This window comes from Haemaphysalis longicornis, unplaced genomic scaffold, assembly GCF_048455015.1.
Source record: "Haemaphysalis longicornis isolate Haplotype H1 unplaced genomic scaffold, Haemaphysalis longicornis Haplotype H1 scaffold_11, whole genome shotgun sequence".
Classification (NCBI taxonomy): domain Eukaryota; kingdom Metazoa; phylum Arthropoda; class Arachnida; order Ixodida; family Ixodidae; genus Haemaphysalis; species Haemaphysalis longicornis.
The window spans coordinates 67,038,869-67,110,957 of NW_027526214.1; the positions used below are offsets into that span (position 1 = coordinate 67,038,869).

The 72,089-nt window shown below is 46.0% G+C and overlaps 2 non-coding genes across 2 annotated transcripts; both read left to right on the top strand.

Moving 5' to 3' along the window:
- The first annotated feature begins 25,700 nt into the window (after positions 1-25,700).
- Positions 25,701-25,771, top strand: Trnar-ucu (transfer RNA arginine (anticodon UCU)). Its single transcript has one exon. It is a non-coding gene; the product is annotated as a tRNA-Arg (tRNA).
- Positions 25,772-26,179: 408 nt separating this feature from the next.
- Trnar-ucu (transfer RNA arginine (anticodon UCU)) lies at positions 26,180-26,250 on the top strand. The gene has a single exon. It is a non-coding gene; the product is annotated as a tRNA-Arg (tRNA).
- The last annotated feature ends 45,839 nt before the right edge of the window (positions 26,251-72,089 follow it).

Below are 72,089 nucleotides of genomic sequence, written 5' to 3' on the forward strand. Positions count from 1 at the left end.
GATAGAACAATATAGCCGTGAATGAACCGGAACACGCGCACAAAACCTATGCCGCCAAGTTCGTGTTCCAACCACCAATCAAAACGAGCCATCAACATGTCACTGAGCATACGGGCTAGCAAGAGCCAATTCAGGCTCCTTGCTTCTGCTGGTAGTAGGCTTCTTCCAACTTCAAAATTGAAAAATGAATATAAGAAATCCGGAGTTCAAGGAAGGCATCGATGCGGAACCAACCACCTAAGAACTGAAGTGCTGGCCATGATTAGGACCGCAGATTCTAGGGCAAGTCCTGAAGACGTGTACAGTTGTGTACGCGAGACTGTCTAGAGACTACGTGTGACTCCTGTAGCGAAGGCTCAAGTAAGAACTCGGAAGATTGCGGCAGCACTTCGTAGAGAATATCTTCCGTTACTTCTTTCCGACAAGAAGAATGGCTTTGTGGTTGCAACAGCGGACGACTACAATGAACCATCCAGGTTGGCAATACATAGCACTTTCACTGGAGTAACCGTGTCCCGACCCGGCCAGAAAGAAAGCTGCTGACCTCTGCGGACAGCGGGGTGTCACCAAACTTGCGAAATTAATCATGAATGTGGTAGGTCTGAGCCTCAAGCCATTTCTGTCAGCTAAAAAGGCCAAGATAGAGACGCTTGCTACAGAGATAATTTCCGATTGTGCAAATTGGCAGCGTCATTGTAGCAGTACCTACAGAGATACATCAACAAGCTCGGAGTTGATTATCCTTACTTGGTGTGGAGCCCGGCTGAAGTCTCGGAATTTCTTGGTGGCATGAGTTGCAAGAATTCGATTGGCGTTTCGTTCGACGCCAATGATCTATACTACTCCCTGCCCCAGGAATAACTTACGGAAGTGGTTAGTGAGAGGATCGACAAGTACGCGTTTGTCCGCTTGCACAACGACTGCGGTTTCAGCATCGAGGTCTTCCATAAACTGCTGGGGTCTTATCTCCAGTCTTCAATTCTAAAATTCGAAGGAGACTACTACTCGCAAAAGCTATGAGTCTGCAATGGATCTTGCCTAGCGCACAGGGACGTCTTGTTGACTAGTTTTGAACGGCGGTTGGAACACAAGCTTGGCGACCTAAGTGCTGTGCATGTGTTCCGGTTCATGGAACACTACCTTGATCTTTTAAAGTCGTCAGCCGGAACATAAGAAGAAGACTCTAAAGGACTCTAAAGGACGGGTTCTGGGAGTTTTTCAAATGACTCTTCATTGCCTCACACTAACCATGGAGCTGCCACTTGAACGTCGCCTGAGGTTCCTCGAGTTGGAGCCGACGTTCTCGAAAGACCGCGTTTCCTGTGTGTACTCTCCCCGCTCCATGAAAGCCTAGCTTTTATCTGCCTCTGGTAACTTCAAGTTTGTCAAGTGGGTCATAGCGGTCGCTGCGTTAAGGAACACCCTTCTAAGGGCCTTGTAAGCATGCGGCGACACTGCAGACGGGAACAGGAAGCAATCTGGCGCTTCACTATTAGACCAAATGCATGCCAAGGCGCTGCGTACGAGCGTTCGATGGGACGCGAGTGCTATATTATTACCGTAAAATGAAGAACGGGAAGCGCTCGAGGCTTACGTCATAAAAAATGGAGTCCGATAGGTTAGCAAGCCTTCAATTGACCTTTGTATCGAGGTGGATTATCTGGCCGATTCGTCAGGAGAGTGTTGCAGCTCTACCCGCTTGCGCACTTGGTGCAACTAGTATTAAATGGTGTTGTTTGGTGCCTTTTTAATGCTTTCGGAGAAAATAAAGCTCAGTTGTAGTGCTCGCATGGCGACATTATTCAGCCATAAATACCTACAATTAGCTTTGGCCAAAAGTTGTGGGTCTATCGAATTCGTCACCAATTCTGTCCTCTTTCATACGCACGCTCCATGCTCTACTGTAACTATTTAAGCCTTTCAATGCTATGGGGATAATATTTTGAAATTTTCATGTTACGTGTATGAATTCTCTAACATTACCGACGAAGAGGCGTCCCAGCATTACCTGTGATTATTATTGATTTCAAAATCTTCCGAAAGCTTTCCTCTCTTTTATTTGTCTTTAAACAGCGTCCTATATTTCCATAGCTGTCGCACATATGTCAAGAAACTGATTCTCGCCGGCACATGGTACCAGCGGTTCACAATGTTTACTTCGCTGATAGATGCACCTTTACATGGGCATCTTAAAAATACGAGTTTCTACGACCGCCTGCGATGCTTCGCCTACCGCGGCTGAATCACAGTGCAGCGCTGTATTGTGAATGTGACCTGTGCCAACTAAGTAAAACACCTGCTAAGATTTCAACAAACCAGTGGCGGTCACTTGTCTTACCCAAACACGTCTCCAAGTGAACCAAAATTTGTGGGTCCTGTTTATTCCAATTCGGGAAGAGCAGATGCTGTCACAATCACTCAGGGACGTTAAACGCGTTAAATAGCGTGTTCTTACGGGGACGCATACCTCGTCACCAAAAACAACTACAATGTTCGTCACAAACTGGGGCTCCTCTTACCATTGTTCCTTGTCTTGTAATTGAGACCAACTTGCCCTAAGGAACTGCGTAATTAAAAGATTTTATGCGAGGCCTCTACTTTCGAGTGCTTCGTAAATTCTTCATCTTTACGTTCAACACCTCACCATTCATGCACTCACTTTTGATGAACTCCTGTCACTGAAATTGGGCTCTACGTCAAACAACCCGCTCACCCCACTGCGCGTGCCTCCTGTGTAAAAGCGTACGCCCAATATAGCGAGTGTTTTCGTTTGTTGGGAAGCTAAGACTAGCGAAAGGTCATCATAATAAAAGAGATTGTCTGACCTGAGAGCAAAAGTAAGACCAACCGTAGTTTAATATCAAGTGTCGTGATCTTGCTTCAGCCGGAAACATTATTCGTTAGCAATTCATCCTTCCCCTCACACGTTATTTCATTTATTCACTGTGCGGTTTAACGCGTTGACGCAACGTAGGCGTTGAGGCGCGCTGTAGTGGAGGGCACGGAGTAATTTGGACCACCTGGGGATCTTTAACGTGCGCCAAAATCTCGTGCACTCTGGCGTTTGTCCTTTTCGCCTCCATTTGAAAAGCGGCTGCTGCGGCCGAAAATCGAACCAACAAACTCGTGCTCAGCAGCAGGACTTCCTAGCCACTGAGCCACAGCGGCGGGTGACCGGTCATTTGGCGCTGGTGTCTGCAATTGTCTATTTTATTCTAGAAAATTTTTATCGCTGTGTGCTTGACCTGTAGATACAATAATTGCGTGCTGTGTAATTTTTTTGTCTTTAGAGAAAATGTTTGTTGCACAAACTGAGTATAGCCGACGCATACCTTGTCACGCAGTTGAGACCTGTGTTCGAATATTGTACATCCATAAAAAACCATTCAAGCTTTTATACAAGTTATTAAGTGAGTTGTTGTCGCCATCAGACCGTCTGGACAATGGAAGGGTGTCGTACTGAACAGGTGAAAGGAATTTCTCATACCATGTATTGTTTTTGTTGTGACAGAAAAAATCCACCTAAATATGTTTTGCCTATATGTGTTTTTCCCTCAGCCCCTTGACTTTTATTTCAATATCTGGTAGCTATGGTATGAATAAAATCGTTGAGCGGTCTCACAGTCACGAGCACTGTTACGCAAGCCTATGGTAAAGGTGCGTGTGTATTTATCACCCCGAAACAATGACAGCATGAATCCGTACTTGGTATTCCCTGCATGCACAGTGGTGCTTCTTATTCGCAGTCAATGGGTGCATGTGACGTTTTTAAAGTTCGCAAAAGGCCAGTATTTTTATTAAACCAAAACCGCCCATAAGAAAAACAAGAGACCACAACAAATGTCTTCCTGTGAACCAAGTGCTTTCTTTGCTGGTCGAAGCCCACGAATAAAAATGCAAGACTAATGCTCCTTTTTTTATTATGCTCCTATTGGTTGTGGTCGAACCAATAAACCAAACTACCTCGCAGAATTTCCTCGGTGAGCCATATTCCTTTCCCGCTATTTCGGGATGACAGATGGTTTTTTCCGCTAATAAGGTAAATAATACTCAGCTGACCTCCAAGAATTTTTTGTGTTGTAGGTTTACACAGTGGTATTTTGTTCCTCTTCGATGACTGCAGTCCCCTTTCGAGAGTTATGAGAAAAGGTTTCTGTAAATCAGATTAAGAAACAATAGAATGCTTAGCTTGTTACTGCACAGATCTTCAATATGTCACTACAGCCGCCTTCTTTGGAATGCAGTGGCCATCTCTGTGTACATATTCTAAATTTATTGCAAATTTATGGTTGTATGGCATCTATACGAGCAGAGGCATAGGCTTTCATACCATTTTCTATTTATATGATTTCCTCATATATTTTGGGGCTAGAAGTTTTCCCACCGCAGGCTTAAACCTATATTGTGTCATAGCTGTTTGCAAGCGAATAAGCACGACGTCTAGATATGCTGTTTCTGTTTTATTACGTTTGACGTTTTAAGTTTCCTTAGTTAACCACGAAACAGTACGCGCTCATACAAAGGAATTACAAACATAAAAGGAAAACGCGCATTGTGGTGTTGAAAAAAAGGAGAAAGTTGCGCAAATGCAGCTCGAATAAGCCCAACTTTTCAAAAATCCAAAAAACAAAAAAACAAAAAAAAACGAAACGAAAACAAGATGCGAGACAGCAGGCAAGAAATGCAACTCTTTGTTAGGAAATAAAGGTTCCGCTGTTTGTATCAAATGCATATATTTTTTTACAAGAAAACACATTCAGGAATCTTATTTGTTATGACCGCAGACTCAATTTGTAACCAAATTTTTTTTGTCGTAATCTATTTATTTACCAAAAAATATGTGAGACAGACACAATGATAATATTCATTATGTCTGAAAGCACAGGTCTCCTCTGGGCTGTGCTTGTGTACGACTATAACTGAAGGAGAAAAAGGTTGCTGCCCACAATTGAGTAGAGTAAACCCAGCGCCTGCGGAAACTGACTGCAATTGTTCTAGCGTGAGCTTATATTTCTTTAGAACACGCGGAATAGAAATTTCAGCTATTCAAAGCCGTAATTTATTCCCGGAGTAGGGTTGTGCCAGAGTTAAAAGCGGATATTCATAAAAAGCGGATTCATAAGCGGATTGACATTCCAAAGCGAATTTACATTTAAAGCGGATATTCATAAAAGGAATTAAACCTTAGGATTTCAAATTTTGTGAATCTATGGGATGCATGGACATTGTAACAAAGTGTTCCAACAGCCCGCGTAACATTTTTTGGAGTATGTGTGACTTTTTCGGAGGACTCAGTTGCGGATGCCCATATCAGTTGGCAATAACGTTAATGTCAAGCGAAACGTGTATGTGAAAATGACAAGTTCATGGGGATTTCGTAGAACCGACTGGCACCTTGTTGGCGTAATCAGAGACAATTATTTTCAGCACACAGCTTCAGTTTGAGAGCCCCACAGCATATATTTATGAAAAACAAGTCTTAAAGTCTTAGGAGTTTTGGACAGCGCATTTTCAGAATTGTTTAGGTGTGGTTTATAAGAAATTTCCACTGTTTGTTTTTCCCAGGACTTAGGACCGCATTGTTTTTTTCTCATGTTTATAAGTAAAGAAGTTTGGTGGGATAAATTGTGTCGTTCGCCTAATGTTTGGTTCGCTTTCTGTATTATTTCATTGCAATCACTGCCTGGAAAATCATACTGGTGTCTTCAGCCTAAATTATTGATTTTGCCAACATAATAGAAAATTCGAATATGATATCCCAAATGATATATCCTAATTCTAAAAACACCTAAATAAGTCTAATAACAACGCTTGTAATTATTTATCTCCAGGATAATTGTGTAAGTAAATTACCAATTTTTTCTTTCGAAGTGTCCTTTCACTTCTCGCAATGCTACGAGAATTTGCACTAAGATATACAGTAGCTCATAGGTAATGACGGGTGTTACTTAACACTGGAAATGTCTTCAATTGCAATCAACAGTGTATCATAGTAAAAAACTAGTGATTACGTTTCTATTAACCAGGTGCAATTTTTGTTTCGGCCACAGAAAAAGGCAACCCAGTACTGTAAGTAAAAAATCGGATTGGCATATACAGGATCTTCCACCGTCGTCGCTATTTGTTATGCGAAAAGACAAAAAATATTATTTTTTACGTTACAATGATTTACAAAAATTACATTTCAATTTTTGCACCGAAAAATTGTGGGCACGCGCTGTTTACAATGTCCCTAAAACCTGATAGCGTACCTGCAGAATATACTAGGGTGAAAATTGCAGCATACAATTATTGGTCTTCTACTTCAGTAAAAGTCGAAAAGCAATGCGTCTTCTTCTGAATGCAATAATATCTTTGCCGCTCAGTTCTCTCTTACATCCCGTGAAGAAGGATGAGCAGCTTACGTTTGGCGCATTGATGGGATAATCGTCCGAGCTGCTAATTTGTATATAATATCTTTCTGAACATGTCCGAGATAAGCATGTTTACAACTGTTTTCTGTCTCTCTAGTAGATCAATAGACATGTACTGAAAGCGGACACTTTATTCCATAAGGATGATGGTGGTATCTTTTGTGACGCACAGCCGCTAGGGCAAAGTGCGAAAAAGAACAAGACAAGGCATGTTAGAGTATCGTGCACTTTTGAAGTTATAGGAAAATGTTGACAAGCCTAAGGAAAAAAGAAATATCAACTTTTCTCCTCATAATTCTCTGAACCACCAGCCGCCACTAGCTTGACTAATGAAACTTTGACAGCAACCACCCGTATTGCATAGATTTTTGCTCTCAAACTGGCAACTCAGAAGAGGCTGAAAATATAGAAAGTACAAAATTTTGAAAGTCATCTTGGAAAAAGATTTCTGGAAGGCGCCTTTCGCTGGGTCTTGTTTAGGTGTCATTTCAAAAGGATGTTAGGCCGTAAACGTTTGATTTTCCCTGTAGGCCTAAACAGAATATTCGGTTGGTCATAAACGTAGACTTGGGATTTCGTTTTAATGCTATATAACAGGTTACTTGTTACGACGACCTTTCTCGTTGCCCTGATTAGCCTCAAGGTAGTTTTCACGGCTGAAGAAGTACCGTTGAGGGGATATATAAGAATTGATTAGAAGTCAGAAGAAAAAGCATTCATTTTATAATAGGTGTTTTTTTATTTTAATTGCTACTTAGAATGTACTTGAATGTATGGCCAAAACTGCGAAATTTAATAGCAGAAATTCATGAAAGAAAAAAGTGTTTCAAATGAGTGTCTTTATTATTTAATCTAGGTTGGCGAGCCATACTTTGATGACTCGTTTAGCAGAAAACATCCAGAATATTTCTAGCTGTTCACACGTGAAATATAAACATTCCTAAAAACAGTATTCAGCAATTGAAATTGTGTATCTGTGAGGAAGGCATCATTACTACTTGTTAACGTTCCAAACGACACTACCATAACCTCTCCATTTTTGTTGTAGCAATCATAATAGGAATCTTGTACTTACGACAGTTATTAAAGGTGGAATTCGGTATTCCTATGGCGGAAAAATTAACTATGATTGCATTTTTGTAAAACTTTGTCTTACCATAGCTTTCATGAATTTCTATCCCAATTTGTGGTAAGAATGTGGGAAGCTTTACACTGTCCGCCCATGCGCTCTGTTGATACAATAAACCAAACTATTTCTGATGTTTTTCTTAATATATATTGAGTAAGCATTGTAATATAGATTATGACCAAACATTTGTCGATGGCCTCCTGCTTCACCTCCCGTAGTAGTCGGAACTCTTCTAGGACATGCTGATGGCGGATGGCGCAGCTTTGGTGGCTAGGTGAATTTTGGTATCGTTTATTATGCACGTACAAGGCACAACCTCTAGATGTCATGAAGCCGACAAGTACGCAGGTATCTTCAAGAAACAAACCGGTATCAAAACACACTTCTGAGTCGCCAATTCCTGAAATATTGCACACACAGAAAAGAAGCAGTCAAAAACGGCTATCTATTCTTATAATACAGGTGATTCTAGAATTGTGATGACTGGGCAAAGCACTGTCTCAATTTTAACTTTTATTGAATGTGTGGACTACAATGTAAAAAGCTTTGAACACGTGTTAACTTCGATAACCGATAAGACGGCCGCGCGCTGCCCTATGCTCACAAAAATCACAAAAAGAAAAGAAAGCAGAAAGTGCACTTTGCATGAGTATTATTGTTTTACTTCAGTTGTGCATTCACTTATGGCGTTTGCTATACGTTATTCAAATTGACAAACCACAAGTAAACGGCTAGGTTGTATATGAGGCAAAGATTTGCTTTTGTATGGTTTGCAGCATTGGTTAATATTCACCTCATTTGTTTTTATAACAATTCTTTAAAGTAGCTGGTTTATCACATAGCAGGAGTAATGTTTAGAAATTATCAGAAGTATTTAACTCATAGTCACCTAAATGACGGCGTCGGTAGTTATTAGGTTATGAATAACGCAAGTAGAATAAGGGGTAGTAGTTGGGGTTGGATGACAACAAAAAATCTTCAAAAGGATGAGCTTAGCAAAAAGCTGCTGTTATTGTTTTAGGAACGAATGGCTTTAAAATTTAAATCCTGGTTTAATATAACCACACATTTCAATTTACGGTGGAGAGCACTTCGAGTGCTTTCCAATGGAGCAATACACGGCGGTATGCTCGAACTTGTAGATCGGCAAATGACGGCCACCGCTGTGCCTGTGAGCAGGGTTGCAAATCCAATTTGTAAACATTTCGTTGAGCGTTATTCATTTATTGTCGTCAACTGCGGATGATCTGTTATAGGTAACTTGCTATCATTCACATCTGGTGACTGTTTTTCGAGACGGGCAAATAAAATTTTTCGCAGAAATAGCACTGTCACATATCGTTTCAGCCAAGGTTAAGACAGTGCTATGCGGTCAAACGCAACTTTATGTTCCGAAGAATATATATAAAATGTATTTATTTTTTGAAATAGTTTGAATATTACAAACTACATTATACAATCAGAAATTATCATACTTCTTTAAATGACATGCTGACTGGCAGGCAGATTTTGGCAGCTTTCCGAATGAAAAAGAACGAGAAGGGAATCAAGAACGAGGATGTAAGCAGAAGTGCCTTTTCTTAGGTCGTCATCAGATGGGATGTATACGACATGCGTGTTTTGTGCTTTGCGAATCAGCAGTACACTTTGTCACCCACAGGATACCTCTAAGGTATACGGCGAATTTTCATGGCTTTTCTATGCTGATCTTTGTACTCCGGGTTGAACAGACGTCGACTGAAGCAAGAATTTCGATACCGTACTTAGTCCGCATAGACTAACGTGAACTTAGTCCGGACATGTGCCACGAGTTTTCAGATGCGTTCTGCATAAAACTGAGCACTCAGTCAGTGAACCTCTGTTCGACGGTTTCCATAGACGCTAGGCCTAAAATGTTGCTGCAAGAACCTATACAACAATGTTAGAGGGCGGTTTTATTTCTGTTGAGAACCCGGTGAAGCATATCACTGTCTCTCAACGGAACACTTCAGTTTTAAGCAGTTGTGTACATTGAGATTATTGTCAGGGAGAGATTCGTCAGAAATTAGCGGTACGCTTGTTATCTCGAGGTAGCTTCTGCAGCTTTACTGCTTGCATTCAGTGTTTTTAGCGCCATGTCAAACACGAGCTGTAATTCCATCGCACTTGGTTTTTTCTTAAAGTTGCGTTAGCTTCACTTCCGTTGTGGACGAACCGCGTTCTGTATCTGTTCCTCAAAGTATCGTATCGTAAAATATGTGTAGTTTACAAATCTGTGAGTTCGGTTTTGGATGCTGTGTCATTCCCACCTTCCAGGTATTTTAAGCATGGATGGTCAACGTTAATTTTTTCAAACCTGACATCACATCACCCAATGGCCTTTGCCGTCTTTTGCGGTTCTTTGCGGGGCATTCTAAAGGATTCGCAAACAGTTGAAACGGTATTTTTGTTACCAGGGTTGGCTACGCAGGCGCGCTAGCAACATTTTGGTCGATCTACACGCGCGAACTTATTTTTTTAACAAAGAATGCCACGAACACCTACCTGCTAGGCAAGACAATTTTTTTTGGAAAAAAACTGCGGATGTGTTTGCCTTCGTGGATTTCTCACAAATGGGGCAAGATGATGGTCCAGCAGTACTCATAGGCACCGAGAAGCACCGCAGTTTGGCACAATTGTGTCGCGCCTCGCGGGGCCATGAATATCCCAGCGCTTCATTATACGCACGGTTGTTAATTTTCAACTTTCACGGCACTTTTAGTGCGCTATAGTTTAGGACCCCTAGCTAGACTGGTTTCGAATAAGCGCATCTGAGATACGACGTACACGTATGGCGGGTTATAAGTCATTAACCTGATGGCAATATCCAGCTTTCTCGATCAAAATTCCGACCTCTCAGGTACCTAGGAAAACCAAATCAAGTAATTGATATTTGGCATAAAGCAAGAAGGCAACGTGAAGATGAACACACTAAGATACCTTTCCAGGATTTTGTATAGTCTGTGTGTAATTCGCTGTCATATCTTACTCCCCATGCATTTTTATGGGATAGTTTCTAGGGCTCAGGAACCTAGTCGCTCAGTGTGCGAGACTTGAAACTCTGCACAACGCACGTTTTCACCCCCAATATTAGCTGCGCAAAATAAGTTTAGATTTCGCTAAATAACTACAGAGTAATCACTGTTGAAAGGACTGTCATGATCGGGAAAGCTGCACATGTACCAATATTGCCCATAAATGCGGTTCTAGGAATAAAAAAATACGTTATACCCACAGTGAGGAAGTTTCAGCGACATTAAAACCAGGTGTTAAGCTCACGGGCGTCTTCCGAATTTCCAAGAGCGATTCGGAGTGGCACTGTTGTCTCCCGGTGTCTGGAAGACCAATACGTTGTCACCGTAGGTAATCTTGTCTTGTTCTTATAAGGGTGCGGTGCTGACTGCACAAGCACAGAACACGTACTTTGTGGGTGTTCGCATTGAAGGCCTTGATATAGTTCTTGCGAGAGCTTTTCTGTGACTGGTGAAGGGAAATGTGTCAACGTTGTGGTGGACCTCAGGTGCAGCGCTTATGAAGCAGGTGAAGAGATTTGAAATAATTGCAAGGTAATGGATAAAAGTCGATCACAGAAGCCCACTCATGAATCAGTAGAAGAGAACCAGCCGCGCAGTGACAGCTGGGCATCCGTGACGTCCGCGGCTTCAAGTAGCATCCGTGAAGGTGTGGTGGCTGCGCTCGACATCATGTCTGGACGGGGACACTCATGGCAGGAGACGATTCCGTAAATACATATGGTGCAATGTGCTGCGGCGAAGCGTGCGCGCACCGTGCGTATGCCTCCAGCGCTACACGCCAAAACTGGGTGCTTAGAATCCGAAGTGTACAAGCGCGGCAACGCGAACGTTATTGTAAGGCTTTCCATAGCTGGTGGTGTGTGCAGGATGCAGCGCAGCTCAAGCGAAAGCGTCTTGGATTACATGGAGTGCTTAACTGGCTTGATGGTAAGTTGCTTGTTTCAGAAGGTAGCGTTTAGATTGAAGAACCAACATCTGAGGTTGCCTGCTTCGGATTCAGGCATTTGCGAGACCCCAAACGCCATGCCGGTGCCCCTTTTGCAGGCTCACAGTCACAGAACATGAAGGGCAGCACGAGCTGGAAGGAGCCATGACATCCTACACTTATTGTAGTTGAGAAAATTCGGTTGGAACACGAAGAGCGGCGAAAACAGGGGGCTGTCGAGGCACACGGTTCTATTCTAACAGTGATGTCGTATAGCGCAACGGTGAACGCACTGGTGGCGATGATTTTGGAAGGAAGTGGATGACGGTGAAAGTAGCGCTCAGAGCGGACGATGCCGATGCCACTACAACATAAGTTGGCTTTTGTAATGGAGCCGCCAATTCCTGAAGGGGTATGCTTGCAATTGGAGGATAATAATGCCCCGGTGCACGAGCGCGTGACCGGATGGAAAGCGACGGGGACCACCATCGGTCGGCTGAAGCTCGGTGTGTGCTTGGACAGCATCGAACATGATCTACACTGACCGACGGCGCCCGTGCTACCGCGCCGGGACGTCGCCAGTGAACGCCGCTTTACGCGGGTCGTCCCGTAGCGCTGGTTGCTCATACCCGCTACCACACCGGGTACCCGTGTCTTCCGTCGGGGAGTCTGGTCATCAACCCTCCGGCGGGGCCGCCATCGGTTCGAGAGGACCACCAGTCGGAGCCGCCGCCCCTGCCTGCCTCTCTTGGGCTTCCGGGCGAGAGGTCCATGCAACTGCTCCGGGCCGCTTCATGTTCCTGCTGGGGTGCGCCACCGGATCAGGCCACGTGTTGTTCGAGTCAAACGGGACCAGCCAAATGGGACCAGCACGTCTGCGACCCTCGGCTAGTGTGACTGCGACAATCCATGTGGGCCCAGTACAGATTGAACGCGTCAGTTGGGCGTTCGATACCCTCGCTGAACTGGGACTTGCGCCGGACTGTTAGAAGGTGCAGGACTGAATCCCGCGTGTTGTTTTTCTCCTTTTTCATTTGCGTTTGCCGCATGTGTAACGTTTTGGTTTCTTTCCGTTTTGACCCATGACCCGTTGGAGCTGTTTTCGCAGCATTATACATCGCTCCTACGATTCACCTTTGCGTTGTGGCCTCTGTCGTAATTGACTCCGTGTGCACGTCTCGTGGTTCCCACCACCGAACCCTGAGTTCATCACAGCTTTCAAATTTCTCAGTAAGGCGGCAAGTTAGCGCTGCCACTGTCATAACTGAAAACACGCATTCGCTGCATATATATTCTGCACCGTATTTCTTTCTCGGGTTTCGAGATCAGCACTGACAATTTGTTCGAGGTGTTATATCCTCCAACTTGTTCTAGCTTTCCTTTACATATGCTGAAGAGGCAGCCTTCGTCATGGGGTTTTAGCGTTAATGGGAATTTATTTTTAGCCCCATGCTTTCTCGACCATTCTTTGGAGGTCTTCTCCAAAGCCACATAGCAAGAATATGTGATCCGCAATTTTGCATTTCTCGAAAAAGGTTTCGTCAATACCCACTACTCACAAACTATAAACAGTTTAGTCGAGATGTAACTCCTTGCTGTATGCCCAATCGGTTGTAGATATTGTCGCTTCGGTTGCAGACAAATGCTTTCTCATCACATTCGTTCTCGTTGTCGTCTTCTTGATTACCTAACCTTTCAATTATTTCAGCACTGCACCGTTTGCGCTCGCTCAAACACTTTTCTATAACCTTTATTTATTAAATAAAAAAGTTTAGTATACCCTGCGAAATTTTCTAAGAACTGATAGACTCCATGAATGTGCTCCACTTTTGCAAATCTTATCTATACCAAGTTTGCTCTCTTAGCACTCGGAATCTACTCGCTTATGTAAGCGGGTAATTATACTTTTTGTATTCAGCTCATTTACAACTAAGATTCGGCTGATAGGTTAGTATTTTGTAATGTCATTGAAACCTTCCGTGATGTTTTTACTGAGAATTACATAGGCGCTGCTCTGTTTTGGGCGCTTTTAGGGACCTTAAGAAGTCAGAAAAAGTTTGATGACCCCGCAGGCGCACGTTTTTTGTTCACGATGATGGTAGTGGCGACACCACGGGCCCCGAGCCCATGTGGGTGGACCCACCCACGCCCTAGGCTGTCCGTTACTTAGCCGTGCCTGGGGAAAAGGGCATCCTGGTGGTTGAGCCAAAGCCAGGGTTGTTTTGAACCTTCATGACCCACTGGAAGAGGCGAAACACCACTTCGGACTCTCTTCTACTCAATTCTTTTGCTTTCATTTTGTGTTCCCTAGCCGTGCCCTGTCATCTTCTATCTTCTTCATTTCTTTGTTTTTTTCTCAAGGTGGCGAGGTTCACTTGTGTGAAATGTTCACCCTATACACTGAGCATAGGGTTATAGCGGCAACGTACATTTATCGTGCGCTGCAAAACCACGTACTTTTTTTGTGATCGGTGGTGGGCGACTGGCCTCAATAAAAAAAATTAGGTGCATTCGTTCTCTTTCCTTGATTTACTCCACAGCACAAAATATGCCACCTTGTTTGCTGGCTGAAACCTTCTCTTGCCCTTATATCTTCGGTTAACCCATTGTTTCCTTCGAATTGTGTGCTTTTTTGGTCATGTTCTCGTATTGTACCACCACCACTCCTGCCTCGGCTATTAGCCTGCAGCAGTTTCTAAATAAATAAATAACATAAATATATCCTACGGAGTGCTTGAGAACTTCCCCCTAAACAGATATGCTTTTCCTCGCTAGAAGAGGTTCAGGCTTAAACGTTGGGTGTTTCTACACCTAATGCGACTTTCCGAGACCAGAGATAGTTACGAATTTCGGTTCCACCGCTAGTCTGACCCCTCGGTTGGCGTGTGCCTTCTGTATTCTGGGGACTGAGGACCGAATGTTGATTTGGGCATTCATGAGTAGATGCACCAACTTGCACACAAGTCTGGTCAGATCTTTTTTTGGTTAAGTGTGCCGCTTGGGTAGCATACAGCCTTTCCAGCGTCCTTGTTGCCTATCCAGTTTTGCCTCCTAGGTACCAGGGATCATGGATACTTCAGGAGCCGCCAAAAATTCATACCTGCCCAAGGTTTGGTTCAAGGTCTGATAATTGTAGAAGAATTCGGTAAAGAATGTGAAAATGTGTGCATTGTCTTGCGTATTGTCGTGGTACTTGCTCAAGTCACAGTAACACAATAGTCACTATTTTGGGTTCGGCCGGATTCTAGTAGGCGATACTTGACCTTTGCATGCGGTTCTGCTGTACATGTTTTGTGGTGTTCGCCGCGAGCACTCTCACAGCTTGTGGTTTGGCCTTATAAATGTGGAGGGTTTTAGCTGTGCTTTTTTGGTGATAGTCTCGGTTTGGGTGATCTTACATAGCGTGGCCTGTCGTCGCTGTGCGTTTTTGTGGCGTTCTGTTTTGTCGGCGCTGTATAGTAGCGAGCACTTTTGACTTAGCTCTAATATTAACCTACCCAAAAGTTTACTGCACGCAGTCTCTGCATTAGGATTGGTTGACTTCCAGTTTATTTTTTTGGTGACCTAAGCTGCGACAGCAGGAAAAGCAAGTTTACCAGTCTTATGGGTAAGCAAAAAGGGTAGTTAGCTTAGACTATGGGATGAAATGGTTATGTCACGCCCAAAACCGCTTGTGAGGTGCTAACTACGGCCGATTGCCGGGTATGGCGTTGGAAAAACGTGCACCAGCTTCATTTAAATTTTTTTTATGGAGTACCAGTAAACAACTAATAAAACCATCATGTACCCATATTTGTGTTTGTCATTGTCGTCAAACGTAAAGGAAACACAACCTCTTGAAAAAATAAAATATACCGATGTCAATTGCGTTATGTAGTGATCACTTTATTATATTTGAAAGCTTCATTCTTCTTCAGACATTTTCCGTAAGCAAAATTTTTATTTTGTTAATATATTATTTCCTCAGATTTAGAGATAAAATAGAGCTGCCTATTAAAACAATGGTAGGTTGGTGGTTTGAACCTTGTGAAACAAACAAGAAAATAAAGGACGGACTAGAGGGAATACGTGTGACTCAAGTAACTTCTAGCCTCAATTTCCAGAAAGTAATAATGTTATGTTTACAATTCCTAAAGAGAAGACATTGTATTTGTTTTACTTTTGCAAACACTGTAATAACAGTGTATAGGTTTATGGATCCACATGTCTGTTGATGATGCCCTTCACACAAGATGAGGGCTGTCGCCTTGCCCGAAAAGTGGTGCCAGCGCCTAGAAGCCCGTCAAGGGTGAGATTTTGCAAGCGAATAATATCACGCTGTACGAAATATTCGTCTATCTCTCAATCGATAAACAGCGAGAACTCCGAAACAGCGAGCTTGGAGAACGTACCAACCGCACAAGTGGCATTGAGTAAAACCCCCACACCCAATGGATGTTACCACAAAAGGGCCATCATCACCAAATACTTTTGGCGTAGTCAAATCATAGCCTGTAATGCGAGATTTTGAGAAGGCATACTGCTTCAGCAGAACGTGCCTACCGACGGCCGCAACCGTTTCAACCGAACTGCAGGACCACATGTGCTCTAGAGACTATGCTGAGGCCTTCCCGTGCTCATTCCCAACTCGCTCACTGGAGAGCGTGCCGTCCTACCACTGCAGATAGAAGAACCCTCCTTCATGAGCAGAGAGTTTGCCAGCCCAAACCCCCCAACAAAGTAGAGCCAACTTGCAGGAAAACAAATCAATATTGCATTCAGGTCAAACAAAAGATGAAGAGTGCTGGCAAGGTAAGTTGGGAGGCAGTACTACGTGCGTACAGTAAATATGTGGCGAACGAAGTTTTAATGGTACAGCAATACACGTATAGATAGTATTCAGGCAAGATGCTGCCCTTCAATTCTTAGGAAGACATTCGTAATGGGTATCCAACCTGGAAGTTCGTTGCGTCTCGCTGTCCAGGCGTTGTGGTTCGTCTCGCCGCCCTTTCCCACATCCTCCCCCCCAAACCCCCAAAATCAACCTTCCACCGCCCGCGGTGGAAGCACCTGCCCAGTTTCACCACCTGCGGTCTCTTTGTAAACGCTCCCGAGGGCCAGTTTACTGCACTATCTGTTCCACTTGCGCAGGTGGTGGGTTTATTGAATTGGCACGCATTTGGACTGTGTTCACTGCTCTCTCTTTCTCTCTCTCTCTCTCTCTCTCTGTTTTCTGATTCTGTCTATATCTACTGCTACTGGCACGCTCGGAGCACCAGACACCCGCGGGCGCACGGTCCTACACCTACAACATATATGTTCTGATAACCTACAAGACCTGCATGGATCAGCTTACTGTAGGTGCGTAAAGCCGCGAGTAGCATTGTGAAAGTCTGGCGCCTACCGGGTGTCCTGAAATCACCCAACCTATAACACAGGCGTTCCCCACGGCAGATGCAATGTTACCAACCTGTATTCTCTGCCTTCACCCAGAGCTGTCGGCCTTTTTTAGTTCTAATTTTTTAGGTAAATGTTGGTTCCTGGCAGGCACTGCTTTTTTATTTATTTAATTCTTCGAAGGAAGCGTCTTGCAAAGAAAAAAAGTTCCATACATATTGTCATAGTTGAATTGCTCGACGTCGCGACCATCTGATTCGCAGGGCGAAGGGCGCCATGGTACGCATGCAGCATGCTTCAATCTAACACTCCGATCACAGTCGTTGTGATAAGCGAGCCGTACTTGTGGTGACCGACAAAAAAGCCCCCCGCATTTCCCCGAGGGGAAGAATGTGAAAGTGCGAAAGCACGGTTGTCGGCCCGCTTGCGGCGCTTGCGCTCGGCACCCGCAGCCCACCGCCTCGCCGCCTTCTCTTCCATTTCTTCCATCGGGTTTGTAGTATCACGTGTACACCACGCAGTTATCAAGCCGCTATAACGCCGCTGACGACGCAGTTTGAATGCGTTAAAGATATAAGGAGCGTTCCTAACTCTGAAATCAGCGTGGCTTCCGTGGCTTAGTCGGTAGAGCGTCGCGCTGCGGGCGCGACGTCGTCGGATCGAAACCGGGCGCCGGATGCTGTTATTTTTTTATATAGTGTAGTGGCCTGGCTGGCGCGCCGAGAGATGGTGTTGCGAGCTGGAGAGTAGGCGAGGGGGGAGAGGCGGCGCTACGCGAGCGCCCTCACGCGTCGGAAATTCGGCGCCGTTGCTAGGCACGCTAGCTAGCTCCGTTGCTAGGCGGCGGACGGACGGTGGACGCGTGATTCAGGGTCGCTTAAGAAGTGCATTCGCACTTAATATTACTCGAGATAAATTCGAGGCATTCGCGAGCCTCCGCGCACCGCCAGCACTACACCCATTGACATGGTGCTGAAAAGTCCTTCTCGAGAAAAAAATGTTAATCTAAAGCAAGTTTTCTCCTCCCTCTTCAGCATCCTGGGTACGAAGGTCCTCTACAATGAACACGGCTGTTTTAGCCCGGACGTGTTAGTTCAAATTCAACAAAAAGACATGCAATCGAGTGCGGCAGTTTTAAGAGGCCTGACTTTGATGTGGAGCTCCACTTGTCAGGAACGTATCTCAGGACGCCGCATGTGGGCCAAGACTACACGGAATGTGTCGCACCTGTGTGCTGACACCGACCTTCACGATGAGGGCACGAATTTCACGATGGCATGATGGCGCGCGAATGGCCATTGAGGGCGCCAATTTCAGGACTGCAGATTGACGAAAGACGGTATTTGCTCGTGGCGCACCCCCGCGAGCGACTTATCTGAGGGTGATCGCTAGTGCTGCACGGAATTGTTGAGGTTGCAAACCAGCTCGTGAAGGAAAAACTAATGAAATAGTTCAATTTAGCAACACTGTTACTACAGATAAAAATTGCACCAATACAAAAGCCCTCTACTATTGCCAGAATAGAAACAAGACAGGTTAGCAACATTGTGGTTTTAGAAAAAAAGAGTGATGTTACGATGACTGCTAGGTCCAAATTCATAAATGACACTGGCTCGGCGGGAATAGGCCACCAGCTATCTGAAATTACCAAGTACCGCTGAGTTAGCCAAATGATAAGTAGCTGTCAATGATCACAAAAACCATGACCGTACGTGCCCACTGTCGGCCCACAACATTACTACTGTTACAGCGAAAGCATACGGGCTTATAAGGTGTATATTAGTCCCTCCATCACGCTATCTCGCTCGCGTGACCGGGTAGGTAGCGAGTTGTCACTACACGTATATACACTGATAAGCTGCCTGACCTAGGTAGGTGAGCTTCAATCACTTATATACCCAGCCGAGTGTTGTTTGAGTGAATCTCACGTCTGTGAAAGCCGTCCTTCATCGCGCAAATGTCAGCTACGCTGTAGCAACGGATTTCACAGCCGTGAAATCCGTTCGGTGCTGTGCGTTAGCGCAAAACAGGAACAAATCCTGTCGCTTTGCTTTACAAGGTGTTCATGACAGTGCCTTACTTTCGCCGTTATGCCCACTACACACACACACACACACACACATATATATATATATATATATATATATATATTTGCCTACACACACTCCCTCTCTCACACACACACACACACACACACACACACACACATATATATATATATATATCATCACCAGCCTATCAACGCCCACTGCAGGGCAAAGACCTCTCCCATTATTCTCCAATTATCTCGGTCCTGTGCCAACTGTGACCAATTTATCCCCGCAAACTTCTTGATCTCATCTGCCCATCTAACTTTCTGCCTCCCCCTGCAGCGTTTGCCTTCTCTAGAGATCTACTCTGTTCCCCTAATGACCAGCGGTTATCTTGCCTTGGCATTACATGCCCTGCCCACGTCCATTTCTCCTTCTTAATTTCTACTAATATGTATTTAACACCAGTTTGCTCCCTGACCCACTCCGCTCTCTTCTTGTCCCTTAATGTTACACCTATCATTTTCCGCTCCATTGCCCGCTGAGTCGTTCTCAATTTAAGTTGAACCGTCTTAGTGAGCCTCGAAGTTTCTGCCCCGTAGGTGAGTACCGGTAAGATGCAGCGGTCATACACTTTCTTCTTAAGCGACAATGGTAGGCTGCTATTCATTACCTGAGAATGTCTGCCATATGCACCCCACCCCATTCTCATCCTTCTAATTATATCTGCCTCATGGTTGGGATCTGGGGTCACAACTTGAACTGAGTAGATATATTCGCTGACCACTTCCACTGCCTCGCCACCTATCTCAAACTGCTGTGCTGTCCCAAGGTTATTGATCATTACTTTAGTTCTCTGCATATTATTTTCAGGCCCACGGTTCTACTCTGTTCGCCCATTGCGGAAAGCATGCTTTGCAATTCGTCCCCCGAGCTACTTAGCAAGGCAACGTCATCAGCAAATCTGAGGTTACAGAGGTATTCTCCATTACCCTTACTCCCATCTGTTCCCAATCCAACGTTCTGAATACTTCTTGTTAGCATGCTGTGAATATCATTGGAGAGATTGTGTCTCCTTGTCTGACACCCTTCCTTATAGGTATTTTACTGCTCTGCCTATGGAGGATGATGGTAGCTGTAGACCCATTGTAGATATCCTCTAGTATTCTTACATATTGCTCATCTACCCCCTGGTTCCTTAATGCCTGAATGACTGCTAGTTGTTCGACCGAGTCCAATGCTTTCTCATAATTTATGAAGGCTGTAGATAGGGGTTCAGTATACTCAGCGCACTTTTCTATCACCTGATTGATCGTGTGAATATGGTCTATTGTTCAATAACCTTTACGGAACCCTGCTTGTTCTTTGGGTTGACTGAAATCCAAGGTTGCAGAGATTCGGTTAGCGATTAACTTGGTAAATACCTTGTAGACGACTGACAGTAAGCCGATCGGCCTATAATTTTTCAAGTCCTTCATGTCGCCTTTCTTATGGATTAGGATGATGTTCGCGTTCTTTCAAGATTCCGGTACCATTGTGGTCATTAGGCATTACGTATACAGGTTTGCGAGTCTTTCAAGTATAATTTCTCCGCCATCCTTCAAGAGGTCTGCTGTTATCTGATCCTCACCAGGTGCTTTGCCCCCTTTCATTTCTTTCAAAGCCTTCCTTACTTCTTCGGTCGTTACTGGTGGGATGACTATCTCCTCTGAACAACTGTGTGGTTCGGCATTACCCTGTATGTCCCGGCTACTGTACAGATCTCTATAGAACTCCTCGGCCACTTTGACTATTTTATCCCCATTTGTGATGACATTGCTTTGCTTATCCTTAAGAGCATACATCTGATTTTTCCCCACGCCAAGACGTCTCTTCACTGCTTTCATGCTACCTCCGTGCTTTACAGCGTATTCCATCCTCTCCATATTATACTTCCGAATGTCAGCTGTCTTACGCTTGTTGATTAACTTCTAGAGCTCGGCTAGTTCTATTATGTCAGCTGCGGGAGAGATTCTCATTGTTTGCCGTTTTCTGATTAGATCTTTCGTCTCCTGTGAAAGTTTACCAGTATCCTGTCTAGCCATAGTGCCCCCTACTTCTACTGCACACTCCGTGATAATGCGTGTAAGGTTGTCGCTGGCTTGCTGTGTCGTAAACTCGGCTTCCTCGTCAAAGGCGGAATATCGGTTCTGCAGCGCGAACCTGAATTCTTCTACTTTACGTCTTATTGTTAGCTCATTTGTCGGCTTCTTTCGTACTAGCTTGTAGCGGTCGCTCCTCAGATCTAGCCTAATTCGAGATCTTACCATGCGGTGGTCACTACAATTTACCCTTCCGAGCACTTCCACATCCTGCACGACTCCAGGGTTATCGCATATTATGAAGTCTATTTCATTTTTGTGCTCCCCATTCGGGCTCCTACAGGTCCACTTCCGACTCTCCCGTTTACAGAAGAAGGTATTCATTATGCGTAGGTTATTCCGTTCTGCAAGCTCAACTAGTAAGTCCCTCCTGCTATTTCTACAGCCCAGACCATAGTTCCCAACTGCCTTGTCTCCAGCCTGATTCTTGCCTACTTTAACATTGAAGTCCCCCATAACTACGGTATACTGTGTTTTTACTTTAGCCATTACCGATTCCCCATCTTCATAGAAGCGTTCCCCTACTTGGTCGTCGTGGCTGGATGTGGGCGCGTAGCCCTGCACCACCTTGAGCTTGTACCTCTTATTGAGCCTAATTACAAGACCTGCTGCCCTTTCGTTAATGCTATAGTATTCGTCTATGTTGCCAGCTATGCTTTTATTGACTAGAAATCCCACTCCCAGCTCTCTCCTGTCCTCTAGACCCCGGTAACTTAGGACGTGTCCATTTCTCAGCACCGTAAAGGCTTCGCCTGCCCTCCTAACCTCGCTAAGCCCTATTACATCCCATTTAATGCCCTCTAATTCCTCGAACAGCACCTCGAGACTTGCTTCGCTAGATGAGGTTCGCGCGTTAAACGTTGCCAGGTTCAGATTCCATTGGCGGCCTGTCCGGATCCAGGGATTCTTAGCACCCTCTGCTGCGTCACATGTCTGACCGCTGCCGTGTTCAGTTGCTTCGCAGCCGCTGGGGACTGAGGGGCGAGGGTGTTTTGGCGTATTCATGGGAGGTTGCGGCCGTTACTACACCAGGGTGGCTAATCCTGCTCTGGTGAGGGCGTGCATTACCGGCAATGGTCGGCGGGGTCAGGCCGCACCCCAAGCCCCTTTGTGCAATTCCATCAATACGCAGATTGTTTTTTTTTTTAATCGGGTGGCAATTGTCCGGCACCGGGATTCGAACCACGGTCCTTCTGCACGCGAGGCGGGTGTTCTACCTCTATACCTCTACACATACCTCTACCTCTCTACACACACAAATATATATATATATATATATATACAAGAGAAGAAAAACTTCGAACAAGGTAAAAGCACGATTGTGACCTACGTTACAGCAAAGAGAACTTGCTTTCCTCAGGGCAATCTCTCGCCTGGCAGGGCGGTATGCGGAGGTTGTGGGTTCGATTCCCGCTTCCGGAAAAAACGGCGCATTTTTTCTCGACTTGAATTTTCAATTATTTATTCCTGCATTAAAAAAAGGCAATAATTCTTCATTCGGAACTATAAAACACTGTTAAAACGCCAAAACAGCACTGGCAATAAGGACTGCAACTTTGACATATATATATATATATATATATATATATATATATATATATATATATATATATATATATATATATTTATATATATATATATATATATATATATGTGTGTGTGTGTGTGTGTGTATTTATATATATATATATATATAATGTTAGTAGAGACAGAGACAGACGAGAAGGATTAAAATAAATATAAACGTTTACTGACGTTTCATGTAGAGGACTCCTTTTCTTAAGAGTACAAAATAGTTTCGTTTCAGAGCTATATATATACAGAAAATGTAGCAAGAGCGAGGGCAAGGTAAGAAAAGGGAAAGTTTGTACAAGTGGATCATGGTTAGTGGGTAGCAAAAGAATGAAGAGAGAGTGGGAAAATAAATCAAACACGTGCATGGACATATCTTGTTTTGACAACTTTTAACCCCCGTTGCCATAGGGCAGGAAGATTACCTTGTTATTCATTTTTGATTTTATAATTTTTATTTTTCTTTGTGTTTGGTTCTCTCTCTTTTTTCCCCTTGTTCGTACCGCGTGACTGTGTGTTCTTATTATCCTTTTTATTATTTATTTTCCCGCTCCCTCTTCAATCTTTTGCTACCCACCAACCATGATCCACTTGTACAAACTCTCCCTCCTCTTGCCTTGCCCTCGATCTTGCAACATTTTGTGTATATATATAGCTCTGAAAAGAACCTATTTTGTACTCTGCAGAAAGGGAGTCCTCTCCTTGAAACGTCACTAAACTTTTATTTTTATTTTTTATGTCCTTCTCGTGTATCTCAGTCTCTACTAACATTTTTTCGCGCTCTGTGTTAGTTTTTATTTCCAGACTGGCGGGCATTTTTTATCCGCTTTCTTTCTTTCTTTCCAAATTCTTTTTCTGTTTGAATGACCTACCACATCATTCCCTTTGCTTTTCGATGTTTTCTTCACTGCCAACCCTTGTTTCTGTGTTATTTTACGAGGCCCTCATTTCCTATTCTGATTCGCTACAAGCATAGCGAGGGCCTCTGTTCTGGCAGTCTTGGTGCCATATGGAGCTTAAGAGGGTTCAACGCTGGTTGACCACTCTCGACATGTCGTAGACACTCCAGTCACGGCGCGGGGATTAAAAAGAAGGTCCCCTCACCCCGAGAAGTCAGAGTGGCATTGGCTACACCCCCAAGCACAGGAAAAAATTCCATTGACATAAATACCCCAGAAAGCGGGGGGGGGAGGAATTGTCCCACCGGTACGTATTGGTTATCGCCCCAGACCGGTATTCTGGAGTCGTCGGTTCGGATCCCTTTTTCTCCGCTTTCTTTCTGTCTTTCCAAATTCTTTATTTGTTTCAACGATCTACCACAACCTCCCGTTTGCTTTCCGAGGTTTTCTTGACTGCCAACCCTTATTTCTGTGTTATTTCTACGAGCCCCTCATTTCCTATTCTGATTCGCTATATATATATATATATATATATACAGAAAGAAAGGCCGGCAGTCTACAACGCCAAAGGCGGCATAGGGGAATGATTAGACTATTTTTTACCGTTAGTGACGTTACATTTTTTTTATTATTATTAACTACGCGAGAAAGAAAGAAAGAAAAACACGCGCCCAGAGTGGGGACCGAACCCACGCCTTTCGATTAGATCTCGAATGCCTTACCAATTCGGCTATCTGGGCGACTGTGTTCTCCTTCACATTCTGGGGTATTTATATTTACTACAACTGTATCTGACGCTTGAGGGTGGTAGCCAGCGCCACTCAGACTACACGGGGAGAAGGGGACCTTCTTTTCAACCCCCGGGGCGTGACGCGAACGTCTACGGCCTGTCATAAGCGGGTATCTGGCGGGAAACCCTCTTATGCTACCTTGGCATCAAGGCTGCCAGAACCGAGACCCTCGCTAAGCTTTCGCACGATAAATGGGTTGGGAAATGAGGGGCTCGTTAGGAAATACAGAAAGAAAGGCCGGCAGTCTACAACGCCAAAGGCGGCATAGGGGAATGATTAGACTATTTTTTACCGTTAGTGACGTTACATTTTTTTTATTATTATTAACTACGCGAGAAAGAAAGAAAGAAAAACACGCGCCCAGAGTGGGGACCGAACCCACGCCTTTCGATTAGATCTCGAATGCCTTACCAATTCGGCTATCTGGGCGACTGTGTTCTCCTTCACATTCTGGGGTATTTATATTTACTACAACTGTATCTGACGCTTGAGGGTGGTAGCCAGCGCCACTCAGACTACACGGGGAGAAGGGGACCTTCTTTTCAACCCCCGGGGCGTGACGCGAACGTCTACGGCCTGTCATAAGCGGGTATCTGGCGGGAAACCCTCTTATGCTACCTTGGCATCAAGGCTGCCAGAACCGAGGCCCTCGCTAAGCTTTCGCACGATAAATGGGTTGGGAAATGAGGGGCTCGTTAGGAAATACAGAAAGAAAGGCCGGCAGTCTACAACGCCAAAGGCGGCATAGGGGAATGATTAGACTATTTTTTACCGTTAGTGACGTTACATTTTTTTCCCCGTGTAGTCTGAGTGGCGCTGGCTACCACCCTCAAGCGTCAGATACAGTTGTAGTAAATATAAATACCCCAGAATGTGAAGGAGAACACAGTCGCCCAGATAGCCGAATTGGTAAGGCATTCGAGATCTAATCGAAAGGCGTGGGTTCGGTCCCCACTCTGGGCGCGTGTTTTTCTTTCTTTCTTTCTCGCGTAGTTAATAATAATAAAAAAAATGTAACGTCACTAACGGTAAAAAATAGTCTAATCATTCCCCTATGCCGCCTTTGGCGTTGTAGACTGCCGGCCTTTCTTTCTGTATTTCCTAACGAGCCCCTCATTTCCCAACCCTTTTATCGTGCGAAAGCTTAGCGAGGGCCTCGGTTCTGGCAACCTTGATGCCAAGGTAGCATAAGAGGGTTTCCCGCCAGATACCCGCTTATGACAGGCCGTAGACGTTCGCGTCACGCCCCGGGGGTTGAAAAGAAGGTCCCCTTCTCCCCGTGTAGTCTGAGTGGCGCTGGCTACCACCCTCAAGCGTCAGATACAGTTGTAGTAAATATAAATACCCCAGAATGTGAAGGAGAACACAGTCGCCCAGATAGCCGAATTGGTAAGGCATTCGAGATCTAATCGAAGGCGTGGGTTCGATCCCCACTCTGGGCGCGTGTTTTTCTTTCTTTCTTTCTCGCGTAGTTAATAATATTAAAAAAAATGTAACGTCACTAACGGTAAAAAATAGTCTAATCATTCCCCTATGCCGCCTTTGGCGTTGTAGACTGCCGGCCTTTCTTTCTGTATTTCCTAACGAGCCCCTCATTTCCCAACCCTTTTATCGTGCGAAAGCTTAGCGAGGGCCTCGGTTCTGGCAACCTTGATGCCAAGGTAGCATAAGAGGGTTTCCCGCCAGATACCCGCTTATGACAGGCCGTAGACGTTCGCGTCACGCCCCGGGGGTTGAAAAGAAGGTCCCCTTCTCCCCGTGTAGTCTGAGTGGCGCTGGCTACCACCCTCAAGCGTCAGATACAGTTGTAGTAAATATAAATACCCCAGAATGTGAAGGAGAACACAGTCGCCCAGATAGCCGAATTGGTAAGGCATTCGAGATCTAATCGAAGGCGTGGGTTCGATCCCCACTCTGGGCGCGTGTTTTTCTTTCTTTCTTTCTCGCGTAGTTAATAATATTAAAAAAAATGTAACGTCACTAACGGTAAAAAATAGTCTAATCATTCCCCTATGCCGCCTTTGGCGTTGTAGACTGCCGGCCTTTCTTTTTGTATTTCCTAACGAGCCCCTCATTTCCCAACCCATTTATCGTGCGAAAGCTTAGCGAGGGCCTCGGTTCTGGCAGCCTTGATGCCAAGGTAGCATAAGAGGGTTTCCCTCCAGATACCCGCTTATGACAGGCCGTAGACGTTCGCGTCACGCCCCGGGGGTTGAAAAGAAGGTCCCCTTCTCCCCGTGTAGTCTGAGTGGCGCTGGCTACCACCCTCAAGCGTCAGATACAGTTGTAGTAAATATAAATACCCCAGAATGTGAAGGAGAACACAGTCGCCCAGATAGCCGAATTGGTAAGGCATTCGAGATCTAATCGAAAGGCGTGGGTTCGGTCCCCACTCTGGGCGCGTGTTTTTCTTTCTTTCTTTCTCGCGTAGTTAATAATAATAAAAAAAATGTAACGTCACTAACGGTAAAAAATAGTCTAATCATTCCCCTATGCCGCCTTTGGCGTTGTAGACTGCCGGCCTTTCTTTCTGTATTTCCTAACGAGCCCCTCATTTCCCAACCCATTTATCGTGCGAAAGCTTAGCGAGGGCCTCGGTTCTGGCAGCCTTGATGCCAAGGTAGCATAAGAGGGTTTCCCGCCAGATACCCGCTTATGACAGGCCGTAGACGTTCGCGTCACGCCCCGGGGGTTGAAAAGAAGGTCCCCTTCTCCCCGTGTAGTCTGAGTGGCGCTGGCTACCACCCTCAAGCGTCAGATACAGTTGTAGTAAATATAAATACCCCAGAATGTGAAGGAGAACACAGTCGCCCAGATAGCCGAATTGGTAAGGCATTCGAGATCTAATCGAAAGGCGTGGGTTCGGTCCCCACTCTGGGCGCGTGTTTTTCTTTCTTTCTTTCTCGCGTAGTTAATAATAATAAAAAAAATGTAACGTCACTAACGGTAAAAAATAGTCTAATCATTCCCCTATGCCGCCTTTGGCGTTGTAGACTGCCGTCCTTTCTTTCTGTATTTCCTAACGAGCCCCTCATTTCCCAACCTATATATATATATATATATATATATATATATATATATATATATATATATATATAAAAATTGATATTCTATTGTATGTTGCCGACAAAAAGCACTCGCACTACGCCTCTATAATGATTTGGTTGGGTCTCGTTTGGAATATGTCAGTGGGTTGTATGGGTCGGCGACAAAAATAGCATTAAGAATGGTCGACTCAGTGCTACACTTGGGGCTTCGCCTTACGTCGGGTGCTTGGCGCGATAGACCTATCCAATGTTTGGATGGTGAGTGTAACAAGTGGTGCCGCGAGAACAAATGAACTTACAGGGACTTCCTCTAAACTTTTAAAATTTCATGGCTGAATTGCGACCCTTTCAACCTGTTTTTATTTATACATCCACACCTCTACTGTTTGTAAATTTCCCATCCGTTTCTTTGCGTTCTCACTTAGTGTGAGACAGGAATTATCGGGTTTTAACATCTTCGTTTTAGACATTTGGAGGTCTTCTTTTACTGATGGTTTAACACGCTGGCACTTTAAACCTGTATCTTGTGACTTGTCCTCCATGACAATTGATAAAACCAGGGTACCACAAACTGCAATTTTGCAGCCATTCTCGACCCTGTAGCATAAGTGTCAATATTCAGAGTTTTATAGTGAGGCATCAAAACTGCACCCATGGTGTCTTGCGCTACCCATGGGCCAAACGTTGACGCATGCAGAGTCATGAGAACATACACTACTATTTACTCACCTGAACCACATGGCATCATGCTCATTGCACAACACATTGTTGAACGCGAAATTCTAAAGTCCATCATATTTACTGGTCCCTTGAGCGTTATGCAGGCATAGGCATCACACAAGCCATGCCAAAACAGAATATTCAGTACCGTTCTCGACCCTATCATGTCTATATATGCCAAAACACTCTTTCTGGCCTTGTGCTGGGTTCCAAGCAATGCTGGCATCGCTGGCAATGAGGTTGCTGATGGGAGGGCCGCTACCGCCGCACCCGGGAACACCGTAGACATAACAGTACTACGACAGACTGACGTTAAGCCACCAATTAGACGACACCTTCGAAACAATAGCAAGCACAATGGTTTTAACAGCCAGACAACAAAATACATATAATAAAGTCACACTTTAAACGATCCACAACTGAATCACAGAACAGACACACCGAAGTGACCTTATCAAGGTTGCAAACAGGCCCCACAGACGCAACACACTCGCACCTGCTCACTGTATTTCGAAAACCCATATGCAGTGTGTGTGGGAGGGCCTCCTCGTATTTCATATACTCATACAGTGTAAGGCACCATAAACAACACGACTGAAACACTTTAGCGCACCTATACGGACAACGCATTCTAATACACCCATTTTACTGTTTAGGGGACCACCCTCTAATCATCCACAAGCGTTCTTTTGTTTCTTAGCGATGTCACGTTTGTACACGTCATTACTTACCGTGCATGTTAAAACCCTTCCCTCTACACCAGTCATCTTCATTGCATTTTATGTCACTTCATGTATAGCTTTAGTTTGACGTTTTACGCTTACTATCACCTCGTTCTTATAAAACAACTTTTACTTGGCGCGCTTGTCCCTTAGTCGGCCCGGCCCTCTAAAAATCCAATCACCATCATCATATATGTTTACATATAAATATAATTGTTAGTCTGATTGACTCATTCACTCACTGAGACATCAACACCCAGGAAAAAGCTAGACATGGTGATTTGCAGTTCAGGTGTACACAATTTTCCCAAGTTTACTCTTTTGTACACAAGGACATGGCAGTACACCTCACTAAGGCGGATTGTTCACCAATCGTAGAACTAACCTAGACCTGGTACCTTGAAAACAAAAAAAAATTTTTGCACCACAGATGAATGGGTTTTGCGAGAATAGAGCAGCAATCGACAGCGTAATTTCACTGGTTCTGTATCTAGAATACGAACTGCGTAACAGAATAATTCCCAGATTAATATTCGTGGACATCAAACCGGCATTCATTAGGTTTAATGATGCAATCCTAGCATACCTGGCTGCTCTTGGCTTCGGGGGAAAATTTTCGCGTGGATATCAAGCCACATACAGGGGCGGGAACCCTTCATGTTTACTCTGGATTTTGAACAAGGCTCCAGTGCTGGAAGCCGAAACGTCAGTACGTTTTGTTTGGACTGGTCGGCGTCTCTTTTTTTGTTCGGAAGCCAAAACGTCTTACTGCGCCATTCGAAAAGGGGTGCGTGAAGGGGCCACCGTGTGCCCGCTCCTGTTCAGTATGACGCTCATTCACCAGTAGCGAGTCCTAAAGAATGGCGTACATGTCACCCCACATGCAGACGACAGCTGCATTTGGAGTGCAGCGAGAGTACGTCGCATAAGACAACAACGACTACAGAAAACTCTCTCGAACATATCAGCATACGTTTCACCCTTAGGACTGAATCTGTAATCCGAAAAAAGTATTTCGATAGCTTTACTCGCCAGAACATGACACAGTATCTATTAGTCCTTGGAGGTCACACCATGCAGTATGTGCGTGCTCAAAGACTCTTTGGGAATCCTAATAAACCATATTCTTTCGAGGGATACAGTGGTTATAAAGTATCTGTACGCGAACATCGGCGATGCCAAAGATCCTCGAGTATCTTGTTGCTAGTCGATGGGGCAGTGACTGTCGCTCCATTATACTGCTCAGTAAAGCCTGTATCGACGGCCTACTGCGCTACAGACATTCTGTCTTCGAAAATGTGACACTCACAGGCAGAAAAACTAAATGCGGAAAGAAAAAAGTTCCTTCGTATCTGCTTCGGACTTCATAAAGGGTCCTCGTCCTTGGTTACAGTCGTTGAATCTGTCTGTCAGCACTTGGACGTGATTAGGCTCCAAGAAACAGTGTGGATACATCTCGCGACATCGGACGCATGCCAAAACCCATACAACAACGCGCATGATGGAAAATGGCACATCGAGCTTTGGTCTAACGAGGAAGACATTGCATCTTTCCATTTCCTCCCAGGCATCAAATTCAATAACGTAATATTTCCCACCCTAGATCATTTCGCCATTGCGAACTAGATGGACCTTCCCGGGTATTGGCTTCACAAAAAATACGCTTAAAAGCTACTTGTTACAGTGGACACTCGGTCCCAATAGCCTGCTATGCTGAGGCACAAACCAAATTATTGTTACAGACGGCTCATGTTCGCTTTATCGTAGTTCCCCTGCAATGTTTATCTCGTCCACTGAACATGTGTTCTCTCATCGTCTTTAGCGGGCAACTTCTTCAATGTCAGCGAGATCCACACCATCAAAAAATCCATCCAGTACATTCTCCACCAACCACAGTGGCCATGGACAATCTTCAACGATTCCAAGGCAGCCCACGAAAGTCCACTGCGCAACGACTACTTCATATTTCACGAACACGTCTACAGTGAAATACCTTACTTGCACCACCTAGCCGAAGACATTGGGTACCAAGTAACATATCAGTGGCCTCCAGGCCTCTGTGGTGTTCCAGGGAACAAAAGGCAGATGACGCAGCTCTCAGGGGCCTTCAAATGCATAATATGAGGGAGGTCTTCTTCAGCACGCTTAGTGTCTTAGCTATGACGAAGGCACTTGTTTAAAGAAGCGGAACCGTCTCTTTTCTCTTCCAGATCACCAATATGCGTGTTTGCACTACGTAGACCACAAGCTCAGGATTAAAGGACCCATGAAGACAACATGCAAGTTTGTGTTATTCGAAAGATTTCGTGTTTTATAGTGCCCCCCCATCGCTTGTCCGAATGCAAACGATGCTTTACTCACAAAGAAATTATTCACTTAAAGTGAAAATTTTAATTTTTCTGCGAAATCGTGTGTTTTCGTGGTCAGCCTAGGATCCCTTGATTCACGCATCCCCCGTACAGGGTGGAAACACGTATGCAATGGCCCCGCCATTTTGGTCCAATCGCTCACTGCCGAAGCGAGTCATTGTATCAAAACCGCGCTAAAATTATCGCCACAACGGGGTCAACTGGCGATGTTTGAATCATCTTGTCTGTTTCCCGTAGCTGGGTCTCGTGAGAAATGAAAAGAACAACGCGTTGTGCCCGTTGATCCAACTGCAGCTGCACTGGACCGTTCAAAGGGTACCTCCACCCTCTACGGTGGCGCTGGCCTTGAGGTATCCGCGCGCTTGCTAACGTTACTAAGCCTAGATGGAGCCGCCACACTGTGGTGTGTCATTTTCTGCCTTTTGTTTCGTCCTGGGAGAAAATCGTTCCGTGAAACACAGTGCTCGCTCGACAAATATGTTCACGTAAGACACCGTCGCGTCAATCAATCGGCCAGTGTCGTCTGAGACAACCCCAAAGCCCAGCAGTTCTGTGCAGCTAAACAAGCATAGTGCGTGCAGTAGCCACAACAGCAGTACGCAGCGGTACTTCTATGTTTACATGTGCTTTCGTAACTTACACTTACCACCATTCTTACGGCTTTAAAAAGACTTCGCCCTACATTTAGGCGCAAATAGCTTGTTCGGCAAGCTAGTAAGCGGTGCCTAATTTGCGTTTACTTTTGCCGGCCTCCACCAATCGCAGAGCTGGCTCCAGTGACATCATAGGTTCCGTTGCTGGAAATGAGCTAGGGGGTTGCATTGCCATTCCCTTTTATCCTGATCATGTAGCTTATTTGAGCGAAGTTTACGTTAAAAGTGGTGTCAGTATGATTCTAACGAGGCAATCTTTTGAAAGAACCAAACTTGTGTTTTCTCTTCATGGCTCCTTTAGGCTGCCAGAGCGACTTCTGTGCCGTCTAGAATCCTAATACCACTGACTAAGTCTCACAGCACTCACTAAAACATACCTGTTTCGACTAGGTGAAATCACGAATCCCTACTGTGGTAAATGCGGATCGCCGGAAACCGCGGACAAGATACTGTTGAAGTACCCCGCTTTCATATACGCAATGTGCCGTTTTTAGCAGGAGATCGAGCACCCATGCCCAAAATGAATCAATCAGTTTAAAGTACTGATCGGTCCATGGCCCCCCTTCCGCTCGACGCAAAGCACTAGTGGCATTATGTGAATAGCTGGGCGAGATTGGTGTCACTGAATTGATTTGACATACTACGCAGATCATGATATTCATCGAACCGTTTCCCCAAACTCGTGGATGTCTGCCTTTTCTTACGTCTTTTCTCCTCGTTCATCCGCCCCGTTATCTGTAGGGCCTCTTCTTCCCTCCCCTACACATTCCCCCGTGGAGTAGCATGTCAGTGTAGAGATTGCAGCAAACGTCTAGGCTTTCTTCTTTATGTAAAAACTTTTTTTCTTTCTCTCTCTCCCTCTCTATCTCTATTTGCGGGTGCCAACAAGTCACTTCACTCGCGCGTACTCCACATATCTCCTACGTGGTTAAATCATCGCTAGTGATAACCTAAATATAGTACCCACAGTCAACCTAGATGAGCACACCGCAACGCGACAACTCGCCCACAACACCTACACTCCTTCGGTGTGCCTTAAAGGTTCGTTCGCGCAGACCGCGATGCCACTGCAGTTCAGCGCAGGTGAGTGCGACGTGCAAACCGTCTCACGCAGACCGTCTCACGCAACCCCGTCTTTTTATGCGTGAATTTGGAGGCAACATGCATGTGACTGCGCCTAACCTGCAAAAACCATGGCTCCCACCACCGACACCACGGCTTGGCAGCTTGCGAATTTCAGAACGGCTCGAGTTTTATCTGTTTATTTAAAATTATTTATTACGCATGAATGTAATGTGCGAAAAAAGATTTTACGTGTTTTGTTAAGCCTCTGTGCGCACTTCTCCTCGTGTTGTTCGTCACGGGAATATTGGCACATCCACTCAGTCGCCGTTTACATCATCTCGACTGGGCGACTAAGAGCCTCATTTGTTAATTATTTACATATGCATGTTATAGTTACTGCAAAAGAAAGTACTGTTTAAACAAAAATATGGTTTTGTCTTCACTGTCTTTTTAATGTATGTCACCCCATTTGCAAAACTTTTTTAAAGTTTCGACCAGTAAGTTTTTACTTCACATGTCTGTATAATAGACCATTCTGTGTAATACTCAAAGGTAAAACTATACAGAATATGAATGTTGATGCATGCGTCTAAAAAATACCCCTACTTGGCCTTCACTGAAATTCCTAAAAATGAATGGAGTGCAGTAATTACAATATTTTTGGTGCACTGGTAGTCCAATAACCATACCCTAAAGTAACCAGGATCTTTGTAGTCAGATATTTGCGTGTCAAGTTTTTGTGAAAATACTAAACCGAAAAAGTGTGTTAGTCTTGTCTGCATTTTTAGAATTATATCATGGGAATGTCAAAACATGATTCGTTTTAAGAAATTCTACTTTATTGCACACTAGTGGAAGTAAACAACAACCCTAGAAAGTTTTCTTGAAAAAAAAAATAATTATGTTGACATTACAACTGTTCGAGCAAAACCAACGTGCAAAAATTCCCATTTTAGGAAAAAAATAAAAAAAACGCCTATGGTTTTTTTTACAAACAAGATTATCTTGACCTGGAGCGTTAACAATCACCACGTGCTTAGCCCTAGCCTTCCTTAGCTACCACGGGCACTTTTCTGTCTTTTGTTACTTCATGTATTTTCTTGCGGACATGTATTGTCTGAACCATACAATAGGGCCTAACTTTCTGTCCTCTATACTGGTCACTGGTACGACATGCTATGGGAGTGCAGTGGGGAGGGCATATTGCCACTACCATAATATTTTTCTGCTGATCTTCTGCTAGTATGGCTAAAGTTCGAAACAACATAATATACAGGGTGTTGCCGGGTACAATTTAAGTAGATTTAAACAATAGGGCTTCAGTAATACAACCAATGGCGTAACTACATAGGACGCTGCCCATGGCAAATATATTTGTGCGCCCCACAGGATGATAACGGTTGTGATTATTATTATATAATTAATAATACTTTTTCTGCCCGCATGATGGCGCCAAGTACGGACAAGTGTCTCTTCTGCTTCCTCGTTTTCTTCGGTAGGAAGGAGCTTTTTCGATGTTCTGCTTGTAAACACCATGCGCACGGAAAGTGCACTGTTCTTCCGGACGGGCCACTGCAGTGTTTGATCTCCGGTGAGCAGCCCTTCGTGTGTAATCTCTATGTCGCTGCGGCGTCCCCCGCTAGGCCTAGCGACCGCGGTGAGCAACCAGAGAAGACGGTCAGCCAGCAAACAACCCGGCTGAGCGAGTGGCGTCCCCTGTCGGAGAAGCTTCATCCCTCCTGCAGACCTACGCTTAGAGGTACCGGTCCTGAGGAATCTCATCTATGAAGCTTGCGCCAGCCTTTCCTTTCTCGGCAATGCAGTGACCGAGCTGCGCGTTCAGAACAGGCTTCAGCGACGGGACAGCGCGAAAGGGCTTGCCCAGCAGGCTGCAATCGTCGCTTCCCTGCGGGAGCAGGTTCGCTGCCTGCGAGGGTGGCTCGCGCGTCCCCCGCCTTCCCCGCATGCTTCCCCGATGCCTGCGAGCCCTTTCATGCTGCCGGTGACGTCACCGCAGTCTGGCGTCCCTACGAGGTCGTCGTTCGCCCCAGCCACCGCCGGTACATCTGGTGAAGGCGCCCCTTCCTGTCCGCTAAGACCGCCTCGGCCTTCGTTGAACGCCCCAGCAGTCAACCTGCTACGACCTTGAGCAACTTTTGTTTCCCCGTCGGTCTACCTACTGCTCCTCTTCTAAAATTCGACACTTCGTTTAATGGCCGCTGACGAACTTGAAAAGAAAAGGAGCCCTCCCCACGTGCGTGTGCCGGAAGCTTCTCAGTTGGTTGTGGTACGCTGACCACCGAGCTCCAGGGCCATCTTTTTTCGAAACTGTCGGCTAACACCACATCTGCTTAACTGTTGGCCGACTGGTTAAGTGTGCACGTTACGCCATTGTCGTTCAAATGCTTCAGAACCGAGTGCCATTCTTATTCTTCTTTTTGCGTAACTTCTTATGAGGAGTGTTTTAGGCGCCTGGGCGAGGAGCCCTTGTGGCCAAAAGGCCGCCACTTCAAGCTATTCAAAGGGAAGTTCCACCCTGGTATGCTGCACAGCTGTGAAATAACTGAAAATGATCAGCAAGCACGATAGTCTCGACATCTACTATCAAAACTCTCGAGGTCCATGAACTAAGTCCACTAAATATATTAAAAATATTGTATGTTCTAAATTTTCTGCTATTGTCATTAGTGAAACAGGGCTTCATGATGATATCTTGTCTTCCGACTATTTCCCTTCTAACTATCAAATCTTTAGAAGTGACAGAAAATTAACTTGTCCTAAATATAAAGGTGGCGTGGTTCTCATTGCCGTTGATCGCTGAGTGCAGTGCATGGAGCGTGCTTACCTCGGGACACTAGACGAATCACTCTGGCATGAAGTAGGCCCACAAGAGGCGAGAAGCTACTCATCGCTGCATTCTATGTATCCCCGGTTATATTACCTTCTGAATTTATTGAAACATTCACATCCATGGAAAATGTCTTAGATGCACACTTCAACCATAAACTCATTATACGTGGGGACTTCAACACCCCATGTATTCGCTGGAACAGTCTTTCATTTGTACACAAAAACCAGCATCCAGCGCAGAAATGCGGCACGTTGTTGGATTTCCAATCGTTCACCTCCATGAAGCAGTTTTACTGCATATAAAACCCTTGTGCTAATGTTCTAGATGTGTGATTCTCAAACTTAAAAAACGTGCAACTGTGCGGTACGATATTTCTCGCGTACACCCCGACATGTGTCACCCCCCTCCTATTGTCTCTGCCTCGGTTGCTGCACAGCATCGCGATGGCGGTGTGAACGTATGTGAACTCCCGCGATAGGCATTCAAACGTGGAGATTATGCTGGGCTGTAAAACATTTATTCATCCGCTCAACGGGCAAGTGTTTTTGATGTCAGTGATGTTTATGAACAGTTTGGACGTTTTACCGAAATTATCAGCAGTGGCATTGAAAAGTACACCCAGCGTCAAAATAAGCCGGGGCGCGCGAGTGCGTGCAAAATGCATTACCGCGACAACTGACATAGCAAATCTGGTGTCGAGATACCGATGTGCGCGTGCGCGTCCAACCACCCTCACTAACCTGTTTTTTTTTTCGCTTCAAACGGAAGCGGTAGTAACATTCAGCGCTTGGCGTCAGGGGTGATTTTGTTTGCTCAACCCGTTTGGCTAGCACACGCTTCAGAGGCCGATGGCGAGAATGAAGAGGTGGTGCTCTCTGTGACCTGCTGTGACAAAGGATACATTGCGACGGTACTGCTATCTTTGTTTTAAATAGTGTATTTCTTTTTGTCGCTATATGAATGCAAAAAAAATCGGTGTGCGAGCGTGCCAATCAATTCAACTACACCACTAAGAACAGTTGAAAAAAATTCTAATGCAGAGTGCAAATACACAAACCATTGCAAACTACTTCAACTTCTCCCATGGCTCATACAGGTTCACAACATAACGAGAGCGCCAGCTTTTTTTTGTGGCGCGTATACACGCCGGGTTATTTATTTATTTATTTATGCAGTACTGCCATCCTTGAAACAAGGGCTTAGGCAGGAGTAGGCGGAACAAACCAGCTTATAATACAATGCACGAAAGAAAAACACAGGGGACACTGAGACTTAACAAATGGTGTCTACGACGTGACAAAAGGAACAAGACAAAAATACCAAGAAAAACAAACACCGCGGGAAATCCGCGTTGCGTTTACGAAAGCACGTTATGTGATGGTGCACAGGTAACGAAAAAAAATAGTAGAACAATGCTGCCAACAATAGCAGGCAAGCGCATGCAATGGGCGGAAGAAACTACAGAAGTCATATATAAACACGTAATTGCACTGCGCATAAAAGAGCTATCACAATTAGAGAAAAAAAAAGCGTAACAATAAATGTTCATGCACCCTGCCAGGAACACATATGAGCAAGAAAACTTAATCGTGCGCGCACGCCGATGTTTCCGTAAGCATGCGTATAAAGGATGCAGTTGTAGGGCAGTTTATCAAGTTTGCTGGTAATCAGTTCCACTCGTGTATAGTCCGCGGAAAGAATGAATTTTGAAAGACGTTAGCGCGACAATATTTCTCGGCTAGTTTTTTATTGTGGAAAGCTCGGGTCGAGCGTTTATCAACACGTGTTAAGTAGGCATTGGTGGTAAGACTCAGGTTTTCATGGTAGAGTAGATGCAAGTGTTTCAGGCGATCGCGGTAACGTCTTAGTTGCAAGGTTTCAAGCTCGGCTAGATTTAAGAGCGCTGTTGGGGGACTATACCACCCGTAGGCATTGTAGACAAATCTGATTGATTTTCTTTGGACGCCTTCGAGCATAGATATATTCTGGTCGGTATGCGGGTCCCACACGATAGACGCATATTCTAAAAGCGGTCTTACGAAAGTTTTATATGCGAGTAGTTTAATGTCTGGGGGACAAGTTCGCAGTGATCGCCGAAGGTAACGAAACTTTCGAAAAGCTTTATTTTCGATATTAAAAACTTGTGCATTCCACCAAGATCTACGGAAGTTGTGACTCCTAAATATTTAATACTGTTAACACGGGAAATACACTCGCCTTTGATGAAGACCGAAGACTGAAAAGAGCTACGTTTTCTTGTTACAGACCTAGAGGCAGTTTTGTTAACATTATAAGCATTTTGCAAGTAGAACACCACTTGTCTATTTTTGTGAGAGCTTCGCTCAGGAGAATATGGTCTCCATTGTTGTGTATTTCGTGATAAAGTATGCAATCATCGGCGAACATTTTTATCTTGACAGGTACGTTTGAGAAGACATCATTAACGAAAATCAGAAAAAAGCAGCAGTCCAAGTGCCGAGCCCTGCGGAATGCCAGAATTAACTAGTGAGGGTGGGAGGGACGTATTACCTATACTTACACAATGGTACCGAAGGTTACGGTAAGATTTAATCCAAGCCATGAGGGTATCGTTTTTAAGGATGGGTCTGAGTTTTATTAAGAGTTTATTGTGGAAAACGCGATCGAAGGCCCTTTTGAAGTCAATAAATATTATGTCTACTTGACTCTGACGATCTAGTGCTGATGCGAAATCGTGTATTACCTCCAGCAGCTGCGCTACTGTAGATCGCCCTCTACGGAAGCCCTGTTGACTGTTGTCGAGTACACTGTGTGTGTCTAGAAAGGCCACGAGATGCTTACATATGTTATGCTCAAAGATTTTGGCGCATGCGCACAACAGCGAGATAGGACGAAAGGATGACACGGTTGAGGAGTTGCCCCCTTTGGCTATAAGAATAATTTTACCAAATTTCCAGTCATGAGGCAACTCGGCTCAGGATAAAGATGCCTCCAAAATGATACACAAATACTTTGAGAACCATTCGCCGTATTGCAATAGAAAGGCGTTTGGTATGCGATCAATTCCTGGGGATTTTTTCGCATCAAGATATAGTAAGAGAGACAGCACACCGCTTTCTGAAATCGAGACATTACCAATTGGCGGGAGGGAAACAAATTCCTCAGCGTGGGGCGTAGCCCCATCATCGTGAGCGAACACAGAGCAAAATAACTGGTTGACCAAATTCGCAGTTAATTATCTGTCCGTTATATCTTCGCCGTTATTTTGAAGGTTGTAAGAATGCTTCTTTTTGGGTGATAAATGTCGCCAGAACTTTGGGGGGAACGAAAGTACAAAGTTTTTCATTGTGGTGCTGAAAAGTATTTTTTTGCACTTTTCATTCGTTCATTTACTGCAGGCGTAATGCAGATAGTTTGTGAAGGGCAGACGCCAGGGGTTTAACGCGGAGTGGTTTCTTGATCATTTTCGTTTCACGTTCCAGTTCGACTATTTCTTTCGTCTTCTAGGGGTTAGAGGGTCTAACCATTTTCACCTTTGTGGACACAAAGCGAGCTATACACTGATGAGGAAGGTTTTTGAAATAACACCACATGTTATGAACCGTCGTAGTCGGTGATTGACAGAGGGACACAAAATCAGAATAACATAGTCTAACTGGTCTAAAATACTGACGTCATCAGCACGTGAAAAAATTGGGATCGCTTGGGCATCATTGCGTGTCGTTTTTACGTTGTTTAAATAGACCGTAAGCGACACGATGTCATGATAAGATATGCCTTCAAATATGTATATTTTATTCTTATGACGAAGCAAGCCACTGCTAACGAAGAAAAGATCTAGAACAGAGCATGTACCACCTTGGCGACGTATGGGATAAAGAACCAGTTGAGTTAGATCGTGATAAAGAGTGATGTCAACTAAAGGTTCCGCAGCCGCACTACGCGACTCTGGAAATTTTTTCTTCCAACCGATGGACGGCATATTAAAGTCCCCGGCCAATAACACATTGCAAGAATCTCGTCTGCAGGAACATAGAAAGTTGGTGATTGCTTCAAAAAAATTTTAGTCGGCAGAAGGTGGGTGATAGAAAGCGCCAATTATCATGTTAAGCTCCCCTAAATATACCTTTAGCAACACGCATACGACGCCCGGCAAGTCAGGCAGTCTATTAACATTCAGTGAGTTTTGGAAAAGCATGGCTACGCCCCCACCCCTGGAATCTCTGTCTTTTCAATATAATTTACACACGGGAGGCGAAATTTCGTCATTGTCTATGTTAGCATTCAACCAGGTTTTTGTTATCACAATGTGGGAGTGGTGCGTTTGGACAAAACTCTCAAGGTCGGCAGTTTTTTTCGCAATGCTTCTGGCATTAAGATTTAGGCATCGAAACACCTTGTCACAACTGGTCTGTTGTCAGGGCGACGCGCGCCCAGATTGGTCGTCCCGCCTTTAAGGTAGCCTATTTACTGGACTCCTCGCCTGAAGATCATCGTGCCATTTGCACAACACGTCGTATACTTTAATTTTTTTATGGTCAACCCTCACTTTACCGCCCTTATCTCTGATAGCGGCCGTTTCGTCCCACAGCTTCTTTCTTTTTTCACGTGTGGTCTTCGAAAAGTCTTCCGAGATCGAGATCGGCGTACCCTTTAAGTTCGTGCAGTTTCTTAGAACTTGCTCCTTCTCGCAGTGGTCGATAAATTATAAAATCGCCGGCCTTGATCTGTTTGCTACCTTTCGTCCGATTCGGTGTGTTCGTTCGACCAAAGAAATTTTCACCTTTAAGATATCAGAAAAAATGTCCTACTACAGTGTGGATGATACTGTCGGATGTTTCGTCGGGTCGCTCATCGACACCAAATACAAGAAGTTTATTGCGCCGACTACGATATTATAAATCCACAAGCTTGTCTTATAGGTTCTGCACACTCTTTTCGAGGGAAGTTATTTTAGAACTGACCTCTGACAATTTAGATGCTAAGGTTTCTACTCTCACGAGCTTTGATTCTATTTCAGAAATCATGTCACCGATACTTTCCTGGCCTTGCAGAAGTTCGGCAAGACGCTGCTCAGTCGTCTGGCTCTTCATACCCGGGTTGGGCTCAACATACCCGCATTCCATTAAAAGCGACAAGAATAACTTTTGAGCAGAACAGAACACGTTATGAATGCGACGTGTTAGTATTTACGACCGCAAATAAAAATCAAGGCGTTTAATATTGGTTCCAAAATGTTAGAAAATTGCAAGAATTACACCAACAAAATAATCTGCTTCAGCTGCATCCAGCTGAAAAAAATAAAAAAATACATATTCGCCCGATCCTAACAAATTGCCCATGCTACCTCAAACGGTGGAAAAGTTAGTTTAACTGAGCAAACATTTATTGCATTCAGTAAAGGATAGCTGATAGGGAAGGAGAACATGGCGGGTGTTAGGGGTGGAGAGGAGATAGTGTTACATTGCAGGGGTTGCAAGAGGCAATCAAACAACTATTCAAGGTTGTCATTATCACAAGAGAGAAAAATGTTGACACACAATTTGGACTGATAGCCTGGATGCTAGTTTCTGATTCATTAAAAAGCAAACATACAAATGAGTCTCAGGTATCTACCAAGGGTCGAAAACATAAACAACACAGAGAAAAAAAGACAACAAGGAAGTACATAAAAACTCTTCGGCCGTCTCCACTAACGCGATACCTCGGGAGTGGCGAAGCATGCAGTGTATCAGTCATATTCTTGGCCCCTTGGCGGTTTTTGCAAGGGAGATGAAGCCGTTACGCGCTACATGTTTACAGCTTTGCTGTAAAAGTCTCGCGTATTTGAAGCGCGAAGCTTTCAATCACGAGGCGTAAACGAGTGTCTCGGTGTTTTTAGTACGCGTACGAAACTCTGCAGTGCGATGCGTAAACGAGTTTCCTGGCGTTTTAGTACCGTGACTACATGAAACCAATGATGACTACTACGACGTGGGCGGCAACAGGAGACGCCAACAGCACCAGTCTACAAAGGGTTTCGCCCATTACACGCAAGACAGTATAAATATTTTCGAGCGTGACAATCGCCTTATTAAAGTGCGTTCTCTTTAAGCAGAGGGGACATGTTTGGAGACATTTTGAAGTTCTCGCAGTTGAACTTGAATTGGCACAGTATTCCACACTTTCGAGTAAAAATTCAATAGGGGTTTCGCCATTTATGTTAGGACAGATTGGGAAGTACAAGTAGGCATTCGATGCTTGCCTATTGCTCCGAACCGGAATAGGCATCCGAGCTAAGGGTACAGAAAAGGGATGGTTTATAACTGCGTTTACTGAAAGAGGTAATAATATTCCCGAATAGCTGAAAACTTAAGGACACCCAACGCCTGAAATTTTGCATTACCTGAACAGTTGAATGAAGAAAATCGTGTTTCTTTGAGCTAGTTACTGTATTGATATAACGGCGCAAAATGTGTTTCATAGGCAAGCCTCACGCTGCCGTAAAATAAATAAGTGTGACTGAAATAAGCTGAAGTACAAAGAATGCAACAAACTCTATGAGAAAAATTATCGCACTTTTGTTAACATGAAAAAATCTGAACGCAAGGTCAACTTCTGGCTTATGCTCACGACGAAACAACTGTAGTCAACTGAGTCACACTATTGAAGGCAGGACATGGAACTGAAAACAAAACACCATTGTAACTGCAGCAAGGGGTAAAATTCCAGAAGATGACTTGGGAAATTAACCTCTTCTTCTAAGTTTAATGGTCAAGCACAGCATAAACATACCACTATGCGTACTGCGTGTTTTCACAGCTGCGTCACTACTCATATTCGGAGCTAGTAACAATAAAGCAGAAGTATTGTGTTTAATCTACAAAGAAGAAAATAATCTCCTAAGTATCTCTGCTGAAAACATAACGACCACTGACTCTATTGAGCTGGTATGGTGGCTCAAAGAAGACATTAAACCTCTGCCAGGTATCTACGAACGTGGACTGGGCGCAATGAGGAAAATATTTGCCGGCATGGAGGTAAATACCGAACTTACCAGTTTAACGTTGAACCTAAAACAACAAGTCATTGCGAAAATGGCTTCAATTGGTTTTCTTATTTCGGCTTGAGAATTATTTCTCCATTTCCATGGACCGCAACTTTCATCGCCGGTGTATTATACGACCGGATGTTTGTAGGGAAGGCGTCCGGCAGAGGTCATAGTTAATCTCTTTCATATCCCACCTCACCGTTCTCAGTCACATTGTTCGTTGGGCTTTGTTCAAGCAAAACAGGACAAAACCCGCCGTTAGTCATTTTTACTGGTTTTCACAAAAAATTGCGTGCGATGTCTCATTGGATTGAGCTCTTATTTTGTCCGTTTGTCAACAATTTGGAGACTATCCACAGCCCGCTTTCCTGCCCAACAAAAAAACAAATGCGCGGTGCGTCCTTGAAAATGCAGTTAACCTAGTGTGTACCACTAGTAGACTTGTTTGCTCTCCGATCACAGGTACAGTAATAATGAGCGCGAGTGGTTAGCTTCCTTCATGGCCAACCAGCCAGTTCTGCTATCCCGTATAGGTTAGGCATTGCGCCTCCGGGAAAGCAACACAACGGTATTGGGTGGACGTGGCCATAACGACGTACAAATAGGTTTAGTCACGGGATGTTGGTATCTTGGATTTCTATTTTTCAACTAACACTTCTGTCAGCTTGTGCGCGAACGCTCCCGCACGTCTTCTCATCTTCTAAAACTTCTAAAGCATCAGAAAGATTAGTCTCAAAGTTGGATGCTACTACTCCGTACTCTGGAACATTACTGACAAACACTGGCGCAAGCATGCCCTGCGATTGTTTAATAATAGCAGCAACTCCCCTTGACCTAAAGTTCTCGCTCTTATCATTGTTGTTACTAATGGCGTCCGATATTGCCTCTCCTGTAACACATACGTCAAACAACTAATTCTCCCCGTAAAATGTTTAAATTAGGCTTTTTTATAGCGCCTTCATTCTGCTGCAAGGTCCACCTATGCCTGGTCAACTGAAACTTACGACTTCCATCGACCGCCGGCGATGCTTCTCAGAGCGGGGCCGAATCACTCAAGGCACCGCTGGAATTGTGAATGTGACCAGTGCCAAGTCGATAAAACACCTGCTAAGATTTCAAGATTTCAAAAACCCAGTCAAGGCCACTTGACCATCCCAAGGAGGCTTGGAAATAAACTAGTTTTTCTGGGTCCTTTCTATCCCCATTCAGGAAAAGTAGATGCAGTCAAAATCACGCGGGTTTGTTGAACGCGTGAAATTGCGTTTTTCTACGTGCACGCATCCCTGGTCACACAAAACGACTTATGCACTGGCATTTTTTATCGTTGTCTCTTGTCTGGCAATTGAGACCAACTGGCCCTCATCGACTGCCTAAGAGACTTCATGTTAGGCCTCTCATTTCGGGTTCTTCGTGAATTCCTCAGCTTTAAGTCCAACACCTCCCAATTCATGTACTTTCAATTTTATGAACTACTAGAATGAAATTCTGTCCGACGTCATACAACCTTACAAGCAACTACAATGGCCTCCCCGGTAAAGGTGCGCACGGAATAAAGCCAATGTTTTTTGTTAACGGGACTTAAGCCAAGTGAAATAGTCTCACAAATAAAGGACATATTGTCTTGGCTAGAGTGAACGAAAAAAGCGCACTATAATCTAAAGTGTCGCGATGTTGCGTTGCGCAGAAAAATTGTTCAGAAACGACCTATCGCGCCGGTGACACGATAATAACTGCCTAGGGTTTGTTGACAGATTTTTTTCTGTTGCAAATATTTACTGTTGTACACTTTACTTGCATAACGAACGATTTGATGCTACATAACATTTATTGCTTCTATAGAAAATGTTTGTGGTACCAAGGAAATGTGAGTACGCTGCCACTCATTGTTACTGTTCAGCCATGTAGTCAGATGAAGTAAACCCATAAAATCTATTAAAGCACCGAAGGCGGTATTCAAACAGAGATGGTGTTTCAAAAAATGATTTGCTGTTCCAACCCGAGTGTATGGGTCATAAAAAGTGATCATATACAATGGGATGCCCAGCGGGTTGCATGCAGTGCATTGTTCCTAAAACAAGCAGAAGATCTGGGCCTAAATACGTTTTCACCCCGAGTTGTTCTTTTCCAACCAGTTCACTTCTGTTTACTTATGTGGCATCTGTCACGATTTGGGCCCGTATTCGTGAACGTGGGAGGGTCGGGGTACTCTCCAGCCGAGTTACGACGTGCAGCGTGCTGGTGGTGACGGCGACTGACCGATAGCGGCCATGCTCATCGGTGTTTATTGGTCATCTGTGCACAATGTTTTCCACCAAGCCTAGTGGGGCCTGCGAACTTAGCGGCCTACGAAGATCAGGTTTAGGGGCGCCACACACTTGTCACACCACTCACCACCAAGTTTTTTCCACACAAACACGAAACACCTGTCTCCCTGGCGAGTAATGGTATTCTCCGCTGTCTTTCACTCCGCCTGAGCACAGGTGTCAATGCAGGTGTGGCAGCATCAGGGGCTGCGTTTTTCCCTCTTGCACCGTCCGTCAGCAATGTAGGTGGCCCCGGGCTTGCACGTGGTGCCACAGTGGCGTGAGTAGCACCTGCCCCTGGTGCTGTGCTGGCAGCGAGCGGTGTAGTTGGCTCCCCTGCCTAGGGGCTTCCTGAAGGGGAGGCTGAAGTTGCCAGGCTAGGCCTCACATCTTCCGCTTGCCGGTGCCACGTGGTCCCGTACGACATGCGAAAAAGCAGTGATGACGCACTGGCAGGAGAGACCACATGCCCGGCTGTCCATGCTGGACCAGGCCGCAAGTTCCTGGTGAAGACCGGGGCCCCAGACTAAGGCAAAGGCCAAGGACAGCAACCTCGGTCAGCCGCGAGCTTCGGCTTGAGCTGCTTCAGAAGCGCTGTGGATCGGAGGTCTAGGTGCAACACGTCCAACGGTGTCTTCACTATCCGGCACAAAAAGAGCTCGCAGGGGGCACGGCCCGTGACGTCGTGTGTATGGTCCGGTAGTGGAACAGGACTTGCTCTTCTTGAGCTTGTCCTTCACCGTTTGCACCTACCAGTCGGAAGCACCATTCGACGCTGAGTGGTACGGCCGAACCATCATCCGACTGATTTCGTTCTTCTTCAGCCAGGACAGGTACTCCTCGCTGGCGAAAGCAGGAGCCTTGTAGGACACGATGACGTCCGGCAACCCTTCGGATACGAAGACTTGCCGCAACGCCGCAATGGTAGCTACTGCCGTGGCCGTGGTGACTGGCAGTACCCCCACCCACTTCGAGGAGGCGTCCACCACCAACACGAAGTAGTGGCCCTTGAACGGACCTCCTAAATCCACGTGCAGGCGGGACCAGGTTCTCGCCAGGAACGACCAGGGGATGATCTCCACTTGGCACGAGGCTCGCTGGTTCTCCTGGCAGACTTGGCAGCTCTGCACAATGCGAGCAATGCACTGGTCCAGGCCAGGCCACCAAATGGGGAACCGGGCGAACATCTTGCTTTTCTGAACGCCTGGATGACCCGTATGCAGCAAGGGCAGGAACCTGAACCGCAGGCTCGGTGGAATCACCACTCTGAAACCCCAGAGCAGAGAGCCTTCCTTGAGGGTCAGCTCGGCAAGCTTGTGGGTGTACGTTCGCTCCACCAACTTCTCCCCTCGGGACACAACCTTTACGACCTGCGAGAAGACTCGGTCCTGGCTGGTCACCTGTGACACTGCCGATCTGGACAGCACCTCCGGTAAGCATGCTCCAGCATAAACACTTCGGCTGGTTTAAGAACCGTAGCAGGCACCTCCAGCAGGAGCAGTCGGATCAGGGCGTTACCAGGCGCCATGTCCTTTCCCGGAATGTAGACCAGCAGGTAGATGTAGGCCGCGAGCTTCAAGGCCCAGTGCACCCACTCGGGCGGATGCCTGTACTGGGACTACCTTTTCAGGCCCCAGAAGTCCCAGCAGCAGCTTGTGGTCCGTGACTGCCTCGAACTTCCGGCCCTACAGGTACTGGTGGAAGCGCTTGACCCCGAACATGAGAGCCACGCTTTTCTTGTCGAGCTGGCTGTACCGCTGTTCTGCAGCATGAAGCCGAGGGATGCAAACAGTACCAGGCGCCTTGGCCATTCTTCTACCAGTGGGCCAAGTTGACTCCCACGCGGTACGGCGACGCATCTACGGTCACGACGACCCGATTTGCCGTATCGAAGTGCACCAGCACCGGAGCCTTCGTGGTGACTACCTTGCTGCGCTGGAAGGCCAGGTCCTGTTCCTTCTTCCAGGCCCTCTGCTGTCCATCTCGAAGCAGAAGATGGAGCAGCTGTAGATGCGACGACAGGTTCTACAGGAAGCTCGCGTAGAAGTTCACGAGGCCGAGGTGGCTCTGCAGCTTTCTTGTTCTGGGGCTTGGGTGCCTTGAGTACCGTCTCAACCTTGTGAGGTGCCGGTGCCAGGCCTGCCTGGGAAATAGCGTGGGCCAGGTACTCAACGCTGGGGGCCAAGAAAATGCATTTCTCTAGCTTGAGCTTCAGCCCGGCATATTGCAATCGTGCCAGGACGCTGTGCATGTTCGGAAGGTGATCCTCGACGCCTGTACCGGTCAGAAAGATGTCATCCAAGTACAGCGCGACGTGCCTCATGCCCCCGATCAGGTTGTCCATTCCCCTCCGGAAAATGGCAGCTGCTGAGGCAACGTCGAACGGCAGGCGCATATACTGGAAGAGTCCCAGCGTTGTTGATCTGGTTACGTACTTCTGGGACGACTCCTGGAACACCACCTTATGGTACGCATCTCTGATGTAAAGCTTGGTGAACTTCTGTCAACCGGACAGCGCCGACAAGAGATCTTCAATACGTGGCAGAGGGTACTTCTCGACTTTAGCGACGGGGTTGATGGTGACCTTGAAGTTCCCGCAGATCCTTACACTGCTGTCTTCATTCAGGGCTGGCAGGATGGGAGTTGCCAACTCTGACGATTTGACGTGCACCAGGATGTCGTCTCGCTGCAGCCGTTGCAGCTCCTCTGTGACCCCGTCCTTCAGGGTGAACGGCAGTGGGCGCGGCTTGAAAAACAGGGGCGGGGCTCCCTCTGGGACATGAATGTTCGCAGCCGTACCAGTGAATCTGCCCACCCCGGGCTGGAACAAGGCCTTGAACTTGATCAGGAGGCTCGGGACGTCTTCCACTGCATGCACTGCTACCTTGTACTCTGGCAGCCGCATGCCCGATGCTTGGATTCAGTTCCGGCCCAGAAGCGTAGGTGACGACCCCTTGGTGAAGTACAGGGGCAGGGTGGCCTCCCTGTCGCCAAGGCGAACGCTGACCTGGGCTTGACCCTCGACTTTGCCGAGCTGTCCAGTGTAGCTGCGAAGCATGACGCCTGACGCCTCGACGGACGCTCAGGGAAGGTGCGTTTGAAAGCTTTCCCAGCCATGACAGACACACTGGTCCCCGTGTCCAGCTCCATGGAAATTGGGCGGCTGCACATTTCTACGCTCCGCATATACGGTGACACAGACGACTGCAGTGTGTCCGTGTGCCACATGTAAAAAATCTGCGGGTCTTCGGCCGTGACGTGAAGCCTAGCCGTTGCAACCGAAACGGCTGCAGCACGCCCCTGCTGCGTACCGTCGCGCCGGCTCGCTTGGCGTGGGCTGGCGCGGAACATGTGCCCGACTCCGGCTGCTGCTTCCGTCCATTCACAGTCTTCCGCACTCGGCACGTGCGATAAAATGTGTCCAGTTCTTCCACACGCAAAGCACTCCGCTTGCGGGAACTGGAACTGTGAGGGGGGGGGGGGGGCGTGTCACCACCGCAGCGAACACACCTGCCATGCTGTATCGCCATCTTTTTCACCGCCGCCTCCGTCGAGGATAAGCCGGCCGCACGTCGTATTTCGCCCGTTTCCTTGACCGCAGCATCCATCGCCAGCACTGCCTTAACGGTGGCGTACAGCGAGGGGTAGGGAAGCTCAAGGAGTCGCGTTTGCATGGAAGGATCATTTCTACTGCAGACAATACGGTCCCGGAGCAGCGAGTCGGGCTGGTCTCCGAAGGAGCAGCCGCTCCTCAACCCTCGCAGCGCTGCGACGAACTGCCCGAGCGTCTCTCCTCGGCAGCTCCGGTTGTTGAAGCGAAAGTGCTATATTAACGTCGACGGGGCCGGACTGAAGTGCGAGCGTAGTGTAGCGAGCAGCTCACCCAGCGACTTGTCATGTCGCGTGGCCGGCTTGAGCAGGTCGAGCAGGAGAGCGAAGACGCGAATCCCCCATCTGGCCAGGAAAATGTCATGCTGTATTGACTCGGGAGTGTCGTTCGCCAGGAAAAACCAGTTCGCCAGGGAGTGTCGTTCGCCATTATGCATGCGGAAAACAGCTAATAACAAGAAAATGTCTTCCTGAAGCCAGAGCGCTTTCCTTGCTGATAGAAGCCGCGAATGCAAATGAAAAGTTAATGTTTGCTTTGCTTAATACACAGCATTTGATGCTTCTCAATACAATCGATCGTCACTCCGTTGCATTTCCTTCACCTGCAATACTTCTTCCAAGTCATTTCCCACTGGCAAGTTTTTTCGCTAATTAAAAAAAATAATACTCTACCGAACGTTCAGACGCCGGCAGTCTCCGTCTGTGGGATGTTACAAACGGTGTGCGATGATCAGACTAGGAGAATAAATTTTGCTTCGTCTGTTACTGCCCATATCTCGCCATCTCAGTAAACGCGCCTCCTTCACCGATATAGTCGTTCTCTTCGTCGCAGTTTCTCAATTGATTCCAAATTTACGGTTGTTTAGCTTTATACGAGCACAATCATAGGCGAATATACTGGTCTTTATCTGATTCTTTAGATATACGTTTTGGTCTACAAGTTTCCCTCAAGAAGGTTTGACTTGAAATTGGGTAGCACGAGCTGCAATCAAATAAGTGCGATATCTACGTCTGTTGCTTCAGTTGAAATAACCAAGGTAATCACCCATTTCATGTAGTACTCCCAAAGTCTGTGTGAAATTTCGATTTTACAGATCAAATGAATGGAATAGTGACGGGTGTAGTTATTTCTGTGCAGTCTTTTAATGTAAGTAAATTATGAAGTTTTGTTCTTCCAAACACTTGTTTAATTTGTATTTATACTAGTAAAATGGCTCCAAAATAAATCTTACTTTTTATATTCACCGGTGTTACTTATATTTGCTACAATCTACAATTTCAATTACACAAAATAATAAAAAATATTTTATGGCTAATGTTCTATAGTCATGGCTCACAAGTTCGGCCTCGGCCATAGAAAGTCGATACTAAGTTGCGTAGTTACGTTATTGGATTTGCTTTTACACCATCTTCCCATCATCGCCACTATTGGTTATTCCCAAGACAAAAATGCCAATTTAAGATACTACATTACAATTTTTTCGTTTGTACCATCAACACTTTTACTTAGGTTTTTTGTTGTCATCTAAGTGTGACAGCGTAGGTACAGAAAATTCTACTGCAAAAATTTGTAATTAAAATTATGAATCTCCTACTTTACCAAAGGGCAAAAGAATGTCTCCTAGTCTGACCGCAAATAAATCCTTTCCAAATCTCCATCTCTCTCTTACACTTTGTGAAGAAGGAGGACCAGTGAAGCGTTAGTGCGTTATGGCAAAATCATCTGAACAGCTATGTTCTTATAAACTCTAAGCGGACAGTTCTGGGAAAACCAATAATAAATCTCTTTTCTCTGATCACATTGACTCCGTTTACAAGTATAGAAAACAGACAGCTTTCTCTATAATTCTTATAACGGTATGTTGTTACACAATGCCTTTGGGGGTAGGTATCCCAAAGAAACAACTGATTCACCAATAGACAAGAAAAAATTACTACTAAGACATAGACAGGTGTAAACTTAGCTGAAAGCAATGAAGATGGCTGTTCGCGACAGTTTGTGACTATGATATATATATATATATATATATATATATATATATATATATATATATATATATATATACAATCATTCCCAAAATGTAATAACAGAGAAGTGTTTAAAACTCCGCCAGAAAGGTATAATTGAATTCTCAAAGATGAAAGATGACGTATAACGTCCCTACAGTTGGGCGAGGTGTTTGTGAAGTGTGGTGTCAAATGCCTTATGTAGACATTCAGCATGGCTTACGAATACGTAGGCTCCAAACCTGCTGCACAGATCTTGCGAAAAACCAGTGACCAGGTGTTTCTGTCTTTCTTGTGTGTTGCCGATTAGAAATCCCACTGTTGTGGCTTCTGTCTTTTGCTTGTCCGAGCCAGTTGTCTGCCATCCGTAGTGTGGCAATTCTAGGGGTAGTTTTTTCACTGCCAGTGCATTGCAGTTTATTTGGAGTGTTTTATGAAGGTCTATAATGTATCGCTTGTGGCTGCTCCAGATACAGTAGATATTTCTTCTGATCACTGAGCAAATATCAGCGGATTCTGCACGTACTTATCCAGTAGATATTTCTACTGTATAAGTACTTGCAGGAGCCGAGGATATTTGATCAGCGTTCTCATACATAGAACCCAGAGTTGCGTGGCAGCCAACACACTGTAATTTCAACTTTAAAGGCATTTGCAATATATTGGTGTTAAAACAACAAAATTGACGCGATTTAACGTGGACATTTTTGATGAAACGCAAACACCCTAAATAAAGATTTTGTGTTTGTGGCAAACATGAAAATATTCAAAAATACGAGGTACCACAACCAAAATGCAATATGTATGACCCGTAAAAATACCACCGTTTACGTTTGTAGCTTTACGTGCATAAACTAGTCACAGTGCACAGCAAATGTCACGGTGACGGCCATTTGAACACGTACAGCTCACAATTCTACAGATCTATATTTCCCGTATGAGGAAAGTTATGCCGAAATGCATTCTTTTGCACCAGATTTTCCCGAATTGTTACAAATGACAAGTTCCATAGCAGCTGGTGGAGCTCCGACGGCGTTAAACGGTAGTACAAGATGTTTTACAGGTTTCCTAAATAGGGACAGCTAGTTTAACAGCTTGCTCATGGATTTATGAGAAAGAAACAGAAATGAATGGGCCGGTGTCCCAACACCTGTGTTGTGAACAGATTATAAAACTTTTAGGAATGGGTAAATTTTAAATAAATAAATATATAACAAGAGAACGTACGTTTCCTGGTTTGTGAAGAATCATGTCGAAACAACATAAGAACTTCGGACAGGACTAGTACAGAAAGTGCCAAAAAAAAACTGAAGACAAAATGGAACTTCTGGTAAGTGCAATTTACAGTTTTTTTATGACTAGACCATAACCCACAAAGCCGTTGTTCATCCGACACACTAACAAGACGCATTTAAGACAGATTAAAAGTTTTTTTTCTGAACCATACGGTTGCAATATAAAAAGAACCAATTTCACTTCTTTTTTGCCTCATCATATCAGTCACGACCTTTTTAGCATGCGCAATTTATTTATCCGCTATCAGCACCATTGCCGGAATGAGATATTTTTAAAGTTGAATGCAAAAACGTAACAAATATTTTCATTTGTCTTCGTTGCAGGTTATGCGAAAGAAATTGGAAAATAACACGCGCCACAAGAAAAAATATTTAACCTCTTAGAGCTCCCGCTTGGCTTTTCTGCCGCCCTTTACCTTTTCTGGATATGACACAAGTACACACCCCATTTAACAATTATGAAGACTATTTGTTGCCTGAGATTTTAAAATTTTATAAGTGGCTCCACAATAAGACTCTGCATTACTTTTGCTTGCAGGCGACACCTTGAAATTAGCTAAACCAACGGGCACTTCATGAGAAATATTTAAAAAAAGACGACTGTGGAGGTCTGGCTTCTGTCTCTCGCCGCTCTTACGACCTGACCACTGGTGTGTTCAAAATAAACCGATATGAATATTCGCGCTCCGGCAGCTAATAGAATCTCAAAAATGCTGCCCCCGCTGTCATTATTTCGCTTGGGAATAAGTAACGCCACCAGGATAGAGACAGTAACTAGCACTATTTTTACTTTTAACGAAATATGGGGTGAGCTTGGCTTTGACTGTACGATCAATTTGTGGCCCGACGACGCCTGCCCATCTCTTTTATCTGTTAAAAACGCCTTCTGCTCCATAATATATTAAGAATTTAAAGTGACAGCGTAACAACTTTCGTTTTTCTATTTCTAGTAGGCGACGCCTACAAACTAGAGTATGTTTGAAAACCCACCGGCAAAATTTTCAAAATAAAAGTGACTCGTGCTGCTCTTGTGTCTGCCCATAAAACTTTCAGTCCTATGGCACTGTACAACCGCAGTATGCGGGCGCTGTACACACTACTGTCACCCTGAGTTTTTTTCGGGTGAAAGAAATACAACAAACTTTGATATATCTTTAGATTGTAGGAGTCGGCGCTGGAATGTGGAGTGTAATATTTACCACTCGTAATTAATAAAAAAGCTGCGGGTACCGCACTTTGCTCCCTCAGAGTTTTTCATCACGGGTTTGGAGTATATCTGCTATCGAAATTACTCACCACTGACACGCTTTAGAATTCAAGAGCAACGCAAACTTTACCGTGCTCTTGTTACTGGGTGACGCTAGAAAAATGGAGGGAGTAACAGCCACAACATGATACTTGTTTACATGAAAGTGATCTGTCGGGCTTTGTTGGTGTCTCTTGAATTGTTTTCGACTGGCTCACACCAGATCATGTCATTTATTTACACATACTGCTTTCGCAGTGATATTCCTCATAGTTTTAAAGTTAGACAGCAAAGATTTTTTATATGTCTTGCTAGAGGACGACGTAGCAGATATAAACAAAGCAAAATGTGCCACGCGTAAAAGCGATAAAAAACTGCTCGTCCTGCACTTGTTTGTGTACAGTCAACTGTTTATTGCTTCACCACACGTGCAAGCCTAACTGTGCGTTACTATCTCTATTCTCCCGTTTTGATGTCTCATAATTTAAAAGGAATACCAGTACAATTTTCTCGACGTATTTAGCTTGTGCGCGATGCCACAGAATTGTGGAAGGTAAGGGACACCACATACATATAATTCGATAAATTCTGACTGGCTCTGCGCGCGTTTCTATTCGTATAACTTGTTCTTGAGCTGACACATCTTGCACATCCTATTTATTTACAATTGAACAAGTGTGAAGTGAAGTTTATAAAAGTTTGCAAACGTTTCTATATGCTGGTTTTCCTGAGGTAATGGCTTTGTGTTAGGCTTGCGGGCATGCTGGACATACGTGAACATGAACTCCCCATTCACGGATATATTTCACAATAAAACTGCGGGAATTGCCCGTGCCGCTACACAGCACTCCAGAGGAACAAGGTCACTTTAGCCCTTCTCGACCACTTCACCGCTGCACTCTACTTCTACTCACTGGAAGGAAGTAAGATTTCGGGATAAGGTTTTAAAAGAATCTAATATGGTAACTCACTGATACAAAAACCCTGAAAAGGCTTTTCTGGTTGAAGTATTGGACATTGATGTCGTCAGCTATCAAGGCTTTTCTCGTTGCAGTAACAGACATTGATGTCGTCACCTATCACCTTAGACAGTTTTTTTTTGGTTGAGAACACGAGCGTAATATATCATGCTCAAAACGGACATGGGCTTGGAAGAGTATAGCCGAAGTTATGTTTATAGATCTTTCAAGGCCCTTGGTTCGATGTTGGGTTATGGCAGCAATGACACTAGCGGCGCAGGTCAGCCGTGGCGAGGCGACGACAACGACGACGATGAAGGCGGAACCACAAAGCGCACACTGACGTGTGCTCCCGCTGGAAAAATGAAAATAAATTCTAGCATAACCACTGTCGCGGCGGGTTCTTTCTGCGCTGGTCGCGACAGGAATTGGTGACGAGGACCGAACTCACCTCTTCTGACGGCGTCACGGCAGACCCTTCGGCCTCTCCCGATTCTGCCGGCCAACTACAGCCCGGCTGTGACCACTAAGTAGCTGCGCCGGTCCATCAAGGAGCTTAGCCCGCCCACAAAGCAGCTCCGGCTGCTCACGCTACAACCGCAGATGTGTACAGCACTATTCTACCATCATTTTGGACTCGGAACAAGTAAACGTGGCTCACGCAAGTAGAAGCGCGCTTTTCTTCTGCAACGCATTACTAGCGAGGAGACAAAATACAACAGCGACGTTACCTCCTTGCCAGGCAGCATCGCAAACGAGCTGGCCCACATACTCAATGCCCGACATCCTATACTGTCGTACGACAACCTAAAAACAGCGATTATCCAACGCATGTCCAACGCAGCAGGCTGCAGAAGCTTGTGAACACCGAGGAGGCCGGCGACAGAGGACCCCCGCACCTGTTTCATCGCATGCGGCAGATATTGGGCGATAATTGCCAGGATCTCAACAATCCACTTCTTCGGGAGCTCTTGCTTTAACGCCTCCCACAGAACATGATATTGGCACTTGCGGCGGACGCTCACAGGCCACTAGACCAACTCGATGAACTAGCTGGCCGCATCGCGGAATATTCCCCGTCCCGAATCATGGCCGCAGTCGCCGATGCACCCTCCACCTCAAGGGGCGACTCCAGGCTTGGTAGACCTGAGAGCCGCATTGATGAAATCAGCCATCAGCTTTCATCCCCCGCGCCTCTCTTGCACCGACGCCGACGTGCACCCCGACACTGATGGTACTGCCCATCTCCGCCCTGTTCTCGACATCGTCCCTCCGTAACCCGGGGCGAGCCTGGCGCTTCGGGCATCTGGCGCTGCCGTCCGCAAGTGCAGCCAACCTTGCTCATTGGCGGGTAACTAGGAGACAGGATACTGCCGGCGGAAAGGGAACCCGGTCATCAAGTCAGCCACCTCTGCTACGTCACCGACAAGGTTGCCGGCCACCTGTTATTGGTCGATACGGGAGCAGATATCAGCGTCATACCGGCTTTTTGCTAGACCGATGACACGGAGAAGTGACCTCCCCGTTAATCGCTGTCAACAACTCGTCGATAAACACCTACGGCCAACGGTCGCTCACAGTCAATTTTGGCCTACGTCGCACCTTCTAGAGGCTTTTCACAATTGCCCATATCAAGCAGCGGAATATCGGCGCTGATTGGCAGGCTTTCTACAAAATGGTCGTAGACGTGCACTCTCGGCACCTCGTGGAAATGACGACGAGCCATTCGGTACATGGCGTTCTCTCCTCTCCCACTGCGACCGAACCTTGGGCCTTTGTGCCATCTCCTGTGTACGAAAAGATGCTTACAGGTTTTTCCGCGATCACAAGACTCCACATGGGAGAGCCTCTGGTGAACCAAACCATCTCGGACGACATCGTGACGAAGGAACCCGTTGTCTTCTCTCGAGCCTGACGTCTCGCCGGATCACGTTATACTATTGCTCGTCGAGAGTTCGAGCACATGCTGGAGCTGGGAATTACCCGTCCATCCTCAGGCCACTACACACCAGCCCTCCATATGGTACCCAAAAAGTACCCCGGTGACTGGAGGCCATGCGGTGACTACCGTGACCTCACGCGATTACCATTCCGGACCAGTACCCACTCCCGCATTTGCACGACTTCAGCGCGAATCTGTCCGCCTGCATGATATTCAGCAATGTAGACTTGGTCAAAGCCTACCACCAGATACGTCTTGAGCCACCTGACATGCCGAATGCTGTCATCCTTACGCCATTCCGTCTCTTCAACGATGTCCGCATGCCCTTTGCCCTGTACCATCGACGAGGTTATCCACGGTTGAGACTTTGCCTTTGCTTGCCTTCAAGACCTCTTGATCGCAAGGTCTTCACAATCCGAGCAGGAATAACATTTGCGAGCCCTTTTCACTCGGCTTGACAAATAAGGTTTCGTCATCAAACCCCAAAAAGTGCGTCTTCGGCGTGCAGATCATCGATTTCCTGGGCTAATTGGTCACTCCACCTTGGCATTAGACCCATCAACACGAAGTTGAAGGCCATCCAGGACTTTCCATGGCCCACTTCAATTCAGAAGCGGAGAGAGAGAATTTTTGGGCCTGCTGAACTTCTACTCGCGCATCATTTCCAAGTGTGCCGAACTGGCCCAGTGCATCAATGATGTACTGTGTACAAAGAAAGGCCATTCAGATCACTTCGAGTGAAGCAAGCCATCAGTGTCCACCTTTTCTGCTACGAAAAAGGCCCTCTCTGAAGCTGCCATGCTTATAAACCCATTTGAAGGCGCTCAGCTTCCCCTCATCGCCGACGCCTCCAGCGTGGCTGTCGGCGCTGTGGTTGAGCAGTTTGTCTCCGATTGGCAACCATTTGGTTTCTACACCAAGAGGCTGTATTTTGCCGGGACAAGGTACAGCACCTTGGGTACGAGCTACTGGCAGTCTCCCTTTCTATTAAACGTTTGTAACATTAACGGGAACGCTGGGACTTCTACGTCCTTACGGAATACACGCCCCTGGAGTTGGCCTTCCAGTGTAACCAAAGCTCATAGTTGTCGTATGAGATCCGCCACCTCTCCTCCGTTTCGAAGCTTGCTGTAGATATCCCCCACGTCAGCGGCCCGATCAACAATGCTGCTGACGCGCTGTGTTGCGTCAAAGCCCTTTGGTCTCCACCCCTGCCGATTTCCATCAAACAGCTTGCCTCTGAACAGCAACGAGACACAATTCCAGGAACGCCACTCTGACACCTCCCACGCTGACTTTCACAGATGTGCCACTGCCGTTTACTGGAGGCCCAATAACATGTGAGACATACACGGGCGCCTCCCGGCCTTATGTTTCACCGGCGTTTCGTCCAGCCGTTTAGGGCGCCCTGCAAAGCAAGAGTCATCCCAGCATCGCAGCAACTCAACACTTCATCACAGCCGGCTGTTTCTGGCACTCCATGAATGCCAATGTCCACCGGTGGGCACGCACCTGCCTCCAGTGCCATCATGTCAAAGTAACAAGGCACACAATCATTTCTGCCTTGCCATTCCATCCACCGGACAGCCGTTTCGCGGACGTGCACATTGACCTCGTTTGCCCCTGCCATAGTCGCGATGTGCCACCTACTTGTTGACGTCCGTGGACCGCGTCATGGGCTGGCCAGATGCAATACCGATTCCGGATATCACGGCGGAAACAGTCACAAAAGCATTTGTTCGTGTTTGGGTATCCCATTTCAGCTGCCCTGCTGTTGCCAACACTGATCGCGGGCGTCAATTTCAAACCGCCCTGTACAGTGCTCTCACTGCCATCTTGGGAGTACGCAATATACAAACCACCTCCTACCATCAACCTGCCCTGGGGATGGTGGATCATTTACACCAGCAACTCAAGGCAGCCCTTACCGACTACAAGGCAAGGGAATATTGGGCTGATCACCTTCCCCTTGTCTTGCTCGTTCTACGCTCGGCTTTCAAGACTGGCCGGCGTTGCACACCAGCCGAGCTGATGTATGGCTACCCGCTTCATCCCCCGAGCGACTTAACTCACACCTCCGCCGGGCGATAGAACTTTCGAACCCACCGGTTACGTGGCTGACCTCTGTCGCCATTTGGAGGAAATGCGGCCCGTGCTTCCTCGACAGGACAGCGACCACTCCGTCTTCGTGACCCAGGACCTTTCATTCGGCACTCAGGTATTCGGGCACCGCGACGCTGCCCATCGACCCTATCCTCCCACTTTCGATGGCAAATACCGCGTCCTCGAGCGGCACCCGAATACTTTCACCGTCGACATCAACGTCCACCAAGACGTTGTCGCTGACCGCGTATAGCCCGACTACATCGCCCCTCTCTAACCCAGCCAGATCTTCCCCGTCTCAACAACCATGCCCAGGAATTTGCACCTCTTATCGTCGAAAACAGTCACGTGGGATAAAACAACGCCCCCTGGTTCTACGGGGGGAGCCCTGTAGCGAAGAAGGTCCGCCGCTCAGAGAAGACGAACCCGACGAAGGCGGAACGACGAGGCGCACGCTCACGTACGCTAGTGTTGGAAAAATAAAAATCGATTCGAGCCCGAACGTTGTCGCGACTTGTTGTCCCTGCGCTGGTCGCGACATCACTAAAGAAGAAAGCCAAACTCCACCGATTGTGAGGGATGATAAAGAGCGACGCTAACCCGGGCAGTGTGACCGACGGGTACTGCACTCGTTGGCATGCCACCCGTAGTCCCTTTTCGTGCCAACCTGCCACGTAGTTGTGTGCCCCTGTATCTTCGCAATTATTATGTGGTAATGTACAACTCTGCCCAGAACTACGCCAAGCACTTATTTTACGTCAGAGCATCATCCATGGCCCAAGACGTAGTAAATCGTTAACAAGTGTAAGATAAATCCAAATAGAGAACATGACAGCTACAAGCTTAGGCCACGCCTATACATGAGGCGCCGCGGCTTTCAATAAGTAAATGAGGATCCCTAACTTAACAGGGTGTCTTGAAGGAATAAAGGGAAAAGAGCCCGAATGCCGGATAGGCAATGATTCAGAAACAGGGATAATCATTCGGTTGGGGTATTGTTGGTCGATACCGTGGGTCTGCTAGGAATTTGCGCAGGAAACCGTAACTCTGCGGCAACTTTTTGGACATTGGAGAGAAACTAAAAACGTCCTTTCTGCTTATAAGTCAGTTTTATAAAGCTTGGGTCAGTTATCATAATAATTCTCTAGAGCACAGATCTCATGGCATTGAATGATTGTTAGGCTGCACTCCTGGCTCGGGTTGTTATCAAAGGGCTTGTAATGGCAAGGGTTGTTAAACTGTCGGCGAGCTTCATCTTTGTATTTTACCATTTATAAAACATCTAGCTACCACCTTTAACGGCTGGCTTTATGAATAGGTGTGCTCTTCCTAATAGGCTAATCAGGGTAAGTTGTACCAACGGAGATAAGTTCTCGCGCTTGTTTGATGGCTTAGTTGTTGTCAATATTTTTCTAGATACTGAATTTAGGTACAGAAGTCTGGAGACTGATCTACATCTGGAGTTCAAGTGCTAGATGGATAGATGGTGGTCTCTTTGATGTCAAGTTAACTGATTTGATTGATTGTAGGATTTAACGCGCCGATGGAACGCAGGCGATGAGGGGCGCTGAAGTGGAGGGCTACGGAATAATTTTGACCACCTGGGGATCTTTAACGTGATGTCAAGTGATTGCTGTTTTTTTTTCAGAAAGAAAACTCTTTTAGTCTCAGTCTCCAAAAAAAATCAGCGACAGTTTTGTGTAGCGGGAATTCCATTACAGGGTTATTTGTCGGACAGAAAGATAAACCTTGTTTTAAGATGCATTTTGTCTGCCGTTATTCTTCTGGAAATGTCTATAACAGTGCTGGTAAAAGCACCTATGTTGCTTTTTTCTACAATTTAATTATATTTTGGGGGAGTAGGTTCTGCTACAAAATTTGTGTGTATAGGGGGGACTTTACATGACCTAATACCCCATAGTCTGAATAATCGTGAAGTTGATGTTTTACAGTGAAAGCTTTATTAGCGAGAGAACATCGTCATGTTGGAACGAAACCGCTTGGTTATTGCAGTTTCATGTTCCTTGCGATTTTTAAAAATATCAAGATTTACTTAATGCTGATCGGTTAGCGGAATAGCTTCAATCTGGTCATTGAAAATGCTCAGTAGGCTTGTACAATGGCCGCTAGAAATTTCTAAGAGCGAGTTAGACGCATAATTCAAAATACCTTGCTACCTGGAAGATAGTTCGGGACAGAGCATACCAAGAGACCAAATACCTTTTAGGCGGAGTCCTTTGGAGAACTTTTGCCTTTTAATATGCGAATAGTAGCTTTACAGATGAAATAAGTAGTTGGATTTTTGCGGGCAGTTTTCGAGCTTTACGGAAATCGCTTGATTTCAGGGTTGCAGGATCCGTTCTACTTGGTGGTACTCATTTGCGTTTGTTTCGAGCAGACCTCTGGGGTGACACATTGTGCTTGGAGTCTGTTGCGAAAGGGGTTCTTAGACGTGAGGTCCACTTAGATGAATATTTTGGTTTTTGTTTCAGTCTAGTGTGTGTTTGGTGTTTGCCCGAACATTGCGCTAGATGTGTTTGGTGTGTCTGGTTGTTGTGCAATTGGGTGTTGTACAGCTGGTGCTGCGGCCACGTCCACACTTTGTGTGCTCGTGTCACTTGTTCTATTCTTAGTCAGACGTGACAGGTCTCTCATATTCGAGATGCTGGGTTGGTTCTGCTGGTCTTTGCTTTCCGTTTACGGGAGGCTACTACCTGTCGTGGGAGCGTCACCTTAATGGAGTTCTAAAGCCTGTATTTAGTATTTTGAGACATCAGTTGGACGCCTGGAAAGTGAATGTGTAGTCCGTCCATTGCCATGTGTGCTACGGGGCCGTGGTGAAACATGAGGCTACGAGAATACTTCTACGATCACCCCGCGACGGAAGAAGCCCGCAGAACCCTACCTAGCTATAAGCACTGGACCCCTCCCACACAGCGTGATAGTTGCCTCGACATGTACATCAAAGCTGTCCAACGCGATGTGCGAAAAGCATACCAAACACAAATTTCTTTCCACCACAACATGACTACCAACGAAAAGAAAGCCCTAGACGAACTTGCAAGCTGGCGCGACATAATTATTAAACCTGCCGACAAGGGAGGCGCAATCGTAATCCTTGACATGACCGATTATGTCAACGAGGCCAATAAGCAACTATCAGTATCACCGTTCTATAAAGCACTACCCAATGATCCCACTCAAGATTATAAGCAAATTGTCAAAGATAAACTTGCTGAGCTTGTTAAAAATAAAACAATAAATGAAACCACGGCTCGTTCCCTGATCCCCTAAGCCCAGTACCCGGTAAATTCTATCTTCTCCCAAAGATTCACAAGGTGAACAACCCAGCGCGCCCCATTGTTTCTGGCATTGGCACTGTTACCGAAAACCTCTCGCGCATTGTGAATTATCTCATTTGCGACATTTCGCCCAGCTTTCCCTCCTTCATTAAGGATACCAATGACTTTCTCTCATACATCTCAAAAATTGAAATTCCTGATAACTGCCTTCTAGTCACCCTTGATGTTGCGTCACTGTATACTAACATCCCCCATGAAGATGGCATCGCCGCTGTATCCCTTGCGTATGAGCAGTCATCGTGCGACAAACCTATCGATTCTTCTGCTCTCCAAACATTCCTTAGGCTTATTCTTGAACTTAACAATTTTGAGTTCGACGCAGTTCATTACCTGCTAGTCAGCGGAACGTCAATGGGAACTCGAATCGGACCTAACTACGCTAATATCTTTATTGCTCACCTCGAATCAAGCTTTCTTGAGACCCAAAATTTAAAGCCAATGTACTATAAAAGGTGTATTGATGACACATTCACGATCTGGCAACACGGTGAGGAGGAGCTCCTCACCTTCATTGAGGCATTTAACCTAGCCCATCCTAGTATTTCCCTTGCTCATTCCTATTCGGAACACAGTGTAAACTTTCTGGACGTCATCGTTACTACCTTCCAAGGTCGGCTTCAAACTAAACTGTATAGAAAACCGACAGACACGCGGCAGTATTTGCACTTCCGAAGTAGCCATGTAAGACACTGAAAGACAGCAATACCTTTCAGCCAAGCCCCCCGATTTAGGAGAATTTGCTCAAACCAAGCCGACTTTGACTCAAACTGTCGAGAACTCAAGACCGCCCTCCTGAATAAAAATACCCGGAAAAAAGTTATCGACGACGCTATTGTGCCAGCCAACCAATTAAACCGCAATGAAATCTGTAAGAAAAAAGCCCCGAACGGGAACCCGCAAACTAACTTAGTTTTAACCCACTCATCCTCCGGTCGAAGAGTATCAACCGTGCTAAAAAAACATCACAATATCTTAATGCAAAGTGACTGCTTAAAAAGCATATTCCCCGAACCACCACGCGTTGTCTAGCGGCGTAATAAGAATTTAGGTGACTTTCTTACTAACTCTCGTATCAACCGATGGGCAACTACTGGCTGCATGCCCTGCAATAAACCCCGATGTAAAGTATGCCTACACATGACCACTACACAGCGCGCCCCCAGCACGGCTTCAGACTACTACGTAAATATAGAAGGTAACTTTAATTGTGACTCCGCTAATGTCGTATATCTTCTAGAGTGCACTGTTTGTAGGCAACAATATATCGGCCAAACTGAAACGCCCTTCCAAATGCGGTTCAATAATCACCGCTCTCATGCAAAACGCTGCCATTATTTGCCCCTGTCAAGACATGTGAACAGTCCCGGGCATGCATTTGAACATATTAAAGCAACGATTTTAGAATCCGCCTTCAAAACGCACCACGACCGCGAGGTTCGGGAATATTATCTCATTTAAAGGTTGGGGCAGCACACTTGGAATTAATGAAAGTTACGGAAAACTAACGTGCTTATCCCTCGAATAAAATTAGCGGCTTCATAATTTTTATAACTATATTCATTATTCCTACCCTCGAGTTTGCCATCAGAATTCGCAGAAACTCTCCTAATACAGGAGCTTTATTAGCATAATGCGGCTCAACAATGCTAGTTGTCCTGGGGAAGGAGGCCTCGTTCCCGCTACCACTTAGAATGTTTACCTCTTTGTGATCTATTCATGTTTAACCTTTTGTGACCCTACCTATTTCCTGTTCAATTGCTAGCTTCTGTGAAATGCTCTTTTGTGCTCCCTATCTATTCTCTTCATCCGCGCGGGGCACACCCATCTTCGCTTCCCCCCGAACCAGTCGCCCCAGCCACTGAATACCTCACTGTATACTCTTCCCTTTCTTTTGAAACCGCAGTTGTCTAGTTTCCTCCATTGTATGAACTTGCAGCCCGCGCGGCATACGTTGACCCGTTAAGGTGCAACCTTAAACGCTGTATTGTCAACACGACCCCTTTTTCTCTCTCTCGCTCCCTCGCCCCCTTTTTATTTTAATTTATTTATTTTTTTGTTGTTGATGTTGTAACATAGGCGTAGCCTGACGTTATGGACACTCTCCATTTCCGAAACATTTTCCGCTCCTTCTCACAGTTTTATGCAAATCTATATAAGAAATGTGTTCAAAATGTTTGCGACAGCAAAATCATGTAACTTTACTCTAATGAAGGCAAGTCCCGTTGCCGCTACGTAAGTAAACATTGTTTGTTATTGTTCTTGTTGTGTATCCGACTCTTTACTTATACTATTTCTGCGCGCTTTGTGAGTTTATCTCTCTCTAAATTTATATATATATATATATATATATATATATATATATATATATATATATATATATATATATATACTTTGATTGCGAGAAGGGCTGTCTTTGGTTGCCGTAGCAAATAGTAAAAAATGGGTATAGCTTCTAACAAAACTGTTTATTGGTCGACGTTTCGATCGGATGCCGATCTTCTACCAAAAACTTGACGCGGATCCAACTGTTGAACATCAGGAAATAATAACAACAACACTAAATAATCTTGTCAAAATTGGGGAAATAGAGCCACGCCTCTGTAAAGCACTGACAGCAGCACACGCAACGCCAGGAAGGTTTTACATGCTGCCTAAAGTTCATAAAGAAGGGAACCCTGGTAGGCCGATAATTTCGGGAAGAGGCACTCTCACCGAACCAATATCAAGCTACATAGACTCCCTGATTAAGCAAATACCCGCTACCCATTCGTCGTATCTTCGTGATACTAACCACTTCCTACGGGAAATCGACAACATAAAAATTCCTGATGGCGCCTTCCTTGTAACTCTAGATGTAACTTCTCTGTACACAAATATACCTCACCGAGATGGGATTGAAGCCCTGGTTGAATCCTATAGCATACATCGGGACCATGAGTCGCCAAGCCCACAAGTCATTGAAACTTTGACCAAGCTAGTGCTGGAATTAAATAGCTTTGAATTCCACAATCAGTATTACCTACAAATAAACGGCACTGCGATGGGTACTCGAATGGCACCCAACTACGCTAATATATTCATGAACGATCTCGAAACAAAATTTCTATCAACCCGTGAAATTAAGCCATTCTTTTACAAACGCTTTCTGGACGATGTATTCCTTATTTGGACCGGTACGGAGGATGACTTAATCGACTTCATCGAGTGTTTCAACAAGGCCCATCCAAGCATCGCATTCACTTATACCTATTCAACCACGGAAATCAATTTCCTTGACGTGCATATAAATACAGACAAAGGAGAACTGATCACTACCGTGTACAAAAAACCTACCGATAGGCAGCAGTATTTGCACTTCGACAGTTGTCATCCGCGCCACTGCAAAACAGGTATCCCATACTCGCAGGCCCACCGATTTAGGAGAATTTGTTCCCGCACCGAGGACTTCGAGGCAAACGCAGAAAACTTGCGCAATGTACTCGCGAAGCAACAATACCCACCACCCATAGTCAACGACGCTATTTGCAAAGCGGTCAACCTTGATCGCCAAGAGTTGCTGCACCATGAAAAGGAACTAAACCAGAAGGGGAGAGGCAACCTAGTTTTGACGTTCGGGGGCAACTCCCCAAACAAACAAAATCTTGAAAAAGCACTTCAACATGCTACAACAGAGTGAACGGCTTTCGAAAATCTTCCCCACCCCTCCTCGGGTCGTATACAGGCGCCCCAAAAATATTAAAGATTACCTTGTACACGCCAAAACTGAGAGGGCACCCAAGGGTGGGTGTCGACCATGCGGAAAGGCACGGTGCCGCGTATGTAAACACATGCAGACAACCACGGTGGCAGAAAGCACCAACTCAAATTTCAAGCATCTAATTCACGCGACACTCGACTGCGACTCTTCTAATGTGGTGTACCTTCTGGAGTGCGGTGTTTGTGGCATCCAATACATTGGCCAGACGGACACGGCATTCCGCTTGCGCTTCAACAACCATCGCGCACATGTTCGTTCACTCCCGGATCTACCCTTATCACGACATATTAACTCCGAAAACCACCCGTTCGACTCCATCAGGGTCACACTTTTACAAAGTGGATTTTCTACTACAAGAGAACGCGAACAACGTGAATCTTACATTATTTACAAATTCAACACCGTAAAGGCAGGAATGAATGTTAGCCCGGGCATTATGTCGTCTATACATGCTGTCGATAATCTGGCTGCAGAATAATCCCCTATCTAAATTGTAAGTTTCTGTGTTGTTTAAACAAGTAATCAAGCTATTCTTATTTTATTTATTCCCTTCCTGGGGTGTCCTCACAGGCGGCATGTGCCACAAACAACATCGAGGCGCCCGCCGCCGTTTACTCCAACAAAGGACCCGCGCGACTCCCGCGTGCGGTTAGGGGATTAGTTAAGCCCCTTCTCCCTGGTTCATGGTCAGGGACGACCCTGTCGGCTGCCCGGGCAGGGCAGAAGAATAGAGCTAAGAATGATGAATGGCGCTCGCCCGTCCTGCCGGTAGGCAGAATCGTGCATGCTTTGAGCCACAGTGCGGAGATCGTACCTACACTCTTAACGAGCCTGCCTGTTTGTTTTGTAGGGTTGGCGTCACTGAGATATGTGTGCGGCTGCGACCGCTTCCTGTAAACTCTTCCCGTAAGGTCAGTGACCATTAGAATTCTGTGCCTCCCAGTGATGGTGTGAGAGCGTCCCTGTTACTGCTTTGCGCTTTCGTTTCTTAAGCAGAGCGGCCCCCCTCCGAAGCGGGCGCTACCTGTCACTCGTTCTACAAGCTGACGAACGATGGAGGACATGTTTTTTGAAAGAGTTGTGTACTCCTCTCTCTTTTCTGCATGTTTAGGTTTGTTTGTGTTTTGCGTTTTCTTTCTTGTCTTTTTTTTTTCTCTCTCTTTTTTGCAAACCTTCACCTCACCTCGCCGAGAGCGTGTTTGTTGCTACCTCTCTCCCCAAATCCCCCCTCTCTCTTTTTTCGGCGTCGTTGGACGACGAGCTTATAAATACGTGCACAGAAATACGAAATGTTGTCTTGAGAAAGATCGGCATCCGATCGAAACGTCGACCAATAAACAGTTTTGTTAGAAGCTATACCCATTTTTTACTATATATATATATATATATATATATATATATATATATATACATATATATATATAGATAGATATATATGTAAAGCAGGAGACATGGCGTCCGTCGAACCAACACCTTTATTAACAACTTCTTCTTCATCGTCCATTACTATCGCACCGCACCGTCTCTTGGTGGCTAATCTCCCATTCCGGCCAACTGCCCTGCACCATCCATCTGCGGGACGTCATACGCTTTCCCCTCCCCCCGAGAGAGTGTTTGGTGTAGGGGCGGATAATATCGTCTTAGCCTCCCCACATGGACAATGTCAGTCTGACGACCGAGTGGAGCCACGCTGCGGTCGATCTCGTAGTTTACCGCAGAGTTCTTGCGTAGGACAGTATACGGCCCTTCCATTATCGCGCAGAGTTTGCCGCGGTTGGGATGCCAGAGTGACTCGTATAACACACAGTCTCCCACCTGGAGCTCTGACGGAAGAAACTTTTTGTCGTAGATGAGCTTATTCTTCTCGTGATACGCCAGGGAATTGCGGACTGCGTTTGCGCGAGCTTCTTGCAGGGTTTCGGCAGTGTTGGAGAGGAGGGGGGGGTATGATGGTGTGCCATACATGAGAAAACATGGTGGGCAGCCGGTGACTTCATGAGGTGTCCTGTTGTACTCATCGACAACCTCCGGAAGAAGGCGTGTCCATGGTTTTCTCGGTTCGTCGTTGATTTTGCAGCGGAGGCGAGTAACTATGGACTGATTAGTGCGCTCGTTTAGGCCATTACACTGCGGTCGTTGAGAACGTGTGAAAAGCTGATGAATGTTGTTGTGTTTGAGGAACTGTTTGAATTTGCCTGCGGTGAATCCTGTTCCGCGGTCGGAGAGGAACTTCCGAGGCTTTCCAGCAATGAAGATGCTCTTCAGGCAGGAAATGTACGCATCGCACGTCTCATTTCGGTGCCGAAAAGCCCAAACATAACGAGTGGCATGATCAACGGCCAAGTGAATGAACCTCTTTGGAGAACCGTAGTTCGCAAAACCTCCGATGGTGTCCATGGCCAGAAGATCAAATGGTTGTTCAGCTGGTGGTAGTGACTCCAAAGATCCGAAACGCTTGGTCTTCGTCTTCTTGAAGCGCTGGCAAGTGTCACAGTGGCGAATGTATTTTGAGACGTCGGTGTTGATGTCAGCCCAATAATATTGTGGAGACAGAAGTCGCAATGTCTTCTTGACTCCAACGTGACCAAAAGCGTCATGAGCCTTCTGAAGAAGAGAAGGTCGCAGAGCAGCAGGAACGTAGACTTTTCGAATCCCTCTGCGCGTCACTATGGCCATTCCGTTCTCAATGACGTGCTTGCAAGGCGGTTTGTCGTTGGGATGCTCTTGCAGTTGGTCAGCTGATAGAAGCTGAATAATCGGGTTTCGCGATAGTGCATCAGCTTCAATGTTTTCAGCGCCCTTTTGGTGGTTGATGTTTACATCGCACATGGAGAGTTTCAAGGACCATCGAAACAGACGGCCTCGCGGATTCTTGATGTTCTTAAGCCACTGTAGCGCAGCGTGATCGGTGACCACCGTAAAAGGTTTTCCATGTAGATAGCAGTGCCATTTGTCGATAGCGTCAATAATTGCCAAGCATTCAAGCTCTGTGATGGCGTAATTGACTTCATGCTTGAGCAGCTTGCGTGAGTGGTATGCAACTGGGTGGTCCCGGCCTTCTTCATCAGCCTGCTTCAAAACGGCGCCGATACCTTTGCTGGACGCATCACAGTACAGCAAACAAGGTTTGGAGGCATCGTAGATGGCAAGAACCGGCTCTTCCTTGACACATTTCTTCAGCTTAGTGAAAGCCAGTTGGCAGTCAGAGTCCCAGTTCCACGTAGCGTCTTTGCTGAGGAGGCACGTCAGTGGATGGGCAATTTCACTGAAGTGAGCGATATACCGACGGTAAACATTCACGGTACCGAGAAAACGCTGCAGCTCTTTCGGGCGCGATGGTGTGGGAAACCGCAAAATCGCCTCCACGTTGCTTCGTTTCGGAGTGACTACGCCATTTGAAACCCTGTGTCCCAGGTACTCAATGGATGTTTGTGCGAATTGACATTTCTTCATTTTGAGCCTGACGCATTCGCTTTTAAAAGCGTTTAGAACGGCGTCGAGATGCTTCAGATGGTCAGAAAACGTGTCAGAGTACACCAGAATATCATCGAAGTAGTTCGTGACGTGCGCTAAGCGGTGTTTTGCTATGATGGACTTGACAGCCCGCTCAAAAGTGGCTGGGGCGTTCCGGAGACCGAAAGGCATAACAAGCCATTCGTAGTGACCGGTACGTGTCACAAAGGCTGTTTTCGGAATGTCTTCCGGGTGCATCTTGACGTGCCAGTAACCCGATGTGATGTCTAATGTTGAAAAGTACGTCGATTTTCCGAGAGAGTCTAGAACGTCGTCAATGCGAGGGATGGGTTGGTAGTCGGGAACCGTCACTGCGTTCAGCTTGCGGTAATCTATGCAGAAACGTGTGCGCCCTTCTCCCTTTTTCTCTGCCAGAAGTGCCGGGGCAGCGTACGGAGACGTAGACAGCCGTATTACACCTTGCGTGAGAAGGTCGCTGACTTGTCTGTCCATTTCGACGCAATCGGCTTCTGAGCATCGATAGGGAGCCCTGCGGATGGGGACGTTGTTTGTGACGGGAATGCGATGCATTTCGCTACTGATACACCCAATGTCAGTTTGTGATTTGGAAAAAATGTCCTCGTACTTGCGGAGAAGCTGTATAAGTTCAGACCTCTGAGTTTCATTTAGGTGGGCCAAATCAGAAGCTTGAGGTTCCTGTACACAAGCGTTTTTGTCAGTCGCGTAACGGACTTGTAGGCGTTGAGAGTGAAGGACATCATTTCCTTGGCGTAGGGTCAGGGTGTCGAGGTCTAGAAACAAGTTGAAGAGGTAGGCGCTGTCCAAGTAAAGAAGTAGATTGCTCTTCATTCCTTGCAGAACGTGCGCTTCTATTTCCTTCGTGATTTTTCCGATTTGTAGTTTTAGATTGACGCGACCCAAAGTTTTGGTAGATGATGTTACTTGATCTACAGTGATGCATGAATCTCTCATTATTTGTAGGCGAAGGGTTGTCAGCACTGCTTCGCTGATACAGGTAATTGTGGCTCCGGTATCAAGAGTAGCGCTCACTGGGTGCCCGTTAATGAGTGCATCAAAGTGAATTAACATAGCTTTGGGTCGCCCTCCTCGTTTCCCTGGTTGGTAGCGAGGGCGGAAATGCTTGCGCGTCGTGGGCATTCATTGTGCCAGTGCATCTGTCGTGGCAAGCCGGCCATGGCGCAATGCCTGCATTCGGACATGTGTGCTCGGCCCGGCGTATTAGGCGGACGCTGATAGGAATTGCCGCTCGGTGCATTGATCTGTGCGTGTCGACCTGGTGGAACGCGGTGCGACTTAGCTCGGTTGATAGCAGCCTCTACTCTAAGCGCAGCTAAAAGCCACGCTGCTGCGGTGGATGGAGTAAGCCCAGCAAGAGCCATTTCCATTTCAGCAGGGAGGCCGTCGATGAGCCCTGATATAAGGTGCGCGTCCTTTAGTTCAGGAAGGCGTCCCAGACACATTTTTTCATCGTAATATTCCTTGAGGCTCTGGCCCGATTTCAGGCGGCAATGAATGAACTGACGGAATGGATCCGCGATGGCGCTTGCGAACCGTTCGGTCATGCATGCAACGAGGTCCTCCCAAGCTGTGCCAGTGTCAAACACCTCGGTAAGGTACCAGCGGAAGGCCTCACCTTCAAGGTAATCGGAGAAATTGCACAACTTGTCTCGCTCGGTCCATGCAGCGGCCGCAGTCTTCACCTCGAAGAGTCGGAGCCACTTGTCAAAGGGAACATCGTCGCTTGCTCCCGAGTACTTGGGGATGGTGATGGCTTTCTTGGATGTTGTCATGATGCGGGGTTGCACGGTAACTCCTGTCGACTAGTGTAACGCAGGAGACATGGCGTCCGTCGAACCAACACCTTTATTAACAACTTCTTCTTCATCGTCCACCACTATCGCACCGCACCGTCTCTTGGTGGCTAATCTCCCATTCCGGCCAACTGCCCTGCACCATCCATCTGCGGGACGTCACATATATATATATATATATATATATATACACATGTATATAGAAATGCCAGCACTCTACAATGCCAAGGAAGGCATAGGGGAATGGTTAGACTATTTTTTAGAGTGCACGGGGAAGAGGGGACATTCTCTTCAACCCCCTGGGGCGTGACGCGAACGTCTACAGCCTATCATAACCGGGTAACTGTCCCGAAACCCTCTTATGCTACCTTGGCATCAAAGCTGACAGAATCGAGGCCCTCGCTAAGGTTTCACACGAAAAACGGGTTTCGAAATGAGGGCCGGTTAGGAAATACAGAAAGAAATTCCAGCAGTCTATAACGCCAAGGAAGGCATAGGGGAATGGGTAGACTATTTTTTACCGTTAGTGATGTTGCATTGCTTTTTTTTACGTGAGAAAGAAAGAAAAACACGCCCCTAGAGTGGAGACTGGACCCACACCTTTCGATTAAATCTCGAATGGCTTACCAATTCGACTATCTGGGCGACTGTATTCTCCTTCACTTTCGGGATATTTATATTCACTACAACTGTATCTGATGCTCGGGGGTGGTAGCCAGCGCCACTAAGACTACACGGGGAGAAGGGGGCCTTCTTTACAACCCCCAGGGAGTGACGCGAACGTCTACAGTCTGTCATAAGCGGGTAACTGGCGGGAAACCCTGTTATGGTACCATCGCATCAAGACTGCTAGAACCGAGGCCCTCCCTAGCTTTCGCGCGATAAAAGGGTTTGGAAATGAGGGGCTCGTTAGGAATTACAGAAAGAAATACCGGCACTCTACAACGCCAAAGAAGGCATAGGGGAATGGTTAGACTATTTTTTACCTTTAGTGACGTTACATTGGTTTTTTAGTACGTGAGAAAGAAAGACAAACACACGCCCAGAGTAGGGCCCGAACCCACGCCTTTCGATTAGATCTGGAATGCCTTTCTAATTCGGCTATCGGGCCGACTGTGTTGTCATTCACTTTCTGGGGTATTTATATTTAGTACAACTGTATCTGACGCTTGAGGGTGGTAGCCAGCGCAACTCAGACTACACGGGGAGAAAAAAACCTTCTAGACTCTTTCCCTTCTAGACCCCTCTTTCTGTATTTCCTAACGAGCCCCTCATTTTCAAACCCGTTTATCGTGCGAAAGCTTGTCGAAGGCCTCGGTTCTGGCAGCCTTGATGCCAAGGTAGCATAAGAGGATTTCCCGCCAGTTACCCGCATATGACAGGCTGCATCACGCCCCGGGGTTTGAACAGAAGGTCCTCGTCTTCCCGTGTAGTC